We start from the raw sequence: 68134 nt of genomic DNA on the forward strand, positions 1-68134 counted from the left end.
TCTCATGTTTATGAGATTATTATAAAGGTGGTTTCTGATCACTTAATAACTATACATTAGGCCCAAAAGGCTGGACTGCATTCATTCATTCAACCGACGCTGACCCACTGAACACCTTCTAGCTGGCATGCCCATTGCTCATCTCTGGGGCAGAGACAAAGAAGCAGAAAGCATGGCCCTGGGTGTAAGAGCTCCCAGTCCAGTGAGAGAGACAGAAACATTCAGAAGTGGTACTTCCCTGGTGGCCCAGTGGCTAAGACTCTGGGTTCCCAAAGCAGGGGGCCTGGGTTCAATCCCTGATCAGGAAACCGGATCCCACGTGCTTCAGCTACCGCGTGCCACAACTAAGACCTGGCGCAGACAAATAAATAAATATAATATATATATATATATATTTTAAGTTCAGAAGTAATGTTCCTGCTATAGTGAAACACTATAGCACAGGTGGGAACACTTCGGAACATACAGAGGGGAAAACAGACTCTATCAGGGCCATAGGATTTGGTTATTAGAAAAGTGGACATGACCTTTGGACAGGGTCTTAAAGGGGAAATAGGAGATTCTGGGCTGAGAGAAAAAGGAAGGGCATCCAGACAGAAGCTCACATGCACACTGCAAAGCTCAGAGGTGTCTGGCATGCGGGGCAGTGATGACAGGGTGCAGGCTTCTTGCCCAGCCCGGCCTGGGCATCTGGCCCGGTGCCAGCAAAGACCAGGGGACAGACCCCAGCTCCCCATTCTCAGGGCCCTCTCAGGAGGACCATTCCTCTGCACACAGAAAAGTGGCCTTATGCATGCACGTTGAGGGTTATTTTCCCAAACTAAAATCCACCCTGAGGTCTGACGGTGGAGTAGAATGTCTAAAACTGGGTCTTTGTGATAATCAGACCCATGATATAACCATCCACTAACCATGTCCCATGGGCTTCCCCGGTGGCTCGGTGGTAAAGAACCCACCTGCCAATGCAGAAGACTCGGGTTCGATCCCTGGGTTGGGAAGATACCCTGGAGGAGGAAATGGCAACCCACTCCAGCATTCTTGCCTGGGAACTCCCATGGACAGAGGAGCCTGGTGGGGGACTCCAGTCCATGGGGTCTCAGAGAGTCGGTCACGAAGGAGAGATGAGCACACGTACAGCCATGCCCCACTCCCCCAGAGCCAGTGCACACGTGATTCTAGGGGAGAGGTCGGTCACTTCACATGAGGCCTTAACCTTTAGGGAAACGAGGGGAATCCTCGCCTACAGGAGAAGAGACAGCAAAGACCTCCGTCCCTCGGAGTAGACCCAGTGGCCACACCTCCCATGCAGCAGGCGCTCAGGAAGAACACTCCGACGACAGTTAATCAGAGGGTGTCTCCCACGCCTCTGATAAGCTTGTCTCCCTTTGCTTTCAAAGCTATTCCAAGACTGTAAATGAAACCCATTCTATCAAGCCACACTTTAAACCACAATTTTTACCCAAAGAGACTGAATTCCCACAGACTATCAGCCCTGAACCAAGATCCAGGAAATACAACCATCTCTGTAGTCCCCCAGGACAAGCCCAGAAATCTGAAGCTGTTGGGTTTTTTGAAGACAGAGAAAGGTTTAGACTCTTCTCTACCAAAAAAAGCTATCTCCTAGAAACTTCTAATCAGAAACAGATTATCCACTTGGTTCTTTTGTTCTCCTTTCTAGAATCAGGTAGCCTCTGGTTCTCAGTAAAGATCAGGAATCTCTCCTTTTAGGCGTATCAACAAGAGCAACAGGAAGCATCCCTCTTTTTTTTTTTTTTTTTTTTTGCAATTTTGTATATTTTATTTACTCTCTAGGATCCATTTTTAAAATTCAATTTATTTAAACTTTTAAAAAATCCATCCATTTCTCCCTCCCTCTAGCCCGTTGCTTCTGGCACCCACCAACCTGCATCTATGAGCTTGGAGTATGCACGTATTAACTTCCACATAGATCAGGGGGTGGGAGGGGATATATGTATACTTATAGCTGATTGACATTAATGTACAGCAGAAACCAACGCAACATTGAAAAGAAAATATCCTCCTATTAAAAGAAAAGAGGGTTCAGACAGTATTTGTCTCTCTGAGTTACTTCACTTAGCATAAGGCCTTCGGGGTTTATCTATGTTGTCACAAAACAGCAAGATTTCATTTCTTTTTATATCTGGATAATACTCTATATACACCACAATTTATCTATTCATCCAACAATGGACAGTTAGGTCATTTCCATCTTTTGGCCATTGTAAATAATCCTGCAGTGAAAATAGGGTGCATATATTTTCAAATTGGTGTTTTTGGAAAAAAATTAATGTTTTTGTTTTCATCAGATAACTATCCAGAAGTGAAATTGCCAGATCTGGTAGTTCTATTTTTAACTTTTTAAAGAAACTCTTTACTATTTTCCATAGTGGCTATACCAATTTATATTCCTACCAACAGTGGGATCTGTGCTCTTTGTTAATAACATGATTTTCTGTACAGAAAACCTAAAAACTTCATCAGAAAACCATTAAAACTAATAAAGGAGTTCAGTAAAAAAAAAAAGAAAAAGAAAAGAAAAAAATCAGTACGCAAAAATTTGTTGTGTTCCTATAAACTATTAGAAAGAGAAACTAAAAAAACAATTCCATTTGTAATTGCATCAAAAAGAATAAAATATCTAGGAATAAATGAACCAAGGAGGTGAAACACTTGTACACTGAAAATTGTAAGACATAAATAAAAGAAATTAGAGACAAGTAAATTAAAAGATATTCCATGCTCATAGGTTGGAAGAATGTATACAGTTAAAATGTACTAACATGCACTGAACATTTGCCATAGCTACACACTCTGCCAGCTACTTTATCTTTTACTTTTATTTTTAAATTTTTATTGGAGTATATAGTTGCTTTACAATGTTGTAATAGTTTCTACTTTTACAGCAAAGAGAATCAGCTATACATACACATGTATCAGTTACTTTCAAGTTTATTATTTCATTTAATCCTCACTAGAAAAAAAAAAAATATATATATATATATAAAGACTATTTTTCCCACTTTACCGATTAGTAAACTTAGGCAGGTCAAATACCAAGAGCCAGAACTGTCTTTGGTGGCAGTATCTTTCCACCAAACCATGCAATGTAAGCCAGCTGCTGGCAGCAGGAATGGCAGAGAAGGGACCATCCTGAGGACCAGACAGGTCACATCAGCAGTGGTTGTGAGTCAGTAGACCCTGGCTGGAGTGGAGAGAAGGACCACAAGAGACCGATGGAGCCATTAACTACAAGGGAGATCTGCCAAAGGAATGAGTTTATGGAGAAAAATGAAACCGTATCATCATTACTACTATCATAAATGATAGCTACACCCTCACATATCAGTAATTAGATTAATAGTAACAGCGAACATTTAACAAACACGGGTTATACACCGGCACAATACTAGGTGCTCTCCATGCATTATTTCTTATTAAATAATATTTTATTTACTTCTCAAAACAGCTTTATTCCTATTTTAGAGAGGTCAGGCAGCTTACATTAGGACAACATTTCTCACGTATGGTCTATGATCCTCTTGGTGTTCCCAGGACTCTTTCGAATGCCCAGGTTCACAAGGTCAAAACTTTTTATAACAGTACTAAATACAATGTTACCTTTTTTTTCTGTGTTGAATTTCCACCAATCTTGCAAAACCACTTATGGGCAAAAATATTATTGCCTTAGCACTAATCAAGGCAGTGGCAACAACGAAAAAGCCAGATCACTTAAAAGGACCCTTGCTGCGGCAGGACAAGTTAATAAGTTCATTAAATCACACCCTTGAGTAGACATCTTTTTAACATTCTGTGGGGGAAACTGAGGCATAACATAAAAGTCCTTCTGCTGTATATCAAACTCCGGTGTTATCTCAGGGAAAAGCACCTGTATGATGCTTGAGTCGCAAGTTGAACTAGCTGCTTTTTTCACAGAACATGGTTTTTGGTTGACAGACTGAAATGTAAACTGGAAATTCACCCTTAGGGACCGGGGAAACATTTTCTCAAAAATAGACTGAGCCTTCCGCTTCAAAGAAAACAGCTGATTGATGCTATTTGTGACAACTATTAAGATATAAGCTTTGACATGAAACTTGAATTTTGGACAATTTGTTTCTGCTGCCATGAGCTTCAAAGCCTCCCCATCCATGAAGATTTTTCAGTGACATCAATGATAGTGTTAATAAATGTGATGTTTTGATATTGTATAACAACATGAGTCTACATTTGTAAGTCCTGCAACTTCTGGGAAACTATTTGCCAAAGGACCTATGAAAGATGTTACAAAATCATGAATGGGTTTTTAAAAAAGTTTCATTCAAAGTAAAAGACAGACCAATGGGTTTTAATGAAACCCCATACAGAAGTTCCCTGATAAGACTTCAGTTTCAAGTTGCAACTAATCTTTAAGAAACTCCTGATTGTCTTGAATCTTGATGTAATATCAAATAATGCCCACAATTTCATTGAAATATTATTAAAAACCCATTTTCCAATTGTGTACCTATGAAGCTAGATCTTCATTTACTTCATCCAAAACAGCATATCCCGACAGATAAAGAAACAAATATGAGAATCCACCTCCTATTAAACTAGATACTAAGGAATTTGGGGGGAATATAGTTATTTCTCACAAAAATATATTAACATGTGATAGAGTGATATGCACCATGGTCGTGTGCTCAGTCGCTCAGTCGTGTCTGATTCTGCGACCCCAGGGACTGTAGCTCGCCAGGCTCCTCTATCCGTGGGATTCTCCAGGTGAGGATACTGGAGTGGGTTGCTATTTCCTACTCTAGGGGATCTTCCAGACCCAGGGATTGAACTGAATCTCCTGTGTCTCCTGCACTGGCAGACAGATTCCTTACCACGAGTGCCACCTGGGAAGCCCTAGGTATAGTACAGTTTTGGGGAGGGTTTGGCTGGGGCGGGGGGTGTGGGGGGAGCGGTTTGGCCACACCTTGAGCCACGTGGGATCTTAGTTCCCAGATCAGGGATCAAACCTGCACCCTCTGCGGTAGAAATGCAGAATCTTAACCACTCTACAGCCAGGAAAGTGCCACTGTAATTGTTTTTACACGAATTAATAAATCACTGTTAAAAATCTTTGGTCTTGTATCTAAAACAGCAAATAGTCATAGATGTGACCCATAAAAACAAAAGTTCTTTGGGGTCCTCAATAAGTTTTAAGAGTACAAAGGGATTCTAAGACCAAAAAGCTTTACAACTACCAGCTTAGGACATATAACTTGTAGGAGCCAGGACTCCAGCCCTGGTCATTCTGACTCCAAAACCCTCCTTCTTGCCCTGAATTTGCTCCCTGTTTTAGTTTAGATTTGTTGCATTTAAGGTGCCAAATTTCCAAGCATCCCACCTTGGCTCTCAGTTACCTATTTAACCTCCTAACCACCAAGGATTTAAATAATAGGTGTCCATTAGATGAGCAATGCTATGCTTAGGTAACAATCTGCAAATGTCAATGGCTTATAGCTACCAAGGCCCTCTGGGTCCTGCCAGTTCTGCTGCTGGCCCGATGCCCTTCCAGGCCAGCTGTTCCACATCGTGGGTGACCTCTGGGCTGACTGCCACCTCAGCTCAAGTTCCTTTTCATGGCCATCATTGCTAGAGCACCAGCAGACAAATGCTTCCTGCTCGGGTTTCACTGCAAAGTGGGCCAGGCACAGTGCCTGTAGCCGGAAGGGAGGAGAGCTGGGTACTGCTGAGCCCAGAGCGACACCCCACCTACCCTTCCTCTGCACCTCCATCCTGGAACACCCCAACACCTGCGCTGAGGCTGCTGTGCCAGGCGGGAGGGGTACCAACGAGGTTCCGTTTTTCATTTTGCTGAAGTATAGTTGACTTACAATATCTTATTAGTTTCAGGTGTTCAACACGATGATTCGTATATACGTTCTTTTTCAGATTCTTTTCCCTTATAGGCTATTATAGAACATTGACTACAGTTCCCTGTTGGTTATCTATTTTATATATAGACTATTTTCTTTATTGGTGGGCCTATTTCTGTTTCAGAAATAAGTTCATTTGTATGTCTTTTTTTTTTTTTGGCCACACCGCTCAACTTGTGGGATCTCAGGTCCCCAACCAGGGGTTGAACCTGGGCCACGATGGTGAAAGCCCAGCGTCTTAGCCGCTAGGCCACCAGGGAACTTTACATACCCTTTTATTTAGTCATATACACATATATATGGATACATAATGTTTATATGTATACATATATATTGGAATATTACTCAGTCATCAAAAGAAAGAAATTATGCCATTTGTGGCGACATAGATGGACCTAGATGCTATCATACTATATGAAGTGAGTCAGACAAGGACAAATACTTTATGATATTGGTTACATGTGGAATCTAAACATTCAGCTTTTAGAACTTAGCCTCTGCCCTTCAGAAACTCACAAAATATCTAGAAAGAAAAAAGCAAACTATAAATATCTATGGTTTTGTATCTATAACTATAAAAAACTAAGTTATCTCACCTGTGTATGCCTCCTCACTAGGTACCAGGTAACCACACAAATAACCAGGGCACCAGGCAGTTAGAGGAGAAATCCAGATGAATCCAACAGTCGCGAGTATTCTTGGGAGAAAGAAAACTCTGGCTTGAATAATCAAGGATGGTTTCAGGGAGATGGTGGGATTTGAATAGAAGTCGGAAAATGAAGAGAGGACCCAAAGTGATAGAAATGGAAAAGGGGAGGGATTAAAAAAGAAAACACACATAGAGTCAGTGAAGTAAGAGAAACATATGCAAGCAGATGAAAAGACAGTGTGATTGCAGTTCATCATGTCAGGAAACGCCTTCTAGCACTCAGATGACATCGGGGGTGAGAAGACGGGAAAGCTGTCTGCAGAGGGCAGCAGCAAGCCCAGGAGTGGGCCCTGGGCTGGTAAGGATGCAAGTCCCTGGGTGGGGTGGGTGCAGCTGACCAGACCCCGGAAAGGCGGCCACGGAGCCCTGAGGACATCTCATTAATCGACAAGAGAAATGCTAGGCTTCGCGATACAGACATCATTTAATTGAAAAAGCTAGAACCAAAACGTGATTTACGATTCTTTTCTTCTAAAAATATACTTCCATTACAGTTCTCTGACTTCAGTAACAATAGTCATGGCATGATAATGTCTCACACAATTGAAACACAATTTTCAGAAATAGCATTTTACTAGCTTTAAGTCAAGTGGATGTTGGAGTCTCTTTGCTTAAATCAGTCAGGTACTTTGGCAATTGAGAGGAGCAGCTCTGTACACTAACACCTAGTTTGAGACGGACAGAAGAGAAGGGAAAGAAAGGACACCACAAATCTTGAGAATGCATTTTTACCTCTGCTCAGAGAAGCTGCAAAAGTGACTCACTGAAGCACCCAGGGGTTGGTTGAGAATAGGGGGAAAGTGAGGGAGTGGTGCTGGAAGAGAAGAGACTGCAGGAAGGGACATGGCTGCACAGAATTTAAAGGACCTCTCAATGACTGGGGGCCTCCCTTGTAAGTTCAGTGGTTAAGAATTCCTGCTTCTCAGGGCACCCAAAGCCAGTGCTCTGGGACAACCCAGAGGGATAGGGTGGGGAGGGAGGTGAGAGGGGGTGTTCAGGATGGGGAAGGACACATATATACCTGTGGCCAATTCACATTGATGTATGGCAAAGACCATCACAATATTGTAAATAATTATCCTCCAATTAAAATTAATTAATTAATGAGGGGGCACGGGTCTGAACCCTGGTCGGGGATCTAAGATTCCACGTGCTCTACAGCACAGCCGAAAGAAAAAAAGACTGAGTTCAAGTATAATTCTTATCTAGCCCCAAGTCTGAGATCAACACCGTGGTCATCAATGACAGGGATATGGCCATAGATTGCTGGAGGACCATTATGGTCCAAGAATTAAAAATCCAGACACTCTCCTACTCAGGACTACCTTTTAGAGGTTCAGTGAAGCAGAAGAGTGGTGTGTTCTCATTCCTTCTTTCCTCCCACAGAGAGAGACCCATTCAGCATCATCACCAGGAAGAGGACCCCATGGACTGATCCACAGGGTCAAGGGTTAGCCATCCTGTTCTCTCCTCCCCTCCTGTCCATTGCACTTGGTAAAACACAGGTCTGAGAACTTGGCAAAGTCCTTCTCCATCTTTCTACCGAGTCCACCCCTCCCTCCCCTCACTGGTCCCACGACAGATGCAGGGCTCTCTGTAGCCTTTCCACATTTTGTAGAAGTGTTATTGGGCTTCCCCAGGCAACTCAATAGCAAAGAATCCTCCTGCCACTGCAGGAGACACAGGAGACTCGGGTTTGATCCCTGAGTTGGGAAGTTCCCTTGGAGGAGGAAATGGCAGCCCTCTCTAGTATTCTTGCCTGGAGAATCCCATGAACAGAGGAGCCTGAAGGGCTCCTCCAGGAGCCATGGGATTGCAAAGAGTCAGACTTGACTGAGCACACACGCTCACACACATATGAAAAACACTGCAATACTTTTCTTCTGACTAACATGGTCCCCTTACTTTTCTGCCCAGGCTTCCTGGGACATTCAGATCAAGTATGCTCATTTGGGAACATTATTTTGAGTCCTCCACACCTCAAATCAAATGATTCCTATTTCTGGTCTTCTTTAGCAGTGTTCTCTAAATGACCAATTATATACCATAGCTACCTATGTCTATTTATAAATTATATGTGTGTCACTGGACCAATTATGTCTATCTAAAAACATACAAAAATAGAAAAACTTAAAGTATGAGATAAAGACAAGTTCTAATATTGTTTTTTCCTGTTCATCCTCCACCCCAACCCTGGGACCACACCCTCTAGGCATAATTCTATCACATTCATAGCATCTATCACCTCCTATTATAATTCTTTTTCAAAATCCTGTGTCCTTTGCACAGAAACACTCACAGATTGAGGGAATGAACTTTTGGCTGCAAGGCTGGGGCGGGGGGGAGATGGGAAGAGGGATAGTTAGGGAGTTTGGGATGGACATGTACACATTGCTATGTTTAAAATGGGTAACCAACAAGGACCTACTGCATAGCACAAGGAACCCTGCTTAGTGTTAGGTGGCGACAGCCTGGATAGGAGGAGACTTCGGGGGAGGATACAGGTACATGTATGGCTGCATCCCTTTGCTGTCCACCTGAAACCATCGCAACATTGCTAATCAGCTCTGTGCTGCACTTAGTCGCTCAGTCGTGTCTGACTCTTTGCAACCCACGGACTGTAACCCTCCAGGCACCTCTGTCCATGGGGATTCTCCAGGCAAGAATACTGGAATGGGTTGCCATGCCCTCCTCCAGGGGATCTTCCCAACCCAGGGATCGAACCCAGGTCTCCCACATTGCAGGCAGATTCTTTACAGTCTAAGCCACCAGGGAAGCCCAAGAATACTGGGGTGGGTAGCCTATCCCTTCTCCAGGGGATCTTCCTGACCCAGGAATTGAACCGGGGTCTCCTGCATTGCAGGCGGATTCTTTACCAGCTGAGCTACCAGGGAAGCATATTAATCAGCTATACGCCAATACAAGAATAAAAAGTTAAAATACCCTGTCTAGTTAGTCTCTGTATCCACAAAGTGCCTGACACAAAAGAGGTGCTTATAAATATCTGTTGAATTAACTCATATAACATTATAAATCATTTTTTATAAATACTTCAAAATTCCCATAATTTCTCAGTAGTGGCTGATTGTAATCATTGCTGCGTTAAATGACTTACAGAAAAAATGCAGTGTAAACCTCAAATGAATTGCTCTCCTTCATTCAAATGGTCCCAACAATTGTGCTCAGTTGGGTTTTTTCCCCGTCAGTCTTGGAAGTATGCCGCAGGGCACAAATGAACACCAATTTCAGGCCCAGGCTATTAAAAATTCCAGATCTGGGTTTGTTTTAGAAATGAAGTATTCGGACATTACCATTTCAGTGAGGACTGGGTCATTAATTTGCAAATGTAAAACTCTCCCCAAACCAAGCCAAAAGCCCTGTTATTTACACAAGTCTTGTGTTGGAGAAAAAACAGAATGACAGGAATATACTTCAAATAGTCACAATTCCCATTTCTGAACATTTTATTCAGTTTGGGCATTCAACGTTCAGTGTTTTTTCTTACGAGAATTATCTGACTGGGAATACTTGTTTAAAAAAAATAGAATCTTAAAAAAAATAGTTATGTTGTGGTCCTTCATGTCTATTTTAGTCGTTTAAATTATAGGACGGATGGCCCAGCTAATCAGACATGTTATTGTTGTTGTATTAACATGTGAATTGTTAATGTTAACACTTGAGTGTGTGAGTTCTCTGACGAGCCTGAGTTCACCCGCCTGATGGGGAGGTGATGGTGAATGTTGACTCTGTATGATGTTCTAAAGCCGCAGGCCCCAACATTTTTGGCACCAGGGACCTGTTTCCTGGAAGATGATTTTTTTCATGGACTGGGCTGGGGGATGGTTTCAGGATGATTCAAGCACATTACATTTATCATGCATTTTATTTCTATTATTATTACATCAGCTCCACCTCAGATCATCAGGAATTAGATCCCGGAGATTGGGGACCCTGTTCTATAGCTTCATTTCCCTGCCAGTAAGCCTCCAAAGCATACCATTTAATGATTTTTCTAAAAAGTGAATTTGAAATAGGTGCATAAAGGGTCTTGACTGAGCACTTATTCTTTATTTTGTTCTCTGTTTACTTCTCCCTTAGGACAACATTGCATTTCGGATAAGGGCTATTCGGAAACAATAATATGGGTGAGCTATTAGCCATGCTGCTTTTGTTTGGGAAATTCGACAGGTAAGGAAATTAATAGTAGATTGTATGCTATTAAAGGAGCTGTTTAGGGTTTGAGTTGGTGTTTAGGGTAATAGACAGTTCATTCATCCTTCCCCCTCAGGATTTATTCCTAAGTGTCGTATACCCAAGGAGCACTAGCCGAAGAACTGGTAGAACAACAACCCCCCACTGCTGAGCTGGAGTTAGGCTGGATGCATAAGATTGAATGGGATTCCCAGGTGGCTCAGTGGTAAAGAATCCAAGTACAAATGCAGGAGATGCAGGTTCGATCCCTGTGTCAGGAAGATCCCCTGGAGTAGGAAGTGGCAACCCAATCCAGTATTCTTGCCTGGGAAATCTCACGGACAGAGGAGCCTGGTGGGCTGCCACCCATGGGGTCACAAAAGAGTCGGACACGACTTAGCATCTAAATGACAAATCAGATTGAATATATTTGAGGCCAGGAGTCTTAAGTAAATCCTTTTGCTTCCAATGCTTCTCTTCCAAGTCCGAGATGACTAGGTTGGTAGGACAGAGTAAGTCCACCTGCCCAGGCAATCAAATGGGCAGAAATGATAAGCAAGGTCCTGAGGAGGCAGAATACAAAAAAGAGAGTAGGTCTTGTTGGTCCAGACCTTTCAGACCAACAGCACAGCTCACTAGCAAAGCCCAGGCCAGGGGATATCTTGAATTCTAACCAATCAGATAAGCAAGTTCTCCTTCTGCAGAAGTGCTAAAGGGCTTGAGCATGAGAACAAATGTGGCTTAAAGTGTTCCACCCACTATGGGGAGGGAGGCTGAAAATGATAAGAAGGTCTGAAAATTCCTCTTCTCCAATAATGGTAAGAAGAAATGGAAAATTTCCTACTCTATCAATAAGCAAGGATGTCATTTGAAAGTGAAGTTGCTCAGTCGTGTCCGACTCTTTGCAACACCATAGACTATAGTCTACCAGGCTCCTCCATCCATGGGATTTTCCAGGCAAGAGTACTGGAAGTGGGTTGCCATTTCCTTCTCCAGGGGATCTTCCCAACCCAGGGATCGAAGCCAGGTCTCCTGAATCGCAGACAGACACTTTACCATCTGAGCCAAGTCACCAGCAATTGCAGCCGCTGGGAGTGGTAAGCTGATGAGCTCTGAGGGAAGTCAGGAAGGCAAGAATTTCTGCCATCTAGAGTCATCAGACTTCAGCCACTGCCTACGTGAGCCCAGAGGAAATTGGACACTGGCCCCAGACACCTGAGGTACACATCAAAGGAAGGATTTCCGCGAGCCCAGGCTCTTGCATCTTCCCATACATAGAAAAGCCATAAATTTCTTAACTTGGGATATCTGGTTTTCTTTCATTAACAATAATTTATTTTTATGCCCTTTATGGCCAAACAACCTGGCTCCTTCCTCTTGCCTCCTCAGAACTATTCTCTCAGGGTCACTTGAGACGCTGTCTCCCGGGCTTGAAGTCCTAAACATTCCGCTGAATAAAACTGTCGACTGAAAAATATAGTCACAATCTGAAAGTAGAGTTATTTTATTTGGTGGGAATGTTTAGGACTCCAAGCCCAGGAGACAGCATCTCAATAGCTCTGAGAAAACTGCTCCAAGGAGGTAGGCGGGGACGTCAGGATATATATAAGTTTGCAACAAAGGGGGTAGGCAGTCTGAATATCAAAGATCAGGTATCAAGTTAAGGAATTTAATGTTTTATGTACAGGAAGATGCAAGCCTCTGGGCTCACTGAATTCATTCCTTTCATATGCATCTCACATATCTGGGGCCAATCCTGTTTCCTTGTTCACCTTGCTTCTTACATTCCCCCAGCTCCTCAGCAATCACTGTGGGGGTGGCAGCCTCCGCTGAATCACATTTAGGCTTTCCTGGTGGTTCAGATGGTAAAGAATCCACCTGCAATGCAGAATACCTGGGTTCAATCCCTGGGTTGGGAAGATACCCTGGAGGAGGGCATGGCAGCCCACTCCAGTTTCTTGCCTGGAGAATCCCATGGACAGAGGACCCTGGCGGGCGACAGTCCATGGGGTCACAAAGAGTCGGACACGACTGAGTGACTAAGCACCGCACAGTACATTCACATTTGGAGGTCAGAAATCCCTGATAGCTGTGACAGTTCTTGTTTATTAATATGGCAGGAGATATTTTCATTTCACAAGGCATAACTCTTAACTTTCAGGTTGTGAATATTTTTGTGAGTCCACAATTGCATCAGGGGATTCTGCTCTTTGGTGTCCTCACTCAGAGACATGTGTGTCCACCTCATCACCTGCCTCAGGGTGGACCCAGGACAGAGAAAGAGAGCATGGTCACACATGCTATCCTAAAGTGTTTCACCAAGAGGTGACACATGACACTCCTGCTCCCACTCCGTTGACCAAAACAGGTCACGGGGCCATGCCCAAATTTAAAGGGAAAGTACTATCCCCCAGGGAAGCCTGGCATGCTGCAGTCCATGCAAAGAGTCACAAAAGGACTGAACTTTTAAGAGTTCAGTCACTGAGCGACCGAACTGAACTGAACTATCCCACAAGGTACCTGGAAGGAGGAGAACCAAACTGCAGGTGACCCCTCCCCCTAGGAATGTTCATGGAAGGTATTGAAGGGGTTACATCTGTTGAACTTGGTCTGGGCTGAGCAACTGAATAAAGAATGCAGAATTCACCAAACACCTGTGACTGCTTAGGCCAGATTTTGAAGAATAGGGGAAAAGAAAAAAATAATACATCTTTTGGGGACTTCCCTGGTGGTCCACTGGCTAAGACTCTGGGTTCCTAATGCAGGGGGCCTGGGTTCATTCCTTGGTCAGGGAACTAGATCCCACATGCTGCAACCAAAAAAAAAAAAAAAAAAAAGATCTTACATGCAGTTTAAATAAATAAATACATAAATATATATTTTTGAAATACATCTTTTGCATGTCCCTTTAACTTTCTCTATCGGGGGAAAAAAGTGAAAGTTTTGTTTTTGGTCACACTATGTAGCAGTGTGATCTTACCCCCTGCCCAGGGATCAATCTAGCTCAGAGGCCACATCATAAAGGTCTTGAGGGACTCGAATGCCCTTAATGATTCCTGGGGATGGGGGTGACGGGAGAGGATTGGTGACAGGTCAGCTCCCTCACTGGGCACAGCAGGCATGGCATCTGGGGCCCACAATTTTTCTAGGGGCCCAGGACAATGTTCTATGTTGTCTTAAAATCAGAAGAAAAAAAATAACTTTTAAGTCAAAGGAAATGTTTTCATATATAATATTAATAGATTCATCTTTCCCCCAAGGTCATAGTAAAATACAGTTTTTATCTCTTATGAGAAAAAGGGCTCATGACGACAAAAGTGACTGTACCCGTGAAAGTCAAAATGTGGTGTGGGGAGAGGAGCCCTGGATTCTCTCCCAGCCTCCCCTCTAAAGAATAGAAATACGACTGACCCAGCCTGACTATCAAATGCATTTGGGATTAACCAAGAACACAAATCAGCAAATTCAGGCCTCAAAGAGAAAACAGAGCTTCCGCCTGCCCCCGACCCCAGGGTACACCTCGTGGAGGAGAGCTGACAAAGATGGTCAAGCAGGACCTGTGGGGCCTTCCCGGGACAGGACTTCCCCTTAGCCTCCACTTCAGCTCCTCTCTGAAGTACCTAGATAATAGTATCTGATGCAAATTTCCTCAGTTGTTTTGCAGACATGAACACCCCCCACCGCCCCCCACCAAACGGAAGATGTTAACTACTTGACAGTGGAGACCCAGGCCTCCTGGAGTCTCAGGCCTGATAACGTTGACCCCTGTGACCCCACCCTGTTACCTCACCATCTGCCAGTCAGAGGACCGTGCACCAGGTGATCACGTACCCTGCAATCCCACACCCCCTCCTTGCACTCTGGCTCAGTTGCTGTCTGATTCTTTGCGACTCCATGGACTATAGCCTGCCAGGCTCCTCTGTCCATGGGATTTCCCAGGCAAGAACACTGGAGTGCGTTACCATTTCCTTCTCCAGGGGATCTTCCTGACCAGGGGATTGAACCCTGGTCTCCAGCATTGGCAGGTGGGCTCTTCCCCACTGCTCCACCTGGGAAGCCCCCTGGCTTTTAAAAATACTTTGCAGAAACCCTTGGGAAACCTGGGACTTTTGAGGGCATAAGCCACCTCATCTCTTTGCGTGGCCCTGTAATAAACCTTTCTCTCCTCCAGACTCCGATGTTTCAGTTTGTTTGGCAGTGTGTCGGGCACACCAACTATGTTAATAATGTCTCCAAAATAATTTGGGGGTCAAGAAATGGTAGGGCTTTCCTGGTGCTGGAGTGTGATGAGGAAGGGATTACAATGCTCAGCCCAAGCTGAAAGTCTACTTTTGGGGTCTTCTAATGTGGTGTTCTGTGTCAGACCTGGAGTTATTCCCAGTAAATTTCCTCCTCCCTACGGGAAGCAGGGGTGGGAGACTGATCAACTTCTACCCTCTGTGCTAGGGAGCAGCCGTGCTTTCTCTAGACTGCTCCTCCCTGGGGTGTTTATGCCCTCAGCCTCTTTATTCACCCTTCTCTCTTATTTGCACCATTGCAAGAACTGTCTTCATTCAGCCTCCAGGACCTTCCCTGGGTTCCAACAGATGGGTTCAAACAGGTGCTAGTCAGGGAAGGGAGGGGATATGGAGACAGTGGAAGAGCAGTCAAAAAACAATGGTGGAGCCTTGCGGCAGGGTCCTGGATCCCCCTCAAGGGACACGTGGAACTGTATCTTTGAGCTGTTTTGCAGAAGCACCCCGCTAGGTGGGAGAAGTTAACTGTATTTTGCCCACCAGCATGCAGACCCCAGATGTGTTGGAACCGGAAGGCTGATGATGCTGACTCCCATTACCCCTGGAGAAGAGAACAACAACCCCTTCCAGTATTCTTTCCTGGAGAATTCCATGGACAGAGGAGCCTGGTGGGCTACAGTTCAAGGAGTTGCAAAGGGTCGGACACGACTGAGCTCACCCACAGTCCCATTACCTCACTACCAACCAATCAGAAGAACGCCCACGAGCTGATCACGCCCTCCTTGATCCATTACTATAAAACTCCTCACTTCCCCCTCCAGGTTTGGGACACAGCTTTGAGGGCATCATCCTGTTGTGGCCCCTTTTGCCTGGCAAAGCAATAAAGCTACTCTTTTCTACTTTTCCCCCCCAAAACTCTGTCTCAAAATTCAATTTGGTATGGGGGTGGGAGGGTACAGAGACCAAATTTTGGCTATGTAACCACAAGCCAGAAAGGACTATTAAGCATTTGAAGTGTGACTATTCTGAAGAGATGTTGTAAGAGTCAAACACACACTGGATTTTGATGATTGAGTATGTAAAAAATGCTAACAACCTCAACAGTAATTTTATAGTGATCACAGCTTGTACTCCCAATAATTTAGATACATTAGGTTAAGTTACATACATTAAAATATTTCCACCTGTTTCTTTTACTTGTTACCATGGCTACCAGAAAAAATTTTAAATGACAAATATCTCGCATCTTGTGGCTCATGTTATATTTCTATTGCACAACGCTGGTCTGGACTCCACAGAGCACCTAGAGTGGTCCTTTGAGAGTCCTGAGTCTCCTGTCACTTCTCTACTCAAACCCTCCAGTGGCTTTACACATCCCTCGGGGGCAAATAAAAGATCATCTTCTGGCCCATGAGGACTCTGACAATCATACGTAATCCCACCTAATACCTCTCAGACCCCCTCACTCGTCACTCTTGCCCTGGCCACTCCCTTCAGGCACACCTGCCTTTTTGCGCCACTTCCAACATGCCAACCAGGCTTCCACCCCAGCACCTCTGCATGTACTGTGCCCTCTGCTCAGAATCCTTTCCTTTACACATTTGGATGTCACTCCCTCCTTCCTTCAGGCCTCTGCACACGTGTTACCACCCTATTTAAAGTAGGAGTGCATACACATGCATGCATGAGGACACATACACACACTCACCCCCTTGTACCACCCGTTCCCTCCTTACTCTGCTTCAGTTTTCTTCATGGTGCTTACCACAGGCTGTCATTTTTCTTGGTCAGTCTTCTTATCTTAGGTGATAAGTTCCATGAGGGTAAGAATTTTTGTGCGTCCTTTACTGATGAGGACCCAGTGCCTAGAAGAGCGCCTGGCATGTAGTAGACACCCAAAGAATGTTTGTTGAATGTTTGTTGAATGAGCGGTAAATCTGTGCGGATCGAGGTTGGGGGAAAGTCCAGGCTGCCCCTCAGGTCTGCTGCTGGTCAAAGTAAAAGGGTCTCCTCCACCACCGATAGATTTCTACACTGGAATTTAAAGCAAGAGCCTCATAGTAATGGGGTCCCCTTCGCCTGACCTTTTATCTGCAGAAACTGAAGGAAGTGACTAAGGCAGAATGGCACCTGGGAATGCTGGATATCCCAGATATTACCAACCCAAACACCACTCACAGAAGTCTTGTGTGCATCATTGTTCTTTTCTTTTTTTTCAATTTTTGGCCACATCACACAGCATGCAGGATCACAGTTCGCCAACCAGGGATTGAACCTGCGCCTCCCACTGTGGAAGCAGCCTCCAGACCGCCGCCCCCCACCTCTGCCCCACTTCCCCAGCGGAGAGCTGGACTCTGCTCCCCGTGGGCTTTGACAGGCAAGCTGTCCAGTCCACACTCCGGAAGCCTTGCCTCGCCCACTCCATCCCCACAAACTGCTCTATACCAGATAATAACTTGTGCCTCCCACGGAATGAAAATTCTTTTCCATTCTTTGGGACTTACCTCTATAGAAGGTTTTATGACTTAGGCTGTGCTTGAAGAAAGGGAGGAATTACTTAAAAGCACCTCACACCCTCCTGTGTCCATGCCCACACCCACCCCCACCCCTCCCTCCACCCCTGGAGGAGGAAATGGCAATCCACTTTAGTATTCTTGCCTGGAAAATTCCATGGACAGAGAAGCCTGGTGGGCTATAGTCCACGGGGTTGCAAAAGATTTGGACATGAGTGAACGACTGAGCATGCATGCCACCACTTAATCACTTAACAGTTCAGAGAATTACTTAATCCAGCTGAGGTTTGTTTGTAAAACGAGGATGGAATACAAAATACCTATCTCAGGGGGCCCTTGGAGGTTATCTGGAAAACATGAGAACACCCACCTCTCTCCTTCTCCTAGGAATAAGTACTGGCTCCCCTTGGAGCTGGGCCAGGCTTTGCTTCCAAGTGAGGAAGGCCCAGGATGGCAGGAAAGCATCAACAGGGCAGAGCTCAGCTGGGAGGCAGACAGAGAAGGATGGGGCGAGCTGTGACGAGCCCACCAGAGCCCCTGGGTCTGGCTGAGCCCAAACCAGACACACATCAAAACTGCTAAGTTATGTGAATCAATAAATTCTCCTTTTTTTTTTTTTTTTTTGTTGGTTAGTTGTTTTTTCATTGCCTACAATTGCAAAAGCTCAAACTGAAATCGTGCATTTCTAGTCCCTGGCTCTTAACTTAGACAGCTCTGTGTAAGATTTTCATGAATCTCTGGCTCCCCTGGGTGGCAAAGAGAATAAATTCACATTTCTAGGATTTCTACTCTCTGCATAAGCATCCTCACTTCTACAATTTGTTTACACTTTGACTCCCACTCCTCTAGCCTCAGATATACTTGGGTTTGCTCTGAACGCACACATGCTTCGACAGAGGTTTTTTCTTCATGTCTCACTTGCTCTCCCAGATGGGGCCATGCCGTGTCTGCTGTGAGCCCGTCGAATTCCCTTCACTGGTCCTGTTTGGGGTGGGCACTGGGTTTGGTCGGGGTATAGTGAGTGGCCAGGTCAGGAGGGTGGCGGGCCACCTCCTCCAGAAGAAGTCGGGACACAAGCACCATTTTGATAACCTTAGAAGCTTTTGCCAACCACGTGACTCTATCATGCTTCTAAAAGCCAGGTAAACTGAGCTCATCCAGATGACATGAATACGAATGTGAAGGATTAAAAAAAGGTCAAGCTGATAGGTATTTTCATTATGTAACTTGTGAGGACATGTTTACAAACACAAAAGAACTTCCCCGGCCACCCAGTGGTTAAGATTCTGTGCTTCCACTACAAGGGACATCGGTTTGATCCCTGGCCGGGGAACTAATACCCTACATGCTGAGTGGCCAAAAATTAATTAATTAAAAACACAAAGGCCTGAATGTATGGGTTTTGTTTGGTCAGATCCATTTCCTGAAGGGCCATTGCTATTCCTTGGAACTCTTGCAGCTTCATACTCAGAGATATGTGTCACTGTGATATGCTTGTAGTTTTACATCATTGTTATTCCTTCCTTATTTCAGAAGCAGTAACCTGCTGGTCCTTACAAGTAATGGTTCTTCCATATCTGGCAGAAACAGGGAAGATCCTTCTTCCAGCCTCCTCACCTCGGCTCAGAGGTCACCTGCTTCCTCCCCAGTCCCACACCCTTGCCCCGGGCCAGGCTAGGTGCCTCACTTCTATTCCCAATAACATTCCATGCACAGTGCTCTCATTACAATGATTACTGGATAATTTATGGGTTTATGGATTGTGTCTCCAACTAGATTGGGAAGCTTGAGGTGTGGCCTTTATCTCTTTTTTCTTTAAACCAAGGGCTTCCTAGCACAGGGCTTGGTTCAAAGTTTATTAAATGAATATATAGGTTAGACAGACAGGAGAACATAAAATAGCATTTGTTGAGGACCTCGTGGCCAGTCATCTTGGAGCACTGGGGTCAGCAGTTAACAAGAGAGCGTGAGTAAATGAATTCAACAAGGACAGGTACCTAGCATAAAGTGGACATGTTCGTTGAATGAATGATGGTGGATCTACATTCTGAAGATGAAGATACTGTGGATCAGAGAGCTTACGCAGCTTCCTGGGGTCACACAGTAAGACTGAGGTTTGAGCATAGCTCTCTTTCTGGTCCCTAAGTCCTTGGTTTCACCTACACTTCCCTGTAGCCTTTCACTTATTCCTCCCTGTATCCCTTGCACCAGCAGGTAGGCAAACACTTTTTTGTTGATAATAATCTTTGAATCAACTGTTAGCATTCTTCCACAATGGCTTTACATGGAAGGAATTCCACAGATATTTGTTGGATGAATGGATGAGTGTCTACATTTCCAGTGCTGAGCAGGGTGGCCGACTAGTCCATGCAGTTTATGGTGTTGTAATAGTCCTTTGGAAAATGTATCAGGATCACTGTACTGACCTGTGAAGCAGAAATGTAATGTGTTAAAAAATATCAGTGGGGAAAGGGCTTTCAAAGTAATGTAATAGAATTAAATGTTAAAAAAAAATCTTTCCAGGACACTGACAAAGTTAAAATCTATGACATTCAGCATACTCTTAAGAGTCTCTCAACAGTAGAAAGGAGGCATTTAAAACTCCCTGCTAAAATCTGGTTCTCTGATTTTGAATTATCTGTGAAGATACTAACACAGATCTATCAATCTTTTTGAAATCTGTGACTTTTTTTTTTCTTAGTCAAAAATCTCCTCTTATTCTGTTTTCTCTTAATCCGAAAATACATACATATGTGTGTGTGTGATATATATATATATACACATATATAAGCAAGCATTACATTGTAGGCATATTTTCTAGGGTGTAAGTAACAAAGGGATTAAAGTGTACGACAGTTGGAATCCTGGTCCCCGGAAGAGACGGATCTGTGCTGAGCATCTCAGCCCAGCATTTAGTACCCTGTTACCCACGGAGCATCTGATCCCTTCATTTGCACCCTCTTCCTCTGTGCTCGCTGACCTGACCTTCAAGGCAGCTGGACTAATACGTTGTCTTCACACCACGTTCTTGGAGAGGTCCCAAGGCTGGCAAATCAAACATGGGACCAGGTCATCGCCTATTCCCAGCAAAATGAGTTCATATCCATTTCAGGCTCATTTTACTGCTGTTTGTTATAACTGTTGTCAGGAAGAAATGAGCAGGTTTGTATGCCACGAGGCAAAATAAAATTTGAAATTTGAACATTTGCTTATTTGTTAAGTAAGCAATTGTGATGTGGGGGGCTTTTTGCTAGTCTTCGATCCTCTCCCACGATGTCCAGGAGGACTGGGTGGCTTGGCCTTGGGGTGTGTGGTCTCACTCCTCATCCCCAGAGGCAGTACCCTGCGCACAAATCCCTGACGGTCGACTGTCTAAGCGGCGATGCCACAGAGGCCGCACCCTGTGAAGGACGAGGGTAGGGAAACTACATGTGGTTGCGTGTTGTGCTGCGGCAGGATTCTGGGAGGCAGGGAGCGAGGATGTGTCTTAGGGGACAGGAGGCTAGGTCATTAAGGCAATGACAACCACAGCTGCAGTTCAGCATGCCCCCTTTGCTGGCAGGCACTTTGGTTATGTTGTATTACTTAATTGGTCTCCACACAACCACGATGTGGTAGGTTCCTAGCCACATTTCAGGTACGATTTCACAGAGATTAAGTAATTTGCCCAGGAGAGGTTGTAAATGACAGCTCTTACCCCAGATTCCTCTGACCTTAGAAATGCAAAAAGGCAAAATGGTTGTCTGAGGAGGCCTTACAAATAGCTGAGAAAAGAAGATAAGTGAAAGGCAAAGGAGAAAAGGAAAGATATAAGCATCTGAATGCAGAGTTCCAAAGAATAGCAGGGAGAGATACGAAAGCCTCCTTCAGTGATCAGTGCAAAGAAATGGAGGAAAAAAGTAGAATGGGAAAGACTAGAGATCTCTTCAAGAAAATTAGAGATACCTAGGGGACATTCCCCCGCCCCCCATGGCAACCCACTCCAGTGTTCTTGCCTGGAGAATCCCAGGGATGGGGGAGCCTGGTGGGCTACCGTCTATAGGGTCACACAGAGTCACACGACTGAAGTGACTTAGCAGTAGCAGGGGACATTTCATGCAAAGATGGGCACAATAAAGTACAGAAATGGTAAGAACCTAACAGAAGCAGAAGATGTTAAGAAGAGGTGGCAAGAATACACGGAAGAACTATACAAAAAAAATCTTCATGACCCAGATAATCAAGATGGTGTGGTCACTCACCTAAAGCCAGACATCCTGGAATAAGAAGTCAAGTGGGCCTTAAGAAGCATCACTGCAAACAAAGCTAGTGGAGGTGATGGAATTCCAGCTGAGCTATTCAAATCCTAAAAGATGATGCTGTGAAAGTGCTGTACTCAATCTGCCAGCAAGTATGGAAAACTCAGCAGTGGCAACAGGACTGGAAAAGGTCAGTTTTCATTCCAGTCTCAAAGAAGGACCTTAGACACAGGACCTAGGGTATTTTCTTGAAATGCCTCACCATAACACCGAATCCAAAGCCCAGCTGGCTAGACGCTGGACCTTGTTCTAAGAGCTTCTTCTACTTTAGCTTCCTGAGAGCAGGAAGACCTCAGGCCTTTCATCTCCACATCTTCAGTCCAAAGTGGAAGTGAAGGCCTTGCAGGAGGAAGGTATTTATCTACTGTAGGTGAAGCTAAGAGCACAACTAGTTAGAAGAAAACATGTCAGATTACACATTAGCAGGCATTTTCATTATGTAAGTTGTAAAGGCATATTTAAAGCACAAAGGTCTGACCATATCAGTTTTATTGCATCGTGATGAATGTCTCGGAGCCCCAATCTTATTGAAAAAAGTCAACAAGGGTAAAGTAACTGTCCTCCAATTAAAACTAAAATTTAAAAAAAGAAGAAGAAAAAAAAGTCAACAAGGTACATGGAACGCTTTTTGGAAATAGCCCAGGACTCCTCAGTATTGGCATCCCCTCTCCCCGCTTCACAGCCAAGCATCCTCTAATTTCCTTACTCATAGACACACTTTACTCTGCCCAAGGAAGAGTTCTGATTCTGTTCAAGGACAAACACCATCCTCAAGGACATGTCGTAGGTCACAATAGTAAGGCTGGGGCTTCTTTACTCTCGAGAAACAAAAATGTCCTTTCTTTCATCTCTGCCCCAGTGGTAATAAGCCGAGATTGGTTTTACTTCTCCTCAGGAGGTGACCTCACCACTGGAAGGCGAAACAAAGTCAGTGCAGGGCTGAAGGCGGGGGAACCAGTCTGCTGTGGTTTGTTCTAGGGGAGAGGGTGCGCTTTTTCTAATAGCTGATGATGTAAGATGGGACGGGGTGGCCTTTTGCCGGTTCGGCCCCTAAAGCCCTTGTAAGGCAAAGAAGAAATCAGACAGGAACAGGACCTGTATACGGGGCTTGAGAACCTTCGCACAGGTGGTCAGGGACCTACAGTTAGGAGATACAACCCATAGTAGGTGAGGAGGCTGGAGAGAGGTTTAGAAAGTCAGGAGTTGGGAGCTAAAGACAGACTTTCCTTTTTGCCTTGGGCTGACTCTGTTCCCTCCTTTCAGAGACAAAGGTGTCAACTGAAATAAAAACGCACAACCTGAGAGCTATGAATTTCAGTTCTATTTGGGGGCTTCCTGAGGATGATATAGCCCAGGAGCCACACTCTCAGAGGGCTCTGAGGAACGGCTCTCAATAGGTAAAAGCGGGGGTCAGCATGTTACCAAAAGTGGGGGGCCAGCTACTCACTGCTCAAAAGCCAGTAAAGAGGCCAGGTTGGTGGAAAGGAAAGTTTGCTTTAGTTTGGAAGCCTATAACCAGTGGAGACTGTGGACTCCTGTCCAAGGGCTGATCTCTCCCATAGATAATCCGGGCAAGAACTTTTATAGATGGAGGGAGGTGGCTGCACGCAGAAACAGCACAGTCAGCTCTGACAGTCATCTTGAAATTAGTCATCGGTGGGCTGAGCAGCATCATCCTGTTTTAAGTACAGTTAGCCTTTAGTTCCAGGGTTGGTTTGCTCCCATCTCTTTGAGGCCGGTTCTCAGAATAGTGGCAGCTTATGTCATGCCCACAGTCTTGTCATCATGTAGTTAATTTCTCTGCCTGATGGGGGTTTCAGTATCTATAAGACAGTTCACAGGACATGGCTCGGAATATTATACGTAGCCCTTAGGAGGGACGAACTCCTTGACTATGCTTAATGACTAAAGTCTTATTTATTTATTTATTTTTTGCATTTTCTCACTTCTCTGGTTAAAGTTATTCTTTGGCTAAAGTTCTTCTACACACAAAAGGTAGGCTGAAAATATGGGAAGGGAGGGGAGAACCATAGGGTCCTACTCTGTTTCAAGCACACATGTGATTTTCAAGAAGGGGGAGGTGCAACTAAGCACAGATCTTGGTAGAGAGGAGGTTACTACTAGTTACAAGGCGCAGATACCTTAATGGTTTTAGTGCTTTTCTAAGTATGAGAAGATGTGAGAAATTGGGTTCATGAAATTTTCTCCAGAAAAGATCTGTGCGTAAGGCCTGTTCTGCCAGTTCTCCCAGAGCACAGAGGGCTTCATCCTGATCCCTATCCTGAACTTTCAAGGTGTTCTGAAGGTCGGCAACTGCAGTGGTTAATGACTGAATCCCTGTAGAGCTGGATGACGAGTGCCTTTCTTTAACTGACAAAGGGGAAGAATTTACACTGTCAAATAATGAAAGGAGTTGATAAACAGTGAAGTCCTCAGAAGAGACATTTTACCAGCATAAAACAAAGTGCAATAACATACTTGTGGAGTGTTCTTATTTTTTGTTTAAATGAAAAATAACAGTTTACAGGGAATTCCCCAGCCATCTAGGTTAGGAGGTGGTGCTTTCACTGCTAGGTTCAGTACTTGATTGGGGAATCAAGATTCTGCAGCCTTGTGGTGAGGCTTCCCCTCAAAAAGAAGAAGAAGAAAAAGAAAGAAAAGAAAAAAACAAATTTACAAACTTCCTCAGGAAAAAGAGACTTCACATTTCACAATTTAAATAGCTGGTTTCAGGGTCCTTAGTCAGCAATACCAGCTTCCTAAGGGCAATATTGTGTTTTCCCCTTTCCAGGAGGTTGGAAGCATTTGCTCGTCTGAACATACCTTAAACCTTGCACTTGCTGATGGAGAAAGCAGCTGGAAGGAAGGTGCAAAAATTTTGGAGTGCCTCATCATTCTAAAGAGCCTCTTGATGAGGATGAAAGAGGAGAGTGAAAAAGCTGACTTAAAACTCAACATTCAAAAAACTAAAATCATGGCATCTGCTCCCATCACTTCATGGTAAATGGATGGGGAAGAAATGGAAACCATCACAGACTTTGTTTTCTTGGGTTCCAAAATCACTGCAGACAGTGACTGTAGCCGTGAAATTAAAAGACGCTTGCTCCTTGGAAGAAAAGCTATGACCAACCTAGACATCATATTAAAAAGTAGAGACACTTTGTTGACAAAGGTCCATCCAGTCAAAGCTATGGTTTTTCCAGTAGTCATGTATGGATGTGAGAGCTAGACTATAAAGAAGGCTGAGTGCCGAAGAATTGATGCTTTCAAACTGTGGTGTTGGAGAAGACTCTCAAGAGTCACTTGGACAGCAAGGAGATCAAACAAGCCAATCCTAAAGGAAATCAACCCTGAATATTCATTGGAAGGACTGATGCTGAAGCTGAAACTCCAATACTTTGGCCACCTGATGCAAAGAACCGACTCACTGGAAAAGACCCTGATGCTGAGAAAGATCGAGGGCAGGAGGAGAAGGGGATGACAGATGATGAAATGGTTAGATAGCATCACCAACTCAATGGATATGAGTTTGAGCAAACTCCAGGAGATAGTGAAGGACAGGGAAGCCTGGTGTGCTTGACCAATGACTATGGTCAAGGGGAATGAATGTGCTGATTGATTCAAGCCAAAGAGTGACCACCCTCTGGTGCCAGGGTTTAGTTGTTAATTACTAAACAAACACTGGTGTTGCAAGAAATACCCTTTTTGCTTTTTATGCTTTGTAATTAAAAGGGAATTAAAGGACTTCCCTGGTAGCTCATTTGGTGAAGAATCTGCCTACCATTCGGGAGACCTGGGTTCAATCCCTGGGTTGGGAAGATCCCCTGGACTGAGTGACTAAGCAGAGCACACAAAATAATTTTAATTTGCATGACTCTTAGTTCTCTCCCTTCCACATTTTTCTAGTTGTCCACCATGAGACAACTGACTGTTAGTGATTCTATCCATTCTGGCCAAGATTTCACTCTGCCATCAGGTGGCCAGCTCTCCCAAAGTGTCTTGAAGGAGGGATTTCATTTCATGTGGTATAAACGAGGAAAGAATAGCCCGACGTGACTGATAAAATCAAATCCTGAAAAATGCTATTCACTTTACCACTCCCACCCTCCTGAGTGGATTATTAATTCATTGGGAAGAACTGAATACACCCTTGGGTTCAAGAACTTAACATGCCATCCACCAATGGCATCCATCATAAATGCTAACATCTCTGGAGCTCAGAAATATCCTGGTTTCAGAATTCATCTGATTCAAAAAGAAAAACACCACCAACATTTTGGTGGTTATTTCCCTGTTGAAAGGAAGTATCTTCCTTTCAACAGGGCAAATCCAAACAGTCTGTACTGAAATGACTCATCTTTAAGTATAAGACTTGACCCCATTACAGTTCAGAACAAAGCAGACACAGGCTCCTCTTTCTTCCTTTGCTTTTTCTCCCATGTGTTGAAGAAACAAAGGAAAGAGAAAAGGGGATCTATTTATGGCATGTGAATTTAGTTTTCAGGGTGAAAAATGAGAATGGTATGTAAGGCATCAATGATCCTGGTTATTCAAATACTAAATTTCTTTTTTCTAGTAAAGCAGAATGGTGAAAGTAATCAGAAATGATTATTTAATAATTTTCAGCAAGTGTGAAGGCATTCAAATTATTACTTCACAAGCAAGGAACAACTAAGGAAAGGAAACGTGGTGAGTTACACATACTTGCCTGAGGGAAATAATTTATAATCGCAAAAATACTTCCCAATTGCAGTCAAAATGAACTCCTTGGAGTGGACAGGTCATGTTTTCACAACAACCAGCATGTCCTGTAGCTAAATAGGGGGCAGCCTACCCCTCCTCATCTACTGAACCAAATACAAGCTGACGTTGCCTGTTTCATTCATAAAGAGGTCATCATTCTTCCCATCTCTTAGTCTCTGTGGTTCAGAAATCAAACATTACTTTGTTTTCTCTCAAAACATGTCCTAAGGCTATGCCTTTTGGTGATTTCCCTGGTGGTCCAGTGGCTAAGACTATGTGCTTCCCAGGGGGTCCAGGTTCGATCCCTAGGGTCAGGGAACTAGATCAGGGAACTCGATCCCACATGCTGCAGCTAAGAGTTTGCATGCCACAACTAGAAGACCCTGCATGCTGCAACTAAGACCAGGTGCAGCCAAATAAAATAAATAAATATTTTTAAAAAATGACTATGTCCTTTTTGTACCAATGAAGCTTAAATGAAATCTTACAGTTGCTGGTCTTAATCAGGGACAGTTTGGGGTGGGGTGGGGTGGAGAGTTGCTACTACTGGTATCTAGAGCGTAGAGGCCTAGGATGCTCCTAAACATCCTATAATGCACAGGACACCCTACACCCTACACACACACACACACACACACACACACAAAACCAAGAATTATCTGGTCTAATATGTCAACAGTTGAATAAAGCCTGTGTTACAGGAAAGCTGATACATATCCCTTTTCCTTAATAAGTTTATAAGAGAAATAAGGTCACTGACTTTCTGAGCCATACAATTGAAAAAGAGAAAAATAAGTTAACGAATAAATAAATAAGCAAGATAATTGCAGCTTGTGGTGCACATTGGAAAGGAAATAAATGGATTAACAATAGAGGGTAACTGGGTAACCAGGAGACGCTTCATATAATAGAGCCAAGGAAGCCCTCCCTTGCAGAGGAGATTAGGATATTTTTGTCAGCAGATAAAAGTGTTAGTTGCTCATTCGTGTCCAACTCCTTGCAACCCCATGGACTGCAGCCCACCAGGCTCCTCTGTCCGTGGGATTCTTCACGCAAGAATACTGGAGTGGGTTGCCATTCACTTCTCCAGGGGACCTTCCTGACCCAGGGGTTGAACCTGGGTCTCCTACATTGCAGTGGATTATTTACCGTCTGAGCCACCAGAGAAGCCTGTCAGCAGGTAACAAACTCCCAATTCAAGCTGACTTAAACTGTAAGGAAATGTATGGTTCATGGAATTCAAATCAGAGGTGGGGTGGGTTTGGGGGTTGGCTTAGGCCCCTGGCTCCCATGTCTATCCAACCCCACACTGCAGCTTCCTTTTGGGGATTGTAACATCGCTGTGATGTCATAACCTCACAAGATCGTGCCTGGAGGAAATAGGAGGAGGTGGAGGGCACAAAGATGGATAGGGGCAGAGAGATGAGGTTCCCATCCCTACTATCTTTCTTCTTTAAAAATTATTTATTTGGCTGTGCTGGGTCTTGGTTGCAGCATGTGGAATCTTTGGTTGTGGATACACACTCTTATTCTCGGCATGCAGGATCCAGGTCCCCAAACAGGTATCAAACCCCAGCCCCCTGCATTGGGAGTATGGAGTCTTAGCCACCGGACCACCAGGGAAGTACCCCCATCTCTATTTTCTAAGTGGTGGTACTGAGAGTCACCTGGTTGGACTGAGTAGGTCATGTGCCTACCCCTGAACCAACGACTGTGGTTGAGAGGAATGAATGTGCTGATTGGCTCAAGCCAAATAGTAACTACCCTCTGGTGCCAGGGTCACCTTAATAACTAAACAAACACTGGGTATTCCTTGGGGAAGGGTGATGTGCTTATAGGTTGGCATTCAGGAACTTCTGTGGGAGATGAGATTTATGCTGAGCCTTGAAGAGTGAGAAGGAGCTGGCCTAGCCAGGAACCTGAGGAGGAGATTTCTAGGCTAGACAAGCACAGAAGCCTCCAGGTCGGGTGAAAGGCCACGTGTGCTCCAGGGAAGTATGGTCTCAGCGAGCTTGGAGGGACAGATATGAGCATTATCCCATGATTTAAGTTTTAGCTTCACACATTTGTTATAAAATACGATGATTCTTTGTAGGTAAGAAGAAAAAAAAATATATAGTCTTGGTTTCCTTCAGGATTTTTCCATGTATTCCTATTTTTAGGTGATGTCACATGACTGAGTTTAGTTCAGTTCAGTTCAGTCGCTCAGTCGTGTCCGACTCTTTGTGGCCCCATTGACTGCAGCACGCCAGGCCTCCCTGTCCATCACCAACTCCCAGAGTTTACTCCAACTCATGTCCATTGAGTTGGTGATGCCATCCAACCATCTCATCCTCTGTTGTCCCCTTCTCCTCCTGCGCTTAATCTTTCCCAGCATCAGGGTCTTTTCAAATGAGTCAGCTCTTTGCATCAGGTGGCCAAAATATTGGAGTTTCAGCTTCAATATCAGTCCTTCCAATGAACACCCAGGACTGATCTTTAGGAATGGACTTGAAAACAAGACAAAATAGATTTTATGAGTACCAATTAATTTTTAAAGAATAAAGTTCAAGTTAATGCATGAGAAGAAAGAAAAAATAAACCCTTTAGAAAGCAGATACTGAAAGAGACTGAAATGGACAAGATTTCAGGTATCTGCACATTCAGATGTACTGACATTACAGAGCTTTACCAAAGGCACCCTGATTTAGAACAACTTTGATACTTCTGTAACCTCCAGCACTCAGCACCTCACTGAATACAGAGGAGACCACAAAATACTGGCTCACAACAAAAGCTGAAAGTCATGAGCACTTTCATGTATCTTATTCTGTCTGCATATTCACTCTTTCCCATCTCTTCCTTCCTTTCAAGGAAGTCTGTCACAGCCCTTTACATCTATGGCACATTATCTCTTGACATTTTGATTTGGGCTTTTCTTTTATTAATATTTGAATTTTTGTTTTATCTTTTTTTTTTTTTTTGCCATGTGGCATAATGTGATATCCTAGTTCCCTAACGAGGGATAGAACCCATGCCCCCTGCACTGGAAGCACTGAGTCTTATCCACTGGACTGCCAAGGAAGTCCTCGTCATTGTTCCCCTTTGGGAGCTGTTTCTGCTGCCAGGTTTGAAAACCCTCTTTGTTCTCTAAGACACATGGGGGGAAAAAACCCAGTAACACCAGCAGACTTAGGATAAAGTCACCTTCGTTTCCTGTTTACCTCTGGATCTACAATGAGATAGCAATCTGTTGGGATTACTTTTATTTGGTTTCATTCTAAAATTTCTCACACCATAATAGAAATAGTGTGAGAAATTGTATATATATAAAAAACATAATAAATCAAAATAAATAAAATATAGTAAGGTAATAAAAATGATAAGGATTTCAAGCATGTCATAAATGCATCATTAGATAATACATGTGATGGTTCACATGGTCCCTACTCATTCACCTGTTCCAATAAATAAATAAGTGGACTGATTAAATACAAGAGGGCTAGCTGTACAAATGTACAACTCGGCATCAACAACAGTATGAGTTGAGTTCAAAGTTCTGGCACTTGCTTTTCTTTTCTTGAATAGTATTGCTACTACAACTTACTGAATATCTGAGCTTCCTTGGTGGCTCAGTGCTAAAGAATCCACCTGTCAATGCAGAAGAAGAGGGTTGGGAAGATCCCCGGGAGAAGGAAAAGACAATCCACTCCAATATTCTTACCTGGGAAACCCCATGGACAGAGGAGCCTGGCAGGCTACAAAATTGTTAGATAAGACTTAGCGACTAAGCAGCAACAACAACTGAATATCTACTACCAAACTAGATGCTTTATTTATATCTAACCCTTCCAAACTCCCAACAAGATAGGTATACATCCAATTTACCCATGTTGAAACTGAAGCCCAAGGGAGAATCTGAAGAATATTAAATGAAAATCAAGCAATAATGATGTATGTTTAGTGCTTTACATGTCCTTTCAATCATTACACATACCCTGTGGGGCGGGGCACAGGAAGGTTTAGTAATTATCTCAACGTCACAGAGCTGGCAAATTACTGAGAAATATATATGGCCAGGATTCATGCCCTTAAAGTCTACCTTCAGGAGGCCTGGTGCTTTTATAAGCTGTATTATAAAGCATATCAGTACTGCCCCAGGATTTGAACCTGATCCAAATTTTTCTGGCTCCAAAGACCTAGAACTGTTCCTTTCTCCTTTCTGCACAACAGTTTCCTCATATAAATGTGGGAGGCAGACCAAAAAAAATCTCAAAGTTCTATTTCTGTTCAAAAGTGCTATGATTCCAGGAAAAAAAATTTTTTGGTGGGGGCCATGACATGTGGCATGTGGGATCTTAGTTCCCTGATCAGGGATAGAACCAGTGACCCCTGCAGTGGAAGAGGGAAGTCTTTAACTATTGGACAGTCAAGAAAATCGCCATGGATTTTAATATAAGGTTTTGATATGCAGAAAAAAACTGGGGGGTAAGGGGAGGCAAAACAAAAATAACAAAAAATAAATATAGATAACTAGCTGGGAGGGATTGGGGGCAGGAGGAGAAGGGGACGATAGAGGATGAGATGGCTGGACGGCATCACCGACTGGATGGACATGAGTTTGAGTAAACTCCGGGAGTTGGTGATGGACAGGGAGGCCTGGCGTCCTGCGATTCATGGGGTCGCAAAGAGGCGGACACGACTGAGCGACTGAACTGAACTATACTTTCAAATTTATGAATACAATCACCTTTACTAAATTTTTCCCACCTTAAAGGTGAGTTAACTGAAGCATTTAACATTATCTAGTTTGTTTGAGCCAACGGATACAATTGACTTTATTTGTAATGTAAAGCTGGCCTTCTAGTCTTGTCTCTAAAGGATGCCACAGTGTTGTTTTTTGTTTTTTTTTTAATTAGAGGATATTGCTTTACAACGCTGTATTGGTTTCTGCCAAACAAGATGAATGGGTGTAAGATTACATGTATCTTCCCCGCTCCCCTAGGACTGCCTTACTCTTTAATTTTTCTAACTTCAGGTCTAAATTTCTACCTATTTCATGTATCTTTATGTATCTTATAGTCGGCAAAGAGCAAACTTAAGACACTGAAGAGTACAAAAGATTCGAGAGAGCAGCAAACTGCCACTCCCCCACCCCCCGCCCATTTTTAATGCTCACGTTTTAACAAAAAATAATAGGGATATAGCTTTTCAGCGAAAGAAACAAAAGCTGTTTCAGACCAAGCGAAAAGCAAAACTTATCATTTTGGCTCGGGAGTGGCAGGGCAGGACAAGGTCTGTTCAAGTCAGATGGAGCAAAATTAAGCAGAAAGTGGTACCACAGATAGCTTTCCAAATTACGCCACACCTAAAATTCGCTTATAAAAAGTAGAACGAAAACGCTCACATTTTATTCCACAAAACAATATCCTGCCGCTGATGAATACAAGGTCATGTAACACAAATTCTAGGATTGTTACTATAAGTTGAAACGGAAATTCCTTGTTCTAATTCATAATTCACCAGCTGTGGGGTAATCAAGACAATAATAGACGCGGATACCGAACAAGCACGCAAAGAAAACAACGCCGCGGCTGGAGAAAGCGTGCAAGAGCGGCAGAGAAACACGGCCTCTCCCGAGAGCCTCCCAAGACAAAGCCGGCTCCCAGCACGCACCGCGGCCGGGACTACACATCCCAGCCTGCAAAGCGACACTGACTCCCAGTTGGACTACGATTCCCGACATGCTCTCTGACAGCTGGCCAGCCTCTCCAGAGTACCAGAGTCTCGGGTCTCCGCAAAATTTGGGGGTGTGTCTCTGCCAGCTGAGCCTCCTCTCCCAATCTAAGCGTCAGACACCATCGCCTACTAGTACATTATAAAGGTTACGATTTTTTCGAGTCATTCTTCGTTGCTCGTTTTATTAGCACTGCAAAGAGCCTCTAGCTAGGGCGGGCGGGGGCGTAGGCGGGTCAGCCTGGCCAGCTTGAGCCAATAGCGCAGGAGTGGCTTTCTGGCTGCCATGGCAACGGCGGCCGTCCCCAGAGGGACCAAGCACTCATTGGGTAGAATCTTTCGAGAAGGCTCGAGAAGAAGGAAGCGGAAGTAGCACGTGGAGGGGCCGGTGGAGGCGCCGGTGAGTAAATGCCGCAGATTCTGGAAAGTTCCGATCAGTGCGATACATAAGGCTGAGGCTCTGGGACCTCCCCTTCTGGGTCGGTAGTTCAGCAGCGCGCCGGTGAGGGAGCGGCGGAAGATCCAGGCCGGCAGCCCGAGCTCCGGAGCGACTCGCGTACACCGAGCACCGCTTTCTCCCGTGGCTACTGCTCTCCGAACCACCACTGTCCCCGGGAAGTCGGAGGCTCCAGACCGGCAGACTGTCCGTGTGTCCGTCCGTCCGCCCGCGTGACAGGAGCGGACCCCACGGGAGTCGAGCGCGGCCGGGGCAGGAAGCGGCCGCCAGGAGGACGCAGACCCAGACTCATACCGAGCCGAGGCGGAGGCGGACCGAGAGCCGGCCATGTCGGTTGTGGGGCTGGACGTGGGCTCGCAGAGCTGCTACATCGCGGTGGCCCGGGCCGGCGGCATCGAGACCATCGCCAACGAGTTCAGCGACCGGTGCACCCCGTAAGTGGGAGCCTGCTGGGGGCGGGGGGGAGAAGCCGGCGGGGGCTGGAGATCCCGGGGAACCCAGGCTTGCGGCTGGCCGCGGAACGCCGAGGGCGAACGGAGCGCGGTGTGGGGAGCGGTGCCCTCCTCCGTGGGGATCAGGATGCGGACTGCCTGGCCGCCGGGTAGGGGAGGGCGCCTGCAGCAGCATATCGGAGAGGGGGTGTCTCTGGGATTCGCGGGGGCCAAGGGAAGCCCGAGAGTCGAGTCTCCCCGGGGTGGTCACTTCGGGCGGGCTTCCTCCTGGGAGCCGATCGGGGGCCAAGCCGGAGACTTGGCTCCCTTTTCTTGGCGAGAAGCCTCTGCCAGCTTCTTCGCGGCCTCCCCCGTTTCCCCACCCGGCTTCTCGGAGGTGGCTGAGCCGCCCCCAGCTCGTTCCTCTCTTTCCGAGCCTGTCTTTGCGCACCGCAGAGCTGGGGCTGCCGAGCCTTTTCTTCCGCATTGTGAATCTCGAAATGAGCTGGAAGCTTCCAGAGCCTGTATGCTGCTGCTTGTGCTGTGAGCCAGTGGATTGTTGTTAGCGACCACAGACTCACTGTTAGGATAGATGAGTGTGTCTTCTTACTCACGCTTGGATCATTCGTGAAAGATGTAAAGGGCCTTTTTGCTCGTTTTATGGAAGCCATTATAGAGGAATCGTGTTCCAGTTTTTTTTTTCTTAAATTTTGCACAGCTTAAATAAGGAGAGAAAATAAAAATTGCACACTTGTACACTAGAACTGGATGTTGTCACTGAATTAAACGGTATATTCTACTGTGGCATGGGGTGGGCAAAGGGTAACGTTTTAAAAAGCAACTTTTTTTGGAGAGGGTCTAAATTTGTGAATATAGTGTATAAGGGGTGAAGCATTGAGCCCAGAGGTGAAATGACTGGGTTTCTATCAATATCAATATTTGAGTGCAGATGAACATTTATAAAAGTGAATGGAAATGAGAAAATACCCAAACAGCTCAGAGACAGTGTCAGTACCATTGGGAAGACTTGGTCCCTAAGCATCTCATACATCAACCTTTTTATAAATCTACAGTCTTTTCTTTAGCTGTGCCAACGTCTCTAATTGGAGTATAGTAAGGAAAAAGAATCTCAGGTTTTCATGCCTAGGTACAGTTTATATCTTTGTTCTCTTTAGGCCAATAAAAGGAAGAAAAGCTATTGTAGGAAAAAATAGCATTTGTGGTTATAGAGATCACTGTGAAACTAAAGATGACAGGTGTGTCTCTCAAAAAATACAAGCGGAGGGCAGTATTGGAGTTTAATATTTTATATAATAGATGTTTGACTCAACTGCGTTGGCTACTATAAATTTGTTTGGTGTACTTAATTTTATTCTCCCCTTGGAAAATGAGTAAATTTGTCTGGCAACTATATGTTTACTTTGAGTTGGGAGTGACTGTTTCCGGAAGGTATTTTAAAGGTCCAGCCTTTGCTCCAACAGTTCTCTGGCTTTTCGGAGGCTATTTAGCACCTGCTCAGATAATTTAGGTCTGAGGTGTCTCAATTATAGCAAATTTGGATTTGATTGGGCTTGGTATTTAATGCCCTCAATGTGTTCCCATTTTGCTCATATCGCGCTGTTACTCTTCTGCCTTCTGATCTGAAACCTAATTCACTTGCATCCTTCTGACAAGACTCTTGTGGTTGTGCCTGCTCTGTGCTGACGGTCTGTTCCCAGTGCCCTGCAGGCTATTTCACAGTTACAAGTCACTTCATCTCTTAAAAGCTGACTTAAAATGTAACAGATTATTCAGTCATTTTGCTCAGCATTTATACTTGGTTCTGTTGTGGTACTTGCTCTGCGTCATTTTTACTTGACTTGCTCAAGTAGAGTCTTCTGTATAGGACCCTCTTTTGTGCTTTTCAATTCCGGAAGCATAATTTAGGCCCACTTGTTTCTCGTTATGTAAACATGTTCTAAAGCGTCAAATGGTCTATTAGAACAGCAGTAGGTAGGATAGTGATATTTAGATTTCTGTCAAGTTGGTAACTGCCAAGTAGGTACACCATGTTTTTGTCAATGGTGTCTAGGACCAAGTTAATAATACAGTTTTAACTGTTCAGTGATTGGGGCCTGGAGAATTACGCTGGTCCTTGTGCTCTGGGAAAGTGTCCTCTGAGCCTTGAGCAGTCTCGGGTGGGAGCTGGGGTTGGAGTAGTGGGAGTATGGCTGCCACCTAGATAGGATTCTCAGAGTAGCAGTTAAGTTGGGCCCTCAGAGAGAAGCTGACCAAAGCTTTAGACTCCAAAATTGTGCTAAATTGTGTCCCCCTTGCCTAAGAATGGAAATTTATAATAGAATTTTCCTCTTGTCAGTTAAAATCCACATTTATGCTTCTTTACATTTGTGAAACATGGTTTTTTTTTTCATCTTTTCTAGATCAGTCATATCATTTGGATCAAAAAACAGAACAATTGGAGTTGCAGCCAAAAATCAGGTATGTTCAAGAGGATTCTGATCATTTTTAAAAGAAGTTTTAAAAGTAAAATCTCAGAAACATACAAGAATATGAAATACCTAAGCCTGTCTGTTTTTGAGTTTGTGAATGATCATGCAAGTATTCCTTATGAGCCCTCGCATGCGTGTGCAGTCGCTCAGTCATGTCCTTCTCTTTGCAGCCTCATCAGCTGTAGCCTGTCAGGCTTCTGTGTGTGTGGAATTTTCCAAGCAAGAATACTGGAGTGGGTTGCCATTTCCTACTCTACTTAGGAGCCCTTACATCCTTATTTTCCTTTTCTCTTCCTTTTGTTTTATTGAATAAGATACACTTTAACACACTAATCTTCCAACCTTAGTTTTTAATGTGTATCCTATTTTCTAAGACATTTGATTTTTTTTTTTTTTTTTTCAGTGGGTTTTGTCATACATTGATATGAATCAGCCATAGATTTACACGACATTTGATTTTTTAAAACAAGATACTTGAAATTCTTTCATGTGAAGTTTCTCATGATACGCATTTAAGAGTTAAAGATTCCTTTTATAGAAGGAACTTCTAAGAAGTTACATTGTTTAAAAGTGTTTTCAAGTTACTTTGTAATTAAGGAGAACTTGTTGTCTAGGCCTGTGGTGTCTTATAGAGTAGCCATTAAATACAGTTTTTGAGCATTTGAGATGTACCTAATCTGGATTAAAATGTAAAGTATGAAATACATGTGATTTTGAAGGCTTAAAATGAAATAAAAAAGAAAACCATCTTATCAGTTTTCTACAATGAGTACATGTTGAAATGGCAGTATTTTAGATATGTTGGGCTAAATAAGTTATTGGAATTAATTTTACTTATTAAGAGGACTTGACAATTTACCTATGTGACTCCCATTTAGGGCTCACATTATAACTTGAATTTTGGGGGTTGGGGAGAAAAAATAAATATGAAATATGAAAATCTAAGAAAGGGACTGAAAGCAGTCCTATATATGTAAACATACCAAAGTGAACATATTCTGTATACCTTAAATTTACACAAGGTTATACATCAGATTGGAGAAGGAAATGGCAACCCACTCCAGTGTTCTTGCCTGGAGAGTCCCAGGGATGGGGGAGCCTGGTGGGCTGCCATCTTTGGGGTCGCACAGAGTCGGACACGACTGAAGCGACTTAGCAGCAGCAGCAGCAGCGTACATCAGATTTTATTTAAATTATTTATTTAAATTATTTTTAAAAAAGGTTGAAAAAATTCTTTTAAATACAAAAAAATAGTATTGCTGCAAAGGAAACAAAACTCTATAAACGCTGGAATTCTGTGTCATGGCTAGCTGGAAGAGAGGAACGAAAGAAAAGACAGTGGGGAAGAGAAATGGTCATGCCACTTAGAGTGACCTACTCAGAAGGGAGAGAGCCTGGTGAGGTAACAGCCTCCCTGACTGGCTGTAGAGAAGACTCCCATCCCAGACTTGAGATCCACTGCATTGTTGTTACACAAGGAGAATCCACTGAGGCTTCAATCTAGCCTGTAGACTAGATCTAGCCTCTAGACATCTGTCATCTGAGTTCCAGAATCAAGTAGATCAGAGAAATAAACAGTGAACTGTTATGCTGTTTTCAAACTAGTCACTTTAGAAGTCTTAGTTTTTTCATCTTTTATTGTAATTATTTTTGTGCTTTAAATAAGGTTCCCACTGCTGACATCTTTGAGTGAAGTATGCTATCAAGTGTGACTTTTGTATATCCAGAGCCTAATCATCAAAAATGCCTACAAGTAGTTGAAAGAATTTCCTCATGGAAACTGTTTGAATCATCCTTACCTTTTCAGAGTCCAGAGTGCTCAGCCTTACACCATGGAACCACTGGCCTATCCTTACCTTTTCTGCTTTTTGGTATAGATTATTAATATTCCATGCTATTGATACGAAAAGTAGCAATCCATACATCTTGTGGCTCAGAATAACTCATCCTGGCCACTTGGCGACTTAATAGACTATAACAGTTAACTCCTTTTTAGAAAAATGTGATTGGACTATAGGTCTTTCTAATTACCCTATTTCAGTTATTCGTTAGGTATAAAACAAGTTCAGTGGGAGAAAAGGAATGAAATAAAGTTCCTGGGGCTTGTTCAGAGTTTTGATAGTTTCATTACCTTTGAGTTCATCTTGCAGATTTGGAAGCCTGTGTGTGTATTCCTCTCACTGCTTCCCTCCTGGCATTTCTGTAGAAAAAGGAGAGAAAATAAAGTGTATTCATTGTTGGAGAAATTCAGGGCTCTTGGGCAAGTTATTTATATTCTGGTGATTTGAGTTGAACAAATGACTTGCTTTTTAATTGCTGTAATTAGTGATGTTGAAATTAGAATTTAATTTTTTTTTTTCCCCAGCAAATCACTCATGCAAACAATACAGTGTCTAATTTTAAGAGGTTTCATGGCCGAGCATTCAATGACCCCTTCATTCAAAAGGAGAAGGAAAACTTAAGTTATGATCTGGTTCCAATGAAAAATGGTGGAGTTGGAATAAAGGTAATTTAATTGAACAACGTTAGATTCCTTACTAAGAAATTGTTCAGTTCATCTACAGAGAAAAGTACTTAATTCTTAGTAAGTATTTAACTCAGTTTCTGTAATTGGACAAAGTGGTTTTTTATTTTTTATCTGGTTTCTCTTTTGGACAAAGTGGTTTTTTATTTTTTATCTGGTTTCTCTTAAACTATGGGTCTATGTTTAAATTATCCTTGAAGAATTACTCAGATGGTATATGCTGCTATAAAACTTAGTTTGTGTTTCTTATAACATCTTGGCAATTAGAAAAATTTAGAATTTCTGGTGTCTAAAGAAACCTAGATTGTGGTGGTGTTATCAAAAGCAGTCTGTTCCACTGTAGCTCATTTGCAGTTGTTTGGAGAGCTCTAGTGTAATACAAGCAGAAACCTTTTTTAAAGTACAGAGGCATTCCTGTCTTATGATCTGCACAAAATCCTATTCGTCTCCGTGATTCATCTCTTCAGTGAGGTTGGCACTTGACTGCTGTCTATGGTGCTTGGTCTAGTACTTTGGGTAGGGGAAAACACGCCCCAGCGTCCTTTCTCCTCTTCATCTCTGGGGAGGAAGCTTTCTTTTTTCCTTCTGCTTTGCTTTCCTATCCACTTTTCTCTTTCCTTTTCCCTTTCCTCCTTTTAAACAGTCAAAACAGTAAAGGTTTTCTGGAAGAGAATATGTAATAATGTTTGAAAGTTAATATTAGTAGCTTTAAGGACTGCAGTAACGAGAGCATTTTCTTTCCTCAACGCAGGTGATGTACATGGATGAAGAACATCTGTTCAGTGTGGAACAGATCACAGCCATGCTGTTGACTAAGTTAAAAGAAACTGCTGAAAACAACCTCAAGAAGCCAGTAACAGATTGTGTTATTTCAGTAAGTAGAATTCAGCAAGGCAACGTGTTTTATTTTAATTTGCCTTCTTCATGTTGCTTTTTAGTATTAAATGTGTGAAAGCTGTTCTACTACCAGAGACCAGAATTCTGCTGGACTGGATCACTGCAGTGTTCAGCAGCATTGCAGAGTAGGTTTGAATGCTATCTTTAGCCAGAAGTTGCAGAGTTTTTTGTATGGTGGTACATATCAAAATCTCCTGTTGGGCTTTTTGAAAATACAGACTGGCTGATCAAATTGGAGGATGTTCCAAAGTTAGTTAACTGTATTGAGAGACAATTGTATACGTCCACGAGAGAGTTCACCCACACATGAGAACCAGTTCTTGGTGAGCAGTAGTTTTAACTAGGGAGTTCCCTGGCAGTCCAGTGATTGGGATTTCACCTTCCAATGCAGGGGGTGCAGGTTCGGTGAGCTAAGATCCTACATGCCTAAAGGCCAGAAAGCCAAAACCTAAAACAGAAGCAGTATTTTAACAGAGTCAATATAAAAATGGTCTACATCACTCAAAAAAGATTTCATGCCTTAAATGTTTTTGAACCGCTAGCAAAATTTTATCAAGTCTTCCAATATATAATAAACTTCACAAATGGTGATATGCCTGATGGTCACTAAAGATGTCCAATAAATGGAAAAATTATGCGGTAATGTACTCTGAAAAGAGAACTTATCGTTTGACCTGAGTCAGTAACTTACTTATTCCTCTGGGTTAGAATTTTCATATGGTGAAAATCAGAAGTTTATTATGATAAAGATTAAATGACTTTAAGGTTCTTACGTCCTTAAATTACTAGAATTCTTAAATCTGTATTCCCCAATATGGTAGCCAGTGGCCACACATGGCTTCTGAGCACTTGAAATGGAGCTAGTCAAAACCCAGATGTGCTGTATGCATAAAATACACACCAGGTTTTGAAGAGTTAATATAAAATAAAGAATATGAAATATTTTGGAGATGTTGGGTTAAATAGAATGTTTTATTAAAATCAAAAATAAATAAAAATGGTCCACATAAAAAATATCTTTAAAAATAAAAAGATAACCCACCAGTAGTCACAGAACCCAGGTTTTTAGCATTGGTAAACTCACTACTTTCAATGGACAGTTGATAATTAAGTTATTCAGGAGGATTTGCAGTGTACAGGAGCCATCTTTTATTGGCAGGGTGACCTGCCCAGACCTGTCAGGAGCCTTTATGGTGGTGCACCTTGGGATATGAGAGAATCCTGAGATAAGAGAGGCAGAAAGGCTGAAGTTTCTCTTGTACGACAGAAAGTGTTTTACTAAAGGAATATTTTGGAGAAATGCTAGTGGTAAAGAACCCGCCAGCTAATGCAGGATATGTAAGAGACGTGGGTTCAATCCTTGGATCAGGAAGATCCCCTGGAGGAGGGCATGGCAACCCACTCCAGTATTCTTGCCTGGAGAGTCCCGTGGACAGAGGAGATTGGCGGGCTGCAGTCCAGTGTCACACAGAGTCGGACATGACTGACGTGACAGCACAAAGTTAAAGTTTTAAGTCAGTGGTCCTTCCTCCTCCCCCACTTCCCTTTAAATAACCTCATATGGAAAACTGCAGAAAGAAGGGTTCTGATTGGAAAGATGAGCAGAGACCCACCTTTGCCGTTGGCGCTCTTTTTGAAGCATTTATAGATACTTAGGAAATGTGGAAGCTCCAGTACCAACTTTTCTCTTAGGTACTTTCCAGCTAAGTGATTATATGGATATATTATTAGATGCTTTTCTGGAAAAATGTGCTAGTTAAAATGGTGTCCTAGAAAGTGATCAAAAGAGTTCATCTGGGTAGAAGACAGCACCCTTAGAAACTATCCCACGAGCTGTTTTTTGTTCTTCCTGTTAGAAAAATCAACAGGCTTTGACAAAAAAAGTTTCATTTTGTAATCTTAACAGGTCTGCTGAATTAAAAGGTACCCCATCTATTAATGCTTAAACCCAAAGAATAGCAAACCAAAGGGCAGTGACTAGATTCTAAACTTTGTATTATCTTTAAATTCCTGTAGTCTCTATAGTGTAATTACATTTAATGATGACTTAGCAGAATAATTTTCAAATGTCAGTAGAAATAAGACCACTTTAGAATGTACACTTACCACTTAAATGTAAAACTTAGTTAGATTTAAAGAACTGGTGATATATCTTATGAATATCTTGATTAGTTTTTATTTCAGGTTAAAATTTGGTTATAATAAACCTGATACTTAAAATTTTAGGGCAATCTTCTCGAAAGTAGTTACTGTTTCTTAAAGTTAAAGAACTTGCCAGAAACTTAATCTAAAGTCCTTCTTCTGTTTCGTGACATGGCCAGGCACCGGTTTAGCTGACTGTTGTGAGTTGGCCACTGGTGGTTGTGGGCGGTTTGTGTGTGTTTTGGTTTTCTAGGTCAGTGAACATTTTTTCCCTTCCTGTTTGCAGGTCCCTTCTTTCTTCACAGATGCTGAGAGGCGATCTGTCTTAGATGCTGCCCAGATTGTTGGCTTAAACTGCTTAAGACTCATGAATGACATGACAGCTGGTAAGAGAAAAACTGTTTTTGTGTAAAAGTTAACATACTGTTGAAACTAAAGTTAAGACACACGTGGTCCTGTTATCAAACACTTCCATGTAGAAATACCACCTATTAAAAAACTTAGATTTGAAAGCAAAAGTTCTAGTCTTGCAGATGCTTGTTTTAGTGAGAAGTTGCAACTTTGTCAAATGGATGAATCTATTTTCATTAGGAAACCCTTGTGTATATTTTTTAATCTTTTGAATTAGTTGTGTTGGGTTTAGTTTTTTTATTTCCTTACATTGTTTTTATAGTTGAGAAACAAGTTTTCCCACAACCTTATTATGGGGTTTTAGAACGACCTCGCCTTGATTTACCGGAAAATTTTTTTTCCCCTTATACGTCTCCCAATTGTTGGTAGTTTGGAGTCAGTCATTTCTCTTATGTCAGATGTTGATTTAAGCTGTGCCATTTGCTAGGCACTTTGCTAGGAATGAGTTGATGGGGAGCAAAGTACTCAGTAGCGCTTGTGTCAGTTTATTGTGATTAAGGATGGACTCAAAGTCAGTTACACCCTAGTGTATTCAAGCAAAGCAAATAAGACTTTGTTTAGCATATTTTTCATAGATATTTTAAGGATTCTTAAAGTATTGCTAACGGTGTGTTCTTGAGTATACACAGTGGTTTCAAAATTCAGAAAAAGCAAACCATAGACTATTTAAGATAGATCAGTTATTTGCCTTGAATCCAGTTGGTAGGAACTGTAGTTGCTCTAGTTATATATTAAACTCTTAAATTTTTTTGGATAAGCAGTCTCCTAGCAGGTTGTGGTTCAAATGTAAGTACTGTGTAATGAGTCTGATATTGTCTGTGTGTGGTTCTGTGTGGTGTACATGCCATTGTTTTTGCATTACATATGTCTTCTCTGTCACATCTCTTCATATATTTAAAAGTGATGGAACATTGTTGTAAAATCAGAAAGAGATGAAGTATGAAGCCAGATATAAAAGAAATGTGTTCACCTTTAATTGGTCGAAGTATAGTCAGGTTCTCTGCATGTGTAATTATATCGGTAACTATGAAATTACTGAAAGAATGTGAACCGAAGTATTGAAACATACTAATTTCCTTTTAGTTGCTTTGAATTATGGAATTTATAAGCAGGATCTCCCAAGCCTGGATGAGAAGCCTCGAATAGTGGTTTTTGTTGATATGGGGCATTCAGCTTTTCAAGTCTCTGCCTGTGCCTTTAACAAGGGAAAATTGAAGGTAAGGTCATAAATTGGAACTAAGTGACCCAGATATTAATGTGTGGCAATTGTTGTTACTTTAAGCTACTGAGCTTCTTGGGTAATGAAGAGTTTGGGATAAAGCTATTAAAAGAGAGTTGTTCCTAAGGTTGATCTGCATAAAGACAATGCAGTTGTCTTAGCATACTCTTAGTTGTTCTTGTTTAGGAAAGAAAAACTTTCTAAGATTATCTTCTATGTAATCATTAGGATTAAAAATATCATAGAGATGTAGCATTCCATTTGGATTTTATAGTGATATACATCCTAATTGAGCTGGGTTTCATGTTGTAGTTTAAGTAGAAATTTTGAGCCTGTTTGTTTGAGTTAGCAATATTTAAGATTCTAGATACAAATATGATTGAAAATAACTAGATTATTTGTTGTTTTAACTAAATTAGGTACTGGGAACAGCTTTTGATCCCTTCTTAGGAGGAAAAAACTTTGATGCAAAGTTGGTGGAACACTTTTGTGCAGAATTTAAAACTAAGTACAAGCTGGATGCAAAATCCAAAATTCGAGCACTTCTTCGTCTATATCAGGAGTGTGAAAAATTGAAAAAGCTGATGAGCTCTAACAGCACAGACCTACCACTGAACATCGAGTGCTTCATGAATGACAAAGATGTTTCCGGAAAGATGAACAGGTGTGTCTCAGATTCTGACAGATTAAATAGAAGGAACTTCTTGCTGAAACTGTAGTCTGGGGGTCAGTTCTAACTGTGGTCTTCTGAGTCTTGACCCACATTTCAAGATTGCACCACCTGAAGTGCTGTCAGCATCATTAGAACTAGAATTGCTGCTGCAAAGAGGGTTTTTAACAGGATCTGTGCTAAGTGTCCTCATAGTGAAGTCTTCCTAGTATTATTTCTGGGCCAGTGATTGAAAAATGTTTTCATAATATATTTCACAGAAATATATTGAACTGAATGGAAATATTCATAAGTGATGAAAATGGGATCACATAAAATATTAAGGACTAAAAATGGAAATCTTAATATAAAAGTGATTTCTTCTGTAGTTACTAATTTTCTTTTCATTCTCCCTTCTGCATCTGGATTTTGTATAGTTTTAGGGAAAAAAGTTATGAATTATGGTATGGCTAAACCTGGCCCATGTGGAATTCAGGGTGTCTGAGAAGAAAAAAGTTTGTTGGGTTGATAAGAATTATTTAAAAAGTAGGGCAGAATGTTGGCCTTAAGATCAATTTTCTTAACGTTTTCCTCTTGACTGCCAAGGGCTCAATTTGAAGAGCTCTGTGCTGACTTGCTGCAGAAGATAGACGCTCCCCTTTACTCGCTGATGGAACAGACTCAGCTCAAAGTAGAGGATGTGAGTGCTGTCGAGATAGTTGGAGGCACTACACGAGTTCCAGCCGTGAAAGAAAAAATCGCCAAGTTCTTTGGAAAAGATGTTAGCACGACGCTCAATGCAGATGAAGCGGTGGCCAGAGGGTGTGCACTGCAGGTACTGTCTTCGCATCTTCTCTGGGAGTCATTCCTCAAACCACTTCTGCTTTATCTCATCCTGGCAGAGTCCTGTGCCCAGTTAAATTGATAAGGCTGTGGGGACACGAGGATCTTCCAGTATTGGAAGATTTGTTGTATTATCTTTTTATCTAGTGAATGCCACTATTATTTATCTTTATATCTAGTGTTTAGATGATAAATACTTTATGCATAAGACATATGTATACACTGTAAGCAGTTTTGAATTTGAACCTACCCGTCCTATTTGAAATGATCTTTATGTTAGAAGCTGAGTGAAATTTTTCATGTGCTTATGATAATCTTTTTTTCTTTTTCTTTTTTAAGTGTGCAATCCTTTCCCCAGCATTTAAAGTTAGAGAATTTTCTGTCACTGATGCAGTTCCTTTCCCAATATCTCTGGTCTGGAGCCACGATTCAGAAGATGCTGAAGGGTATGTAGGAGAAAATAACGTTCAGATACTTGGTTTTAATATTTTTTTAAAAAATGAACGTATGACATTCATGGTGGAGTGTTTGATTAACTGAGATCTTTTAGCAATCAAACTTACCAAAATATTTCTCTCATTTTGGGTTATACATGGTGAGATGGGGTTGATAAAGCTTTTAGATTGTGATCTGTTTGTGTCACACAGTGAGCGTGAACCCTTGAAGTACTGAGTACCTTTGGTTTCCTCCTAGTGTCCATGAAGTGTTCAGTAGAAACCATGCTGCTCCTTTCTCCAAAGTTCTCACGTTCTTAAGAAGTGGGCCTTTTGAGCTGGAAGCTTTCTATTCTGATCCTCAAGGAGTTCCATATCCAGAAGCAAAAATAGGTAAGCAGTTAATTGTATTTATTCTTTTGAAGATTTAGTGTACCAACTTAAACACTCTGCTTTTAGCAGTGTTGAGTAGAACGCAATGAAAACGTGAAGTGGAACATAATTGAAAATGTGAGGACAGTTTCAATTTGGAGTAATGAAGATGGGGAAGTCTCTTCTTTTATTGATGACTAAACTGGCCTAAAGAGATGAAATGACTTGTGTGTGTGTAGGAACACTTGAGTGTTTTTCCTTTTCTGATACAGTCTATACTTAACTCTTATCACCGACTTTTAGTATTAACCTTTCCTCTGGGTGAAATGTTACTTGCAGAACATTACTTCAGCTTAAAACCTGGCTTGGAAGCCATTGAAACTATCTCTGAAAGGTACCTTTGTGTTGTAGTCTTTTTTTAAAGTACATTTTGGGGGTACATTTTTCTTTGAGAAGTTTGACACTGTCCATCTATTTTGGCCTAAAGTAACACTGAAAATCTGTGGGAAACCTACAGGCATCTTCTTGTATCTCTTTTCCCAAGTAAAATAAGCTAGTATTGCTAGATCTTGTCAGGACTCACCTTTGCCCAACACCGCTTCATAGTGGAATTGTTGGAAGGAGTCTGACCTGGCCAGTTGTGTTTTCTTTTTTAATCCTTAAAACTGAAAATGTTCTGACACAGGAGGGTTTTATATTTTAAAATATTTTTTTCTTGTGTTTGTTGATAGATAGATTAAGTAATCATTGAATATAGACTAGACTAAAATTTTGACAGGCTGGATTGTAGTCCCCATTCAACGGAGGATAAAATCTAAGCTCTTTAGCCTGGCATTAGCTCTCTTGTTTTGTCACCAAAACTGAAAAGCCTGCACACACTTACAGAGCCATCTTAAATATCTCTCCTGTGAGTCTTCTTGCGTACCCTTTGGTTAATGCTGTTTCTTTAACTGAATCTAATGACAGTTACTTCCTGAACCTAGTGATTAGATAATTAATGAAGGTCTATTCCAGCCTACTTCACTGACCTAGTAAATAAATCTAACTTTCTGTGTGTTTGTGTAAACAGGACTTTAAATACAAGACTACTAAATCCCTTGTAGCGCTTTGCACATAACAGGTTCAAAACACTTAGTTTTTTTTCAGTGGTATTTGTAGTAACAATAGTATTGGTAGAGGTGATAACTAACACCTAGCACTTAGTTCCATAGTAAGTGCTCACTATAAACCCTTATGAACTCAAACTGGAGAAGCATAAAGTAACTTATAGCCATCACAGGGCCAGGATTCAAGTCCAGGGAGTCTGGGTCAGAGTTACCACTCTTGATTTCTACTTAGTCATGGTCTGGAACTGCTGTAGTGCATCATAATTTTAGGCTTTGATAACAGATTTTACCTCACCTCTCCTATTTGAAACATAAAATGTTTAGATCAGTCAGAAAACAGTATACCCTACTGTGAAGTTCCTACAGAATCAGAATGAGGCAAGTGCTTGATATCATTAGCCATATACTTGGGATTTTCATGTTGAGGGTGTGCTCCCTGGTAAAGTGGGGTAGGAGGAGGTGAGGATGGCTGGTCTGTGTCTCACACAGTGTCTGTGTCAGAAGTGTCACAAGGGGGCCCTTGCTTTTGAAGGTTTCATGGCATTTTAAGACTAATCCCAAGTATTGTAAGTATACTGTGTACTTACCAGTCTATTTTAAAAGGTTGTGTTTCTGGTATACACTAAAGGACTTAAGTCTAACTCAGTTAGTAGAGAAAATGGAATTTTGGAATCGCAGTCTTTCTTAGCCTTTGTCCGCATGATAGATTTGGTTCTGAAATTGTCGATTTCTTTTTGCTGTAGGCCGCTTCATTGTTCAGAATGTTTCGGCACAGAAGGATGGAGAAAAATCACGAGTGAAAGTCAAAGTGCGAGTCAATACCCATGGCATTTTCACCATCTCTACAGCATCTATGGTGGAGAAGGTCCCAGCCGAGGAGAACGAAGTGTCTTCTCTTGAAGCCGACATGGACTGTCAGAATCAGAGGCCACCAGAAAACCCAGATGCCGAGGTAAGTTTGTAGGTAAGCCTTTGAGATGGAATATATAGTAGACTTAATTCTAAGCCTGAAGAAATGGGTAGGAAAAGGTTAAAGTGTTTTTCTTCATGATAATTAGAATTTTCGTTAATGACGACAATAGCAATTTCTAGGTGATGGTAATGTACAGCCTGGAGTTTGGTAAACTGTGATTAAATTCTCTGTAGCTTTGTTTGAACCAGCATGTGACAGTTTGATTCAGAGTGGGCAAAGTTTCTTGGAATTAGATTTTTTAAGGCATAGGCCACATATTGAGAAGTCAAACGCCATCTGGTGTTTAAGAAATAAAAGACTAAAAAACTGTTCATTGAAATATATACCAGATATTAAAACTGTTTTTTGTTTTTTTTTAATCATATGGCAAAAATCAGTTTTGGTATTTTATAACTTGCTTGTATTTACATGGTTTTCTGGGTTGTGGGAGGAAGGAAGTGAAGTATCTGACTAGAGTTTAGAAAGTTGTTAATTGTTCATGATGTTAATTGAGACTTCTATTAGCCTAAGTGTTAGTTTTACATGGTCAACCAAAGAATTCTAAGAAACTTGAAAATAGATGAGCTCTTATAGTTTACTTGTAGACAGTAACCAGAAATAGCTTAAATGAAGAGGTAGGTAGGCAGTTACAGTGTTTTAGTTCCCATGAGCAAGTGTGACATCCCTGTGGTCAGACTGTTAGCACTGTGGTCATTCCCTAGAACATTTAAGGAACAGGAGCATCTGAGCCTCAGCTTTGTTCTCATCGGGAAAAACTTCAGTGTAATGAACTAAATGACCAGCACCACATACCAGCGCTTTCTCATCTGGCTACAGACACCATTATTCTAATGCCTGTTGTATCCAATCTCTTAGTACCTTTTAGATGTATATATACCAGGAATACCTTGCTTCTGGTACTTCAGTGTCTGCCTCAGGATCTTGAGGCTCTGGAAGAAAACTAATGAGAGACTTCAGTCATTAAAGTTAGAATGCTTCAGGCTTCTCCTGAGATGGGATAAGATCATAACAAGCTCTGATCTACTGGGCATTGAGACATCTACTAACATTTAGCATTTGTTCTTTTCCTGGGATTTTTTTTTGAGGTGTAGACTGTTGGGTCACGAAAAGAGCGCGGAGACAGAGAGGGTCTTGCGTTTCTCTAAACTGGAGTGATGAGCTAGCTGCCAGATGATGGATTGTTGGTGATTTTATGTTAATTCCTCAGTCCACTGACATGCAGATATGTTGAGATGTGTGATGGCTGTTGGTGAAGTTAGGTTTTGGAAACTTATTTTTGGGAGAGAGGCCTGGAGAAAACCTACTTGCTTTTGAGAATTAATATCTGTGCAATGCTAGAGGGGAGCTTCTTGAAGGAGAGTTCTTGTCATCACATCAGTCAAAATGCCTACTACTTGTGTTATTTAACTATTATATTAACTGTTATCATTCAAAGAATTTCTTACAGGTTTACAATATCTAAGAAGTTTTCAAATACTTGTTTTTTATGCTTTTATCCAGTATCGTTTCCCCCCACCTGTTAAGACTTCAGAAATTGAGTGTACTGTCTTTGGTGCCCTATAACCTTTTCAATTTATACAAGTACACCTGCTTTCTACATCCTTTGTGCCTGGGCTTTCATTTCAGAAAAATATCCAGCAAGACAACAATGAAGCTGGAACACAGCCCCAGGTACAAACTGATGGTCATCAAACCTCACAGTCTCCCCCTTCACCTGAACTTACCTCAGAAGAAAACAAAATCCCAGATGCTGACAAAGTGAGTGACTCTTCTAGTTCATTCCATTAGACAATGTTGCAACATGTGATCATTAATGATATCATTCAATCTGCAGTTTCAAGAGCAAGCACCAAGTTACCTTATTCTATATAGGATTTTTTTTCTCCTGTTAATTTTCTATGTTTTTCAACTGAAACCAGTGAGAGGTACTCCAGCTAATTATCCTACTTTTTGGACTTGAAAGCTTCTCTTGAATAACTGCCACTCCAGGCAACCAGGGGCGAATGCATAGCTTTTGTTGTCTTCTCTAGTGCCAGAGGTGCCTGCAGATGCCAGCATCTGAAAGACTCGTCTCAGTGCTGTGTGATGAGTTTTCACTCGAAGTCATCCGATGATAAATACATGGGCTATAGGAGTCTAGTAAAACTTTTTTCTCCTCTCAAATTGCCTGTCAAATTTATATAAATTAATTACAATGATCTGGTAATAAGTTTCCATTGTTATTCCAGATCTGTGCTTTGCAAAACTTCGTTCTTTGTGCAGGTTGCATGTAAATTATTCTTTCATTAGAAGTTTGGTTTTCTCTCATTCTGAGGATAGACCTCTTTACCCTTAGATGAATTACCGAATAGTCCACTGGGGTCCAAATACATGTTACTCTTAGTAAAAGCATCTGGTTTTAAGCTCCCATGCCCTGACTGATCCCCTCGGGGGTCCTGATTCTGATTTCTGAAAGAAGCTGCCGCCGCCTCTTGAAGAGTTGGGTGTGGATGGCCTGGCAGCGATGGCTCCTTAACTTCTGTGTTCCTCCCCTTCACCTGGTGCTGAGCACTGACTGGCTCCTGCTGGTGGTCCCCACACCTGTTAGAGCATGCCCTGGGGAGCTCACCTGCTGCTAGCTGTAGGTGGGACCACTAGTCCCAGACCCTCTGGGGAGCGTCCCTTGTCCAGGCCATGCGGATGCCATCTTGTGATGCGTTGGTTTTGTCAGCAGTTGGTTTGATGTTGTACTGCTAGTCTGATCCCAACTTAACCTCCATACCTGTGGCTCTCATCCATTCGATCCCCAGTATCTGTTGCACTCCTGTGTTTTTGCCAGGTGTAGGTGCGACTTTTCTTTCTTGTGTTTCGTGACCCCCAGAGCATGCACAGTATATTGTGGGGGTGGTGGTGGGGAGTTCTCATGCTCACAGGAGGGGCGAAGACGGGTGTGGCAGGCTGACTGATAGGCGCCTCCTAGTGACCCAGCTCCCAGCGCTTCACAGACACGTGATCTCTCAGGGCGCAGAAACAGAAGCCTGGAGAAAACGCCTGAGAAACAGTCTCCGTCCTTGTGATTGTCAAGCCGTTGAGCCTCCTCCAAGTCCCAGTTCTTTCGTGGAGTCTCAGATGTTAGCCTCCTTCACGACTCCCCCAGGTCCCCCAGAGCCCCCCGCCTGCCTCACCTCATGGGCTGTCTGCTCACCGCCGCAGCCGGTCAGCGTGCATGTCAGGTGCCCCGTGGTTCTTCTCATCTGTTCTACGGCTGCGTTTGCTGAAGTTGTGCTGTTTGTCATTTGTGTCTAGAAGAACCTGCAGAAATGAAAATGCTAAGAACATCTTGGAAAATTAAAGGCCATAGGAGATACTTACTTCTTTAGCCCTGTATTTACGTATTTTGGAAAAAGTTAACAGTAAACGTAGCATTTGCTACATCATTCCATTTACTGTTTTAAGACTGTAAACATTTTTTTGACCTTGCAGAGTTGCTTATGAGAAGTGGTACAACTCAAAAGGCAGATAGTAGAAATAAGGAGATGGATGTATATACACATGTATAGGTGTGTATATCATGTCCAAATTCAGGGAATTTTAAAAGGCACTCATCAGTGTACTGGTAATTGTAGCTGGAATATAGAGACTCAAATATATAATACAGGGATAGAGTTGATCCTAACATGCTTAGCAGCTGATCAGAGTCTTATCTGTGGTTACTATTATAGACTATAATTTAAAGAAGTGGTAATTTAATAGTAGTTTTGCCTTTTTCAAGTCACAAACATAGCTTAAAGGTATTAGAAAATTAAGGACCTGTGAAGAAAAGCTTTAGCCAGAGAGATTAAATTTGAGATGAAAAATGTTCTGGTGAATTCTTGAAGGGGGAAGTATGGCAGGTATAAGTGTAATTGCAGCCCTGATTTAAAATGGGTGGGTGGGAGTTAGATGATTTTACACATTCTTCCAGCTTTATGATTTTAGGGATTTCACTTTTGCGTGAGTCCTCAGTAAGTATGATAGGGATATTTCTGTCATTCAAGAACTATTTAAGAATTTTTCTTTTTTTTTTTTTTTTAACCCCTCTTCCCAAGGCTAATGAGAAGAAAGGTGACCAACCTCCAGAAGCTAAAAAACCCAAAATAAAGGTGGTGAATGTTGAGTTGCCTATTGAAGCCAACTTGGTCTGGCAGTTAGGGAAAGACCTTCTGAACATGTATATTGAAACAGAGGTAATTACTTCACTTAAATATTTTTATTTTGGAATGTATTTATTTGTTTGGCCCTGTTAGGTAAATGGCTATAATTCTTAACATTTCATAAGTTTTATACAACTTTTAGGGGCAGAATGAAGCCAAAAAGTAATGGTTTTTAGTTAAATATTTTTAGCAAGTTTTTTTTTTCCTAATATTTTTGCAACTTTATTAAAGAAATCTATACCATAGATCATTCTGCTTGGTGCAAAATTGATTGTCCAGGTTCTTGTGAAGCAGTTGAGCGCTGATATCTTCTAGCACAGCACAGTACCATCGGTATCTCAGGCCACACTAAATATTTCTGTTAAAATACATTGTGCTTCTCTGTAGTTTGGATAGGTGAAGTGACTGAGACTCTTGTTTTCCTTTACTGAGCTGGGACCATTGTGTTTAGAAATTTAATGATAAATCCCTGTTTCTGTTTGATAAATAGTACGTTTGTTTGTGCATGCTAAGTAGCTTCAGTTGTGTCTGACTCTTTGCGACCCCATGGACTGCAGCCCGCCAGGCTCCTCTGTCCATGGAATTCTCCAGGAAAGAATACTGGAGTGGGTTGCTGTTTCCTCCTCCAGGATATCTTCCTGACCAAGGGGTCGAACCTGGGTCCCTTGTGTCTCCTACATTGGCAGGCAGACTCTTTACTGCTAGCACTAATAATGTAGTGGCAAAATTGTGTGGCCGTTACACATTGGTCAGTATTAATCCCAGTAGGAGACAACCATGTAACTACATAAAACAAACAAAATTGTATAAAAACAGTGGATAATTTTTGTTCCCTGAATGTTAATCTGAATTGTGAAAGTTAGATAATTTATTGCACTCAGTTGTGTCCGCCTCTTTGTGGCCCCATGGCCTCTAGCCTGCCCGGCTTCTCTGTCCGTGGGATTTCCCAGGCAAGTATACTGGCCTGGGTTGCCACTTCCTGTTCCAGGGGACCATCCTGACCCAGGGATCCAACCTGCATCGCTTGCATCTCCTGCACTGGCAGGTGGATTCTTTACCACTAGTGCCACCTGGGAAGCCTTTTACAATTTATTATATAATGTTAAAAAAACCAAAACCCTTCATTCTGTGTATTTAGAAGATGAAGGACTTTGTAGGAATTGTTGGAAGAATATTATGAGGTATAACTTAGAACTGTTAAAACTGATTTTTTTTAGGGGGGGTATAATTGTTGACTTTGTTAACTCCAGAATCTAAATAGTTAAAATTCAGTCGCACTTAGCAGAGGATTGGAATTAACCTCTTTTGTTTCTGGACAGGGTAAGATGATAATGCAGGATAAGTTGGAAAAGGAGAGAAACGACGCTAAGAATGCGGTGGAGGAGTATGTGTACGAGTTCCGGGACAAGCTGTGTGGACCGTACGGAAAGTTTCTATGCGAACAGGTGTGTTCAGGGCTGTGTTTTTATTCAGATAATCTCACTTTGAAGTGCTTAATTCCTAATTTGACATTTAAAACCTCTACTAGATTGTGTAACTTGAGCTTTTTGAAAACAGACAACTTGAAATAGAAATCGTATAAACGGAGTCATGGAGAGAGAGGCTAACTAGCAGTGTGCAGTTTTATACTAGATTATCCTAGTGACTTTACTGTTTACCATTGAAGAAAGAACCTGTCAGCACGTTTATTCATAGTCTGCAACATCACAGTTATTGGGGGAGTAGAAGCATAAATAGGAGAAAATACTTGCTTTCAAAGACCTCAGAGCCTTGGTTGCTCTGTCATTGCTTTATGCCATAAGACTTGTTCATCCAGTCATTCCAGAGTTTGTCAGGGACCATAAATTCCAGAGCAGAAGCATGTCTGTGGAAGATGGGCCTTGGAGAGAAATTGGGCTAGTTATAGAAATCCAGAGTGGATTTGTATAACTTTATTCAACCTAAAGCTATAGTATAACCACATACTTTTTGAGTTGATTAGGAGTGACCTTTGTGTGCAGTGATTGAACTGTCAACTTGGCTAGGTTTCCTTTCAGTATTCAGTGGTTGTGGAAGTGAGTAGGAAGTTACTAATCAAGACCTAATTGTTTTGGAGAATAGGAAGAAAATTGCTCTTCTATGATGACATTTTAGTGTACAAATTGTGCAAAATAGAACTTCTAAAATTTATTTTAAGTCCATAAGAGCAGTTTACCACAAATTTTCAGACATCCTTATGTGAAGAGAGACTAGCCTAAGACCAACTCCCTCCCCTGTATAAAATACTGTCTGGAGCAAGTTTTGGCGTGTTTTTGCACCTTGGTGTTTTTGCACCTTGATGTTTTTCAGTGACGAGAATCCAGGTAATCAGGTTTGCCATCCTGGAAATAAGATGAGCTTGATACCGAACACTTCTGAGGATGACTGTTTTGTCATGAAAGCTTTTAAAGTAAGGTAGCCACTGATACTGATTTTCGTGTTCTGTATGTAGGATCATCAAAAGTTTCTGAGGCTGCTCACAGAGACTGAGAACTGGCTCTATGAAGAAGGGGAGGACCAGGCCAAGCAGGCGTATGTTGACAAGCTGGAAGAATTAATGGTAGGCCTTCTCTCCCCTGGAAAGTGGTACTTATGTTTCAGACTGTAGACTTCTAAAATATAATTATTCAAATACTAATTTATCACATTCGGTTTTAGAAAATCGGCACTCCAATTAAAGTTCGGTTTCAAGAAGCTGAAGAAAGGCCGAAAATATTTGAAGAACTAGGACAGAGGCTGCAGCACTATGCCAAGATAGCAGCTGACTTTAGAAATAATGTAAGTCTGTACACAGTGAGGACATGAACCCTGGATTTACAAGCTACTGCTTAAGTGAAGGAGTCTTTGTTGTGAACAAATGATCTTAAGTCAGAAATTAGGTTTGGGTGTGTGAGACAAGATGGTATTGATAGATTGAACTTCATGGAAAATTGGGTCCGATTAGATGTTAGTTACTGTTAAATACTTGATTCTACAGAATGGCTATGTTTTTCCATTTAGGATGAGAAATACAACCATATTGATGAGTCTGAAATGAAAAAGGTTGAGAAGTCTGTTAATGAAGTGATGGAGTGGATGAATAATGTCATGAATGCTCAGGCTAAAAAGAGTCTTGATCAGGATCCCGTGGTCCGTGCCCAGGAAATCAGAGCAAAAATAAAGGTGAGTGTCACTGACCAGTGTTTACTGCTGTGGTTTCTTAGGGATTCCCGTTGCAATGATTTGAACATTGAAAATAGCCATTTTTCCTTAAATCTTTTTACCTCATCCCAAGACCAGATTTCTTATTAATAGTTCATTATTGATATTACAAAATGTGGGAAGGCCTTGTAAGTTTCTTCATTTACTTAGTTCAATAAATACATTTGTTGCGCTTCTACCACGTACGCAGCTATTGTTGTAGGAGTTAAGCGCTCCGTGTACAAGGGAAGCCCCGGCTCCTGGGGAGGTCACCTGCCAGTGGCCGCCATGGTAAAGACGCGACAGGAAACCAGTATGGGGGGGCGTCAGACTGTGTTAAATGCCACGGGGAACAGTAGTCAAAGGGACTAAGAAACTTGGCGATGGGGAGAGTCCCAGGTCGGTATTTTATCAGGGAACGTCCTGCTGAGTTCATGAGGCCTGAAGGAAGTTGGTAAGAAAGCCAAGGAAGATGCTCTGTCTGGAAGAACACTCAAACACAGAGAAGGTTAACATGAGCCTTTGAGGTCATGGGCTATAAGCTTGAATTCCAGCTCTTTGCTCACTGCTTTTTCTCTTCCTAGGGTTAAGAGATGATACCTTTTAATAATTGCTATGAGGAATAAATGGGTTAATAATAAACTGAATAGTTAGCAAGTCCCTGACACATTGTAGAAGAATATTTACATATCTAGATCAGGCTTCAAGCTATAATTTTAGGCAAATGTATTGAGCAAGTAGAATTCTTTGAGTTATTGTATGATTGGAGTTGATTGAAAAATACTGGTTTAAGTATGTAGGAAAGTAATTGAAAACATACTGGAGTTAGTCTGATTATTAGTTTTGTTTTCCTTTCTTAGGAGTTGAATAACACTTGTGAACCTGTCGTAACACAACCCAAACCAAAAATCGAATCTCCCAAACTGGAAAGAACTCCAAATGGCCCGAGTACTGATAAAAAGGAAGAGGACTTAGACGGCAAAAACAATTTCAGTGCTGAACCTCCACACCAGAATGGAGAATGTTACCCTAATGAGAAGAGTTCCATTAATATGGACTTGGACTAGATGACATGAAACTGATTTCGTCCTTCAATTAATAAAATATTTTTGCCATAGTATGTGATTCTACATGACATACTGAGACTATTTATATTTTCTTTTTTAAGGATGTTTAGAAATTTTGTCTATTATATGGAAAAAGAAGAAGCTTAAGTCTGTAGTCTTTATGATCCTAAAAGGGAAAATTGCCTTGGTAACTTTCAGATTCCTGTGGAATTGTGAATTCATACTAAGCTTCTGTGCAGTATTACCATTTGCATCACTGAGGATGAAATTGAGTTTTGTCTTTGGAGAAAATAAAGTGTACTGCTTGTTCAAGAGGGCTGTGATTAAACTCTTTAAGCATTTGTTCCTGCCAAGGTAGTTTTCTTGCATTTTGCTCTCCATTGCAGCATGTGTGTGGGTGTGGATGTTTATAAACATGACTAAGTCTGATTTCATAAGGGCTTTCTAAAATTAAATCTGTCCAATAGAATATGACTTTTGCTTTGGTATTAATTATATTAAAAATCCATTGACTAAAAGCAAAAGCTAGTGAAATGTGTTAGCAGCATGCAGAACAAAATCTTTAAAATATATCTCTCGTTATACAGTGCATTGTCATGTGAAGGTGTACCATGGAAGAAACATTGATTCTGTTTGTAACTGATATTGTGAAGCCTCTTATGAGCTTTAAAATAAAGTTCATCTTATGGTGTCATTTCTAAACAGTTTTGTCACTAATTTAAAAATGGGATTGGGGCAGCATGATATAAATATAAACTCTGAAAATCCAACGTCTTTGCTGTTTCCTACATATGCTATTGCCTTGTAAATGAGAATGATCCCCGCCCCGATAAAGTAGCATATATTGATTACAAGTTTTATAGAGTTAAATGTAACTCATCTACCACCCAGAAAAACAAACTCGTGTGGTTATTCTTCCAGCCTTTCTCTCCTGAATGTGGTGTGTGTTTTTTAAAGCTCTGTGTATCATAGGATTTGGAAAAAATGGTGAGGTGTTCCACATACTTTTTTGGACTGGCCATGTGGTATGTGGGAGCTAGTTCCCTGACCAGGGATTGAACCTACACCCCCTACGTTGGAAGCACAGAGTCTTACTAACCTCTGGACCAGCAGGGAAGTTCTTGGTCAGGTGTAAACCACTTCACTGTTAGTAATACTGAGTCCCATTATAAAAACATACATACTTAAAAATATTTTAACCAGTTCCAGTATGGGGGGGCTTTATCATAGTCTAAACAATGCTGCAGTGAAACTTAGGACAAAACTGAGGCTGTGTTGGGGGTTGGGAAGGGAGAAGGCCTGCACACTTAGGGTGGATGGCTGACAACCACACTGCTCAGCAACATGCAGCAGTCCCCTCCCTTACGAGTGGTGGAGCTAACCTACCTGTTGCCACCCATGAGGTAAAGGAAATTTACAAGATCACAGGAAGTTGATCAGAGTGTAAAGCGTACACTCAGGACAGCCATTCTACCCTAAGTGACATGTGTTCATCTGTGTAGTGGTAACTTTCACACTAAATTTGCTTATTAGTGTTTCATGAATGGAATATTCATTCTCATTTGTAGTGTTTGAATGTCAGTTTTTGAATGAAGTGTTCTTAATCTTCCTTGTGGCTCAGATGGTAAAGAATCTGCCTGCAATGCAGGGGACCCAGGTTCAATCCCATGGTCAGGAAGATTATTCTGTATAATATCCACTCTAGTATTCTTGTCTGGAGAATCCCATGGATAGTGGAGCCTGGTGGGCTACAGTCCATGGGGTCCCAGAGTTGAACATGACTGAGCGACTAACACTTTCTCTTTCTTTCATAAGGATCTTAACCATTTGCCAGGTAGTTAGACATTTTATCCCTTTGTTATATCTTAAATTTTGCCGTCTGGAACCTTACATTTCTATGTAATTGATGGGTTTTCATGGTTTTTCTTACGTTCTCTTAATGCATGGTAACATACATTCAGTGGGTATACATTTACCCATTGAGAGGTGAACACAATGCTCTGTGTACAATCAGGAAGCTCATAAAAACAAAAGATTTTTTTTTTAAGTATGAATAGAAAAGCTTTTTTTTTCTTCTATCTATCCCCAAATAGCACCTGGTGATAATGGAGAAAGTACCTACCCTGTGTAAATGGTCAGGAATTTTCTATAGTGTCACTTTTCTGTAAATACAAAGCAGAATGAAAAAAAAAAAAAAAAAATGGCTCAACTTGCTACAGTTTGCAGCCCTCAGAACCGCATTTTTGGCTGTGGGGAGAACACATTGTCACGTTGACTATTGAGTACTTATTAATATCATACCTAGGAATCACCTAGAATCCCTAGGACCTAGATCAGTTTGGATAAATGTTCTATTTAACAAAGGAGTAGATTTTATAATTTTCCTTTAGATTGTCACTTTGGGACTGTTTCTGAAAACATCTCGTTTTTCTAGTAGTTGAACTTTGAATGTTGAGTCTGGTTCATCTTGAACGCTGGTAAAGCCACAATTAACTTGCTTTCTTGGGTAATGTCCCCAAAACTGACTTGATTTCCATTGTCCTTGATTCCTTATCAAAAAGAAATGTAATATATCCCTCTATGACATAGCTTGTGGACAGTTACTTTCTGAAAGTAAAAATAAATTTCACATTCAGTTAATGTGATCAACGACCACTCACTTTTATCAGTAGCTTTTGAGAAAGTTTTTTCGAGTTAACCACTTGTCAATTTACATGCAGACTTCTGTTTTGCTTGTTTGCTGTGGAGGAATATCTTACTTTATGTAATCATAGCACAAAACAGTCACGTCATAGTTTTATGGGGAACACTGAGTCTTAATGTTTGGAGAGATTCGTTTTCTGCTAGTGGGCAGGATGATGAGGAAGTTTCCCTATGCAATTGCTATGTGTAATGGCTTTGTTGTGGTCTAATTTTTACTAGCCCTGGATGCTTCCTAAAAAACAACTAGTGGTAAAGAACCTGCCTGCCAATGCAGGAGACGTAAGAGACTCAGGTTCGATCCCTGGGTCAGGAAGATCCCCTGGAGGAGGAAATGGCAACCCACTTCAGTATTCTTGCCTGGAGAATCCCATGGACAGAGGAACCTGGTGGGCTACAGTCCATGGGATCTAAGAGTTGGACACAACTGAAGCAACTGAGCGCAATTATTTTTGAGTCTGCATGTGGTCTTTGAAGAATATAAGCATGTGTAGTATAACTGAAAACTTGAGGATAAATTTAGCTTTCCTGGTCACTGGTGGTTTTACTTTCCCAGAATTGTAGTATAACATGGGTCCCTTAATTTTTCTGCTGAAGAACTAGTGGCAGTATAGTGGAAAGAGCACATTTTGGGGGTAGGAAAAGATTTGGTTTTTCTAATTCAAGAATCCAAACTGCTGTTCCCACCCCCACTGGCTCCAGCACTGTGGTTTTTAGGCACATAGGGTAACTTTTCTGAATCTCCATTTCCTCATCCAAATCTAGAGAACGTAAACTGAGTCTGTCTCTAATGTGGATTCCTCTGAGGCAGGGTCTTTCAGCCTCAGCTCTATTGATATTTTAATCTGGGTAATTTTTAAAAAATTTAACACTCAACTTGTTTTTATGTAAAAATGGGATATTTTGTTCGTCGTGGACTTTTTAACTTGAATTTTTAAAGTATAGTTGATTTACAATATTAGTTTCAGGTGTTCAACATAGTGATTCAAAATGTTTATAGATTATACTCCATTAACCCTGGGGCTTTCAAGGTGATGCAGTGGTGAAGAATCCGCCTGCCAATGTAGGAGACGTGGATTCGATCTCAGGGTGGGGAAGATCCCCTGGAGAAGGAAATGGCAACCCACTCCAGTATTCTTGCCTGAAAAACCCTATGGACAGAGGAGCCTGGCCGGCTACAGTCCATGGGGTTGCAAAGAGTCGGACAGGACTGAACACACACGCACCTTATACTCCATTTAAGCTTGCAACATTCTGGCTATATTCCCTATGCCGTACGATGTATTCTGCTTGCTTATTATACACAGTAGTGTGTATGAGCTGGGTAGTTTGTTGTGGGGGCCACCCTGAACGCTGAAGCATGTCTAACAGCATCCCTGCCCTCTACCCACTGGAAGCCCTTGTTGAGACAACCACAAATGACCCCGTCCCTTGAGGACTTCTGCTCTAGGGAAAGTGGCTTTGGACTTCAAAATCCTACACAAAGAGAAGGAAGTATACTGGCGCTTACTGAATGCATTCTAGTCAGCCGTCTCTGTGCTCTTTCTCAGGGGTCATGATAATTCTCTCATGTCTTTTATTGGTGGGAAAACAAGGTGAAAGATCATCTGACCAAGTTAAAAGGTTAATCAGAACTTCTGACAGACTCCAAAGCCCATGTTCTTCTGTATGTGGTAGTAGAGTGGCCATGGTATGCACTTACCCAGGCCAAGAAGCTGATCAGCACTGTCAAAACACACTTTAATCCTCACTGAAGACTCTAAATGTGAGTCCTCCAAATCTTTTCTCTGAAATTACCCATAAAGGTCAATCATGTTAGGATTTGCTGTGTTTTCACCAGACTGTATCAAGTTTTCCAACCCTGTACTTATATGAAACACTACAGCTTTTCTTTACCAAATAAATATTCTTAATCTGGCATTTTCAAACCTGATCAAGTTGAGAATCTTTCCTAGAGAAAAAAAAAAAAAGGTAAAATATCAGTGCATCAGAAGGAGGCGAGGAATAATTTATTGATGATTTTGTTTGACAATTGCAATTGTTTCTTTGAAGAACAGGAAAAAAGCTTGCATTTTCTTTGACTGTTGTATTAGAAATAGTGATTCACAACACTGGCTGTGTTTCAGAATTTCTCAGGGGCTTATAAAAATATAAACCCACCCTCAGAGATTCTGACTGAATTGGTCTGGATGGGAACGAGGCATCAAGAAAGTCTCCCAGATGATTGTAATGTATGAACTGAAGGACCACTGGACTGTGAGCCGTCCTATGTGATAACTGACATCTTAGCCCTAAGAACTAGAAGTTTCATTTTCTGATCATTGATGCTGTATTCGAAGGATAAACTGATGTGCTTATCCATTTACGTGTTTCTGTACTTAGCCTTTTCTCACTGGCTATAGATGTTTACCACCCCTCACCCCAACAACTTCTGTACTAACACATCCTCCATCCCAGACATTTCCTACAACTGTGGTTTTGTCTTTTATTATTAAAAATAAGTAAAGTGCAGAGAATCAGGAAACAACCCCCACTGTACTGAGTCCTGGCTCTAGCTGAGTTAGAAGGCAGTTGGGCTTCTGTAGTGCAGAGAACATCATGCGAAATACCAGGCTGGATGAAGAACAAGCTGGAATTAAGATTGCTGGGAGAAATATCAATAACCTCAGATATGCATAACCACCCTTATGGCAGAAAGTGAAGAAGAACTAAAGAGCCTCTTGATGAAAGTTAAAGAGGGGAGTGAAAAAGTTGGCTTAAAATTCAACATTCAGAAAACTAAGATCATGGCATCCGGTCCCATCACTTCATGGGAAATAGATGGGGAAACTTTATTTTTGGGGGCTCCAAAATCACTGCAGATGGTGACTGCAGCCATGAAGTTAAAAGACGCTTGCTCCTTGGAAGAAAAGCTATGACCAACCTAGACAGCATATTAAAAATCAGAGACATTACTTTATCAACAAAGGTCCATCTAGTGAAAGCTATGGTTTCTCCAGTAGTCATGTGTGAATGCGGAGAAGGCAATGGCAACCCACTCCAGTACTCTTGCCTGGAAAATCCCATGGACGGAGGAGCCTGGTAGGCTGCAGTCCATGGGTCACTAAGAGTTGGGCGCAACTGAGTGACTTCAGTTTCACTTTTCACTATCATGCATTGGAGATGGAAATGGCAACCCACTCCAGTACTCTTGCCTGGAAAATCCCATGGATGGAGGAGCCTGGAAGGCTGCAGTCCATGGGGTCACTTAGAGTTGGGCACGAGTGACTTCACTTTCAATTTTCACTTTCATGCATTGGAGAAGGAAGTGGCAACCCACTCCAGTGTTCTTGCCTGGAGAATCCCAGGGACAGAGGAGCCTGGTGGGCTGCCATCTATGGGGTCGCACAGAGTCGGACACGACTGAAGCGACTTAGCAGCAGCAGCAGCAGCATGTGTGGATGTGAGAGTTGGACTATAAAGAAAGCTGAGTGCCGAAGAATTGATGCTTTTGAAGTGTGGTGTTGGAGAAGACTCTTGAAAGTCCCATGGGCTGCAAGGAGATCCAACCAATCAATCCTAAAGGAAATCAGTCCTGAATATTCATTGGAAGGACTGATGCTGAAGCTGAAACTCCAATACTTTGGCTACCTGATGAGAAGAACCCAGTCATTATAAAAGACCCTGATGCTGGGAAAGATTGAAGGCGGGAGAAGAAGGGGACGACAGAGGATGAGATGGTTGGATGGCATCACTGACATGATGAACATGAGTTTGAACAAGCTCTTGGAGTTGGTGATGGGCAGGGAAGCCTGGCAGTCTATGGGGTCGCAAAGAGTTGGACATGACTGAACTGAACAGTGGCTCAAATGGTAAAAAATCTGTCCACAGTGCGGGAAACCCAAGTTCATTCCCTAGTTTGGGAGATCTTCTGGAAAAGGAAATGGCAACCCACTCCAGTATTCTTGCCTGAAGAAATCCATGGACAGAGGAGGCTGACGGACTACAGTCCATGGGGTTGCAAAGAGTTGGACACGACTCAGCGACTAACATACACACACACTGGATGGTAAAGTAAGTGCTTTTGTGGCTTTTTGATCAAGCACTCATTGCTTTACATTCTGGCTCCACTTCTTAACTTGGCATGGCCTTGGCATTGGCTTTCTCCAGGCAGTTTCCTCTATGAGATGGGTTTGTCTCTTCATGAAGTGGTTGTGAGGATTAAAGGAGAGAAGTGTTTGGTGATGTTCAGTTTAGTTCAGTCACTCAGTTGTGTCCGACTGTTGGCGACCCCATGGACTGCAGCATGCCAGGCCTCCCTGTCCATCACTAACTCATGGAGTTTACTCAAACTCATGCCCATTGAGTCAGCGGTGCCATCCAACCATCTCATCCTCTGTCGTCCCCTTCTCCTCCTGCCTTCAATCTTTCCCAGCATCAGGGTCTTTTCAAATGAGTCAGCTCTTTGTATCAGGTGGCCAAAGGATTGGAGCTTCAGCTTCAACATCAGTCCTTCCAATGAATATTTAGGGCTGGTTTCCTTTAGGATTGACTGGTTTGATCTTGCAGTCCAAGAGATGCTCAAGAGTCTTCTCCAACACCACAGTTCAAAAGCATCAATTCTTTGGTGCTCAGCTTTCTTTACAGTCCAACTCTCACATCCATGCATGACTACTAGAGAAACCATAGCTTTGACTAGATGGACCTTTGTGGTCAAGTAATGTCTCTGCTTTTTAATATGCTGTCTAGGTTGGTCATAGCTTTTCTTCCAAGGAGCCAGCGTCTTTTAATTGGTGATGTTGATGCAGAGTAGACACCCAGTGAAGGTTACCATAGCGATGACCAGAGGGCTCTGTCTTCTGTCTGGCCCTTGCTAGTTTTCTTCTCCACCATCAGTGTATATCCTGTTTATTCCTCACCTCCCACCACTGCACACACACAAACACACCAGTTTTTTAAAATTTCTTCCCTTTCATGTTTTCTGTGGAAAGTGTGGCTTTTTAAATGACACAGGCGGTCAGCTCATGCCTTCCTGCTTGGTGAGCCAACCAGCCACTCACTGTGGGTTTAGTGGAAATGCAGATCTGCTTTCACTGCCCAGGGCCACCTCTCTGCTAACCACTTCCAGGCCAGGGAATGTTCGGAAAGCCAGATGGGGGTCACAGATGACTCTGGGGAATCTCGCCGACTTGACAGTCCATAAATAGGGGACAATATCTTCCCAGTTCCAAAGATGTGGTGATTGTCAGAATTGGTGGATTGTCTATTAACATAAAAAACTTCTGTGCAAGAGTTGCTTTGATAATCTTCTTTTCCCTTCAAATGACAACAGTCCCAGAGTAGCATTTTTTTTTAATGCTCCACCTTTTAATTTAGAAAAGTTGAAAGCTTAATGCAATGAACACAGGATCAGTCACTGCAAGACTCACCCCAACATCTTCACCACAAAGCTTCTTAGCACAGGGACCTTGTCTTCCCAGCGGCAAGTCCAGTTTCAAGTCTGAGGACCCTCTCGTGGGCATGATAGTATTATCAGGTCCAGTGTCCCCCAAATGTCCTTTACAACTATTTTTTCGGATTCAAGATACAATCAAGGATTATATGTCTCATTTGGTTGTCATAATCTGCTCAACACTTTTAAAAAATGAAACCAGGTTTGTTTCAGAATTTGGGGCATTTTATAGCAACAGTATAGGTGACTCAGTGGTAAAGAATCTGCCTGCCAAGCAGGAGATGCAGGTTTGATCCCTGGAGGAGGAAATGGCAACCCACACTAGTGCTCTTGCCTGGGAAATCCAATGGACAGAGGAGCCTTGCAGGCTACAGACCATGGCGTTGCAAAGAGTTGGACATGACTTAGCAACGAAACAACAGCAAAAATAGCAGTACTATATGTAAACATTTTGCCTAAAGGATAGCTTTATTAGAAGAACTAGCAGATGGCTCTTTATCAAATGATTTTTGTTAGTAGTTGTATCCACTTAAATAGACAAAAGCAGCATGAAATGTGGCTCATCAACCAAAAGGTTCATATACAATTTGTAGAATGTACTTGTTAAATTACATCTTTATAAAAGCCACTGGGTTGATCCAGTGATAGGGTCATAAACTTTCTTCCACTAGGACGCAATATATGACCAGGCATAAACAGTCCCAATGCTTAACTGCCACAAAAATAAGATCTAGACCAACAAGGACTTATCGTATAGCACAGGGAACTCTGTTCAGTATTCTATAATAACCTATATGGGAAAAGAATTTGGAAAATAAGAGCTACTTGCATGTGGATAACTGAATCACAGTGCCCTACACCCGAGGCTCACACAACATTGTCAACCAGCTATACTCCGTATAAGATAAAAATTTTTTAAATTATTTAAAACCTAGAATAGAAGATCTCTGCTTGACAATTGCTACTGTTTTAATGGAACATAGGTGTGTGTTCTGCACATAACTGGTCTACACACTTCCCACACACAGCTAATGTGTTCTGGTCACGCTCACCAGGAGTGCTTGTCTTCCTGGAATTTCTCTCTGCCCGGCAGCCCTGCGTCCTCTGGAGGGGCCGTTGCCTTCACCACACTAAGCGGGCCTCCAGGTTTGATGGCGCATCATTAAAGAGCTTGCAAATCACAGAACACGAAGCCCCCGCCCTTCCCCACTGTGCTTACTGAAGTCTTGCTTCCTGGGTGGGACGGGAAGCCCCCAGCAGACACACACCTCCCTGTGCCAAAGAGTACAGAGAACACTTGTGATGGGGACCCTCCTGGGGACCAAATATGCCCAGGGGTGGGCTCTGTAAGAGCTTGGCCACTGCTCTGCAAGCAGTGGGTGGGGTGGAGGGGGCGTCACTTCTCAGAACAGGGGGCTGCAGCTCCCAGAAGAGGAAACCCACACCCCCCCCCACTGGCCCCACCTCCCACAGCCCGACCCCTTTATCCTCTCCCTAGACCTCTCTCTCCCCAGGAATCCTGGCCAAACCTCCTGCCAACATCCCTTAACTGCCCCCCGGGGAGCTCCCTTTGTGTCTGCTCCTGACTGGAGCAGGAATCTGGGCAAACTCCAGGAGATAGTGCAGGACAAGGGAGCCGAGCTGGTGTGCTGCAGTCCATCGGGCTACAAAGAGCCAGGCATGACTGAGCAACTAAACAACGACGACAACAGTGATCTCTACATCTCTCTCTCCCAGTGTAGAGACAGGAAGAGAGTTTCTTATACTATCCATGTCCTCCAGAGCTTAGGGCACAGCCTGATGCATAGGTGAGATGTTAACTAAAGGAATAAATGAAATAATAACAGGTGCTGCCCAGATACCACGTTCTTTTTCTTCTTTTTTTATTAAAAAATATTTATTTGGGGGTGCCAGGTCTTAGTTGCAGCACACAGGATTTTTTTTTTTTTAGTTATGGCATGTGGGATCTAGCTCCCTGACCAGGATTGAACCCCAGCTCCCTGCACTGCGAGCATGGAGTCTTAGCCACTGGACCACCAGGGATATCCCTCTCACATTCTTGAGAAGGAAAACCATGTCCCATTCTAGAAATCTTGGGATCTGTATTCATTTCCTGAGGCTGGTGTAATCAGTAAATACAAACTATGTGGCTTAAAACAACAGAGATTTATTGTCCTACAGATCTGGAAGCCTGAAGTCTCAAATCAAGTTGTTGGTAGGCCCGGGTTCCCTCCAAGGGCAGAATCTTCCTTTTCCTCCTCCAGCCTCTGGTGGTTCCAGGCATTCCTTGGTTTGTGTTCCCATCTTCTTCTGTTTCTCCCTCACCTTTTCTCTTTTGTGTCCCTGTCATCTCCCTTTGCCTTTCATAAGGACCCTGGCAATGGCCTTTGGGACCCACCTGAAAAATCCTTAGTAAAATCATCCCATGATCCTGAATTTAATCACATGTGCAAAGACTTATTTCCCAATAAGGTCACATTCACAGCTTCCAGGAATTGGAACTTGTTATCTGTGGCTGGCCATGATTCAGTCCATACAATGCTCCACTGTGAAAGAAAAAAATATTGCCTGTATCTTTCTTGCAAGATTTTCCTGCCTGTGCTTCACCAGAGAGACATCTCCCAGATGCAGTATGCTTGCTTTGGTTTTGTCTAGGAAAATTAAGCTAGTAACATCTCTGATCGTCATCAAGATGCACACAGATGGCATCATTCTCCGTGAGAGTCCACGAATAGGAGGTAGAAGGAAGAAGGGAGGCTGATGGGTGAGTTTCAGGATGGGAGGTCTAGGAAGGTGTGATAAACTACAAAATATTCTCTTGAGGTTCTTGAAACCGAGGGGAGGGCAGGCCCAGGTTTCACCTGAGCTCAGCAAGGGTGGGGGTGGTGGTGGTGGTGTGAGGGATGGAGGGAAAATGATGATGGCCCCAGGAAGGGGCCCCCAAGCAGTCAGGATTCAGGAAACAGATTTGTCTCCAGGGTCTAGAAGAATGATCCTGGCCCCATCCTGAATCTCAGAGGCACCTGACCATGCTTTCAGGAACTGTAGCCAGCCTCCCCCTGAGCATCTGGAGTGGAGAAAAGACCACAGTCCCTCCTTGATGGGCCCCTGTTTTCTTTCTTTTTGGCCGCACCATGCAGTGGTGCAGGATTTTAGTCTCCCAACCAGGGATCAAACCCGTGCCCCTGCAGTGGAAGCTCCAAGTCCTAATCACTTGACCTCCAGGCAAGTCCTGATAGGCCCCTCAGTTCAGTTCAGTTCAGTCGCTCAGTCGTGTCCGACTCTTTGCGACCCCATGAATCGCAGCACACCAGGCCTCCCTGTCCATTGCCAACTCCCGGAGTTTACTCAAACTCATGTCCATCGAGTCGGTGATGCCATCCAGCCATCTCATCCTCTGTCATCCCCTTCTCCTCCTGCTCCCAATTCCTCCCAGCATCAGGGTCTTTCCAATGAGTTAACTCTTCGCATGAGGTGGCCAAAGTACTGGACTTTCAGCTTCAGCATCAGTCCTTCCAATGAACACCCAGGACTGATCTCCTTTAGGAGGGACTGGTTGGATCTCTTTGCAGTCCAAGGGACTCTCAAGAGTCTTCTCCAACACCACAGTTCAAAAGCATCAATTCTTCTGTGCTCAGCTTTCTTCATAGTCCAACTCTCACGTCATACAAGACCACTGGAAAAACCATAGCCTTGACTAGACGGACCTTTGTTGACAAAGTAATGTCTCTGCTTTTTAATATGCTATCTAGGTTGGTCATAACTTTCCTTCCAAGGAGTAAGCGTCTTTTAATTTCACGGCTGCAATCACCATCTGCAGTGATTTTGGAGCCCAAAAAATAAAAGTCTGACACTACTTCCACTGTTTCCCCATCTATTTCCCATGAAGTGATGGGACCAGCTGCCATGATCTTAGTTTTCTGAATGTTGAGCTTTAAGCCAACTTTTTCACTCTCCTCTTTCACTTTCATCAAGAGGCTTTTTAGTTCCTCTTCACTTTATGCCATAAGGGTGGTGTCATCTGCATATCTGAGGTTATTGATATTTCTCCTGGCAATCTTGATTCCAGCTTGTGCTTCTTCCAGCCCAGCGTTTCTCATGATGTACTCTGCATATAAGTTAAATAAGCAGGGTGACAATATACAGCCTTGATGTACTCCTTTTCCTATTTGGAACTAGTCTGTTGGTCCATGTCCAGTTCTAACTGTTGCTTCCTGACCTGCATATAGGTTTCTCAAGAGGTGGGTCAGGTGTCTGGTATTCCCATCTCTTTCAGAATTTTCCAGTT

The 68134-nt window shown here is 42.5% G+C and overlaps 1 protein-coding gene and 1 long non-coding RNA gene across 3 annotated transcripts; both read left to right on the forward strand.

The window, feature by feature from the left end:
* Positions 1–10732: 10732 nt before the first annotated feature.
* LOC122447644 lies at positions 10733–15952 on the forward strand. Its single transcript, XR_006271325.1, has 3 exons — positions 10733–10824; positions 14481–14646; positions 15606–15952. It is a non-coding gene; the product is annotated as an uncharacterized LOC122447644 (long non-coding RNA).
* A 16762-nt stretch (positions 15953–32714) lies between these two features.
* Positions 32715–56417, forward strand: HSPH1 (heat shock protein family H (Hsp110) member 1). Of its 2 annotated transcripts, XM_043477966.1 has the most exons (18): positions 32715–33222; positions 35640–35697; positions 38074–38214; positions 38984–39106; positions 41558–41657; positions 42766–42899; positions 43321–43565; positions 44157–44385; positions 44733–44839; positions 45087–45220; positions 47049–47257; positions 48905–49036; positions 51346–51483; positions 52770–52895; positions 53921–54028; positions 54127–54246; positions 54469–54630; positions 55509–56417. In XM_043477966.1, the coding sequence occupies exons 1-18, from the start codon at positions 33116–33118 to the stop codon at positions 55713–55715; spliced, it is 2580 nt and encodes an 859-aa protein (XP_043333901.1). In that variant the 5' UTR covers positions 32715–33115; the 3' UTR covers positions 55716–56417. The 2 variants fall into 2 exon arrangements, with proteins under 2 accessions (XP_043333901.1, XP_043333902.1); XM_043477967.1 differs by lacking the exons at positions 32715–33222; positions 35640–35697; positions 38074–38214 and adding exons at positions 34126–34138; positions 37516–37523 and having other exon boundaries at positions 38963–39106.
* The last annotated feature ends 11717 nt before the right edge of the window (positions 56418–68134 follow it).

Source organism: Cervus canadensis, chromosome 9 (genome assembly GCF_019320065.1).
Source record: "Cervus canadensis isolate Bull #8, Minnesota chromosome 9, ASM1932006v1, whole genome shotgun sequence".
Taxonomy (NCBI): Eukaryota; Metazoa; Chordata; class Mammalia; order Artiodactyla; family Cervidae; genus Cervus; species Cervus canadensis.

What these genes read in the sequence shown, in the direction of transcription:
- HSPH1 (XM_043477966.1), top strand. Translation starts at nt 33,116, where the DNA reads ATGTCGGTTGTGGGGCTGGACGTGGGCTCGCAGAGCTGCTACATCGCG. An exon ending in CAGAAAACCCAGATGCCGAG is followed by an intron (nt 47,258 to 48,904) that starts GTAAGTTTGTAG and finishes CTTTCATTTCAG; the next exon opens with AAAAATATCCAGCAAGACAA. An exon ending in AAATCAGAGCAAAAATAAAG is followed by an intron (nt 54,631 to 55,508) that starts GTGAGTGTCACT and finishes TTCCTTTCTTAG; the next exon opens with GAGTTGAATAACACTTGTGA.